This window comes from Adiantum capillus-veneris, chromosome 7 (assembly GCF_014529385.1).
Source record: "Adiantum capillus-veneris isolate H3 chromosome 7, ASM1452938v2, whole genome shotgun sequence".
NCBI classification, from domain to species: Eukaryota; Viridiplantae; Streptophyta; class Polypodiopsida; order Polypodiales; family Pteridaceae; genus Adiantum; species Adiantum capillus-veneris.
The window spans coordinates 75,366,021-75,438,109 of record NC_140937.1 but is presented as its reverse complement, the minus strand read 5'-3'; positions in this window follow the sequence as shown (position 1 = coordinate 75,438,109).

Genomic DNA, 72,089 nt, shown 5'->3' with positions numbered 1-72,089 from the left:
GCCCAACCTGTGGAGGCCAAACCATTTCCATTATGTAGGCCAGCAATCCAAATCATCGAACATCTCAAATAAAATGAAAGAGTAGTACATATTCAACGTTAAAACCAACTGATTTTTGCCTCAACCAATCCAGTCCAATCCGGTCTAGAAGAGAGAGACCAGTTTGTTGGCCCCAGTCAGTTTAGAGGAAATGCATTACTACAGCCTGCTTATACCAAGTAATGTATTTTTTCATTATCAATAGTACAAAACAAATGGCATAGTTCAAAATCTTTAATTTATTGAAAATAAACCAGTTACATCAGAGAGAAGACGTTTACCCTAAAGGTATGGCACCAACCTGAGAAGAAGAGCCTTGCTCAATTATCACCAAGGTGTAAAGTTAAAGTGTAGGAAGCAGTGCACACCCACAACCCACCAAGATTTGAGGTGTAACAGTATAGTTGACAAAAGCACACATTTCTCTCTTTAACTTTTCAAGACATATACACATCTGTAAATCAAGGCTAATTGACGGGCATGAGCCTCCCTCACCTTATTATAGAGATTTCATCAGCTAAATATGGATAGCGACCCCTGGTTGGCTCTACTTGTTGCAGAATCTGCACAGAATCTAGGTGATCACGTGGTGCCATACCATCACTACACCCATTAGGAAAATTTTGAACTCATTTTTGGGCCTTTTAAGAGTGCCACATCATCAAAGTTGTACAAAAGAAATCAACCCGGTAGACCCCTCTAAATATTGCTTAGAACCCCATGATATGACCTATCATTAGAAAGTTCTTGAAAAATGGAGTCTAAAGAGCCAAGGTCCGAAAAGTTTGGATGACTTCTATGAAAGTTATGCCATTTTTTTTCAATCAGCCAGGTTTAGCTACCGTTACGGTAATCTAAAATCACCTTTTTCTAGATCTACATGAAGGCAATGTCCGATACATGCATGCTATATATCAATAGATAGCATTTGAAGATTAGATTCTAAATATCCAACCTCCGACAATTTTGGATCTTATTTGCAAAAAATTTACTGATCCCCACTTTTTGAAAGCTATGCCACATCAACAATTCTTACAAGGCCCATTTTTTAGTCCAAACTCTTCCTAATGAATCTGTAGCTATGGCCAAGGTGTAGGACAGATAGAGAGATTGAGAATAGGAGGTGACGCAAAGCAATAATTGGGATGGTGAATAGCCGTGTCTAGTCATTTCACGCTCAAGAGGAGAATTGACACTTAGAAGTGTGTACCCAGATGTATGAAGGTTAATAACCCATTGAATAAGCTTTTAGGGCTATGATCCCACCACACCTTGTCATATCTTATCAAGTAATTAAAGGGGTGAGTTCTTACCACCCCAAACTGCCCAAACCCAAGCCATACATAATGTAACCATTAACCCAAAAAGCCTAGTACAACCTAGAGGAGAACTCGATATTATAGTCCATCCATAAGTATCCACCAAAGGTGGAGGTGTCAGAAGAGCCAATAGTTAATAAGGGTGAGTTGTTGTTCAAATATTTAGGAAGGTCATTCAATGGACAAGGCTAAGTGAAGTAATATCATTTAAGAGTTTGAGCCAGGAGTATCAAGGTACTAGCCACAGTCCACTATATAGGTTAATTATTCAAGGTAAGCACTTCACAAAACAGTATAACCATCAAATCACACTATTGAGACCATAGCAAGGGTGGTGTGTGTGAATCCAGGAAGAAGTATCCCAAGCAAAGTAAAGAGACCGTGTGTGTGTGTGAAAATCCCTTCATAATTGAACCGTACTTAGACAATTGTATTAAATAATATATTATATAACAATAATTTAAATCAAGATGTCATAAAACCCAATTATCGTTTCACATACACCAATATCATTCTGTATCTAATGGATACTACAGTAATTTAGATCAAAAATTTGATTTTTGATAATTACAATTTGATATCTTAATGTTATATCACTGTGTGTCCATCCTTTGGGATGAGCTTCTACTACATCTACATGGAGAAGGATCCAGCTGTTACCAGCATCCATACAAAAAAAATTCAGTTAGAACTGGCTATGTTTGTGCATTTTGCAGGTGTCGACACTAGATTTAGTTGTTATCCATGTCACACTTGTAGACCTAGTTTAGAGCTTACCCTTAGGATTGATTGTTAAGTTGAGAATTTAAGTAATACAACCTCTGAGTGTAGATTCGTGTGTATCCCAATATTCACCGAGTATACTCAAAATAGTGCTAGTATCTACTACCATACATGATACAGAAAATTGACCAAATTCTCTGTAGGTACCTATCTATGTGTTCGTATGCCAAAACCAAGGGTTTTATCATTTAAGAGTGTGTTTACGGCCTACCACATGTGGGATATCCAATGTGTTCCCTATCCAAGAGAAGACAATCAAGTAGATGTTATGCATCCCATATCAACAGGTGATATTTAGTACTCTTGGTTATGAAAACAATTTGAGCTTTATGAAACTTTATGAATTACATAAACCCCGAATCTATCTCCAATCCCTGTCCATCTCAAAGTTTCACGAATCTTACTTTCAGCATTTGTCTTACAAGCTATTAACAATATAAACACAGACAAGCTATCAACAATATAAACAATTCTATCAAAAATCAGACAACATCTTGTTTGTATTCTTAGCAATTTTTCAAAAAATTCCAGCAATCGCGTTCTCCAAGGAGACCCTCTACGGGAGGTTTAAGGCATTAAAAAACATAGATGTTATTCCTTTGCTCATAACATGCCAAAAAAAACTCATAATTCACTAGCTTCGAGCTGATACCTCGAGCCAAGTGTAACTTCTACTTTAAATTTTCACATTTTATTGTATGATTACAGACCAAAAATCCTCTTTAGAGACTGCATACTCAATGAGATCCAAACGCTCACGTTCAACCAATTTCAGCAGACTATACGTTATGTTAATGCTAAATGAGAAATAATATCATTAGCCACACAATCTAATGAAAGAAATGCTAATATGTGAGATCTTTATAACTTCAATGTTTTTTTTTAAAAAAACTCATCATTCTTCATACAGAACCACCAGACAGTGTAGCATAATGATCACAGTATATAAAACCCTTAAATGAATTACCATTCTGGGTATGTCTATCAACAATTTCCCAAACATGACTATCTTGCATACTTTAATATAACCAATATTCTAAGTAGGTGTATGACTACATACCTATGTAGTCGACTGCCTGCTTGCACCATGTGTTGATATGCTGTACTTAGACATGTGTGGTTGAAGGCAAGCACTTGGGGACTCCTTGCGAGTATCGAGGGATTCCGTGAGTTGTCATGGGCAAGCCAACCAGTTCTGAGTAACTAGAGTAAGAAAAGGGAGATACCTTGCGAGTAAACCAAGCACCCATCATGCTCAAGAACAAGCAGATTGTGTGTGGCCAATGAACAGAATGTGAAAATTATAGAAGACCTGGATTATACCATCCAGACCAGATCCATTATGAACATAATGTGAAAATTATAGAAGACCTGCACTATACCATCTAGGCCAGATCCGTGCTGCATATGTGGTGGTTGAAAACCACAAAGGGAGTAGATATCATACGGCTAGTGTGTCACCAAGCCAAACATCTAATCTACTATCCAAGAGGGGCCTCCCTTGCAGTATAAGTGTGTGTAAGTGTGTGCATGTGTGTGTCAGATGTTTGAGAGCGCAAGGAGAATACTTAGTAGTATTGCGAGCATCGAGCCAAGGAAATCAAAGAAAAAGGGGTTTGCTTAGAGGGGCTGCAATAAGGATGCTACTTCAGAGGATTGCATCCTCAAAGGAAGCTCCGGCCTTCAGAGAAACCAAGAGCAGGAAAAGAGTTGGGTGTGTGTGTGTGTGTGTGCGTGCACATGCGCACGCACGCACGTGCGTGTGCTTGTGTGTTGTGTGTGTGTGTGTTTGTGTTTGTGTGTGTGAAAAGAAATCCGCCACTATGCTGAATCGGTGAAAAGCAACCGGAAACTTTCACTAATATTCCCAGCATGTGATGTACTATGGTAAAAAAGACCAAGTAAATTTGAAACCAGCTATTTACTACCACAATCCGGTATATGATGCCACTTAATTCCTACAAAATATCAGAATAAAGGGCTACACGCCCGAAGCCGGTATTCAGTAATTTCAAAATAACTTTTAGTCGATTCAGTAAAATATACGTTTGTTCTTAAAAAACCAAATCGGTCCAAGATCTGTTACCTTACCTAGAGTACTACAACTCATTTGTATTACAACTTACCAAGGTAACCGAACCATCCAGCTCACTATTTTGAGTCTTTTTTAAGTTTATTTCTCTGTGAAATTCCGGCTTTTATTCAGAGCCCTGAAGTATCCAATTCATAAGTGCTTACCTTCTCTTGAGAAGTAAAAAACCACCATCATAGAACTACCAATTTCCATTAGACATCATGCCATCCAATAATTAGTACAGCCATTCATTAAAATACACTCGAAACCTGGTAGTTTTTTACCAATAGGGACATATATAATCTCAACCAAAAAACCATTTATAGAACCCGGACTTTATTTGCCACACCGCATATTTCACAAAAAACCAGCATCATTAGAGTCTCACTACTTCCCATCTGTCATAAATTAAACCTATAGTAAAATTCCTGGTGATTCTTAGCTTATATGAGCTACTTACCATAAACCACAAAAAAACTGTTTTTCAGAACCTGTTTCTTTTATAAAAGGACAGATTGAATAATGTTTTTTTTAACCATTTCATTTTATAAAGAAATAAGCTACTTTCTACAAAGCCACATATTCTGGCTCATACTATCTTTCAACAGACTCGAGAACAAAACAAATTTTTGTTAACCTGTAGATTAGGAGACAAAGAAGCCTCCACAATCGCCTTCTCAGACTTTTTCGGTATGTTGAGCTCACAGCAGTGAGTAGATATTTACTCACACAGTTTAGAACTCACACACACAGAGGTGATAACAGAGCACGCTGCTAAGTGAGTATGAGTACTCACCTTGTGAGTCTTTTATACTTGTTGAAGCCCATCTGCAGAAGACGCGACACAGAGTTGGACATGTTACCCACAATTGAGGTCGCCAACAAAGGCATATACACAGGGATTACCCCCAGCCAAAGATCCGGAGGTTTACAGGCATGTCATGCCACATCCGCTACTGTATTTGGTTGCAGACCCACACCCCAGTTCACAGGCGGTAGCGTGCAGCAGAGGGACGAAAACTTAATGCAGAGACTACTAAACCCACTACAGAGCATTTTTTGTACAATGAAAAGATAGTATTAAGTTAAATGCAAGGACAGGTCATACTGTCCACCACATCACCAAGGCACTAGATAACAATCTATTCCCATAGTCAATACCCGGTCCGTAAATTTGTTACGAGTTATTGTATCTAGCCTTGGATGATCATACACAGCAAGTTACACATACTTTCCCAACCCTACAATAAGCTTATGTCATTCAGCTATCCACTAGGGTGAAACATGCGCCGATCTTAAAAGTGAGAGTTTAATCAATTTTGGGTAATCTTTTTTATTTCCAATTTGGTCTAGGAGTCATCAAGTGGGTCTATAAAAGATGGGTGATATTTTTACAAAAACCGAGTCCAGAGTAACTTTTCCGGAGTTAGCATCTTCAGCTAATTTGCTTACCCGGTGTATCTAACAAATTATGGCATACAGTCAAGAACAGGTTTTTTCCATAGCAAAACTGCACATCTTTATCTATCAAGTGAATCTACTCGGAGAGCAACGTTACTCCGTTATGAACTTCATCTATTTCCGCAGTTAGGAACCTCTGTTTCCCAAACTAAGTGGTGGACATATCAGGACCGAGTGACGCGTGTGACTCTTTGGGGTCATGAGCATTTCAAAAAAAATATCCGATTGGCGATGGTTACTAAGGCTCTGTGCCTAGGTCCACATTATATATTACATAGAACATTCAATAAAGCAAGGTTTTTCAGATCGGTTATACCTGCTAGCCCAGTTCCTACCTCCTCATAAGATTTTTTTTTATCGTAGTTATGGCCATCTACTAAGAGGATATTTTAACAGTACTCCCCGCACTCGGGAGTATGGGGTAGCCTTGGCGACTCGTATCCTACCTTTAGTTGAGCATCCAAACACCTGCTTTTATTGTGACAGCTATTTGTGTGATCATGTAATGGGCGGCATAATAGAGATGTAGATGAAGGGCTCCTGAAATAATTATCAGCTAAGCGTTTTTGTCCAGTGAAAGAACCCATGTCATTTTGTGTGTGTGTGCCCACCCATTCCCAGGCACCATATCCTATGAGGTAGTAGACCCCATAGAATAGGGGCCTACTACCTCAAGAAGTGTTTATATTAATTTGCAACATGCGATGTTGTAGTTAGATTTATTCTGATTTAAGTAGACTTATCAAATTTTGTAAGTCAAACTTAAGGTAGGTCCAGTTATGTTTTTTTAGGGAGTTGCAGATACATGCAACGAGGTATTGTTTTGTAAACCCATTATTAATGAACTTGGTAATCAGAGTATTGATTTCTTCATATGCTATAAAACAGACAGATGAGGCATACATTATAAGAAAAAGCAATCCTAGACAGGTGTGTAGAGAATTCTTGAAGGGTCTATTGCTTTTCCTCTTTTTAAATTCTGAGGACAAGCTTGAGCTTTTCTCTTTTCCAAAAAAAGTGAGTATATAAATTTCCCAAGAATGGGGGAGTCAAAGTAAACTCAATATTCAGGAGGTGAGTCCTAGAAATTACCCATTTATCCTGCCATAGAACCCTATCAGAGAATGTAGGTTTAATATTAAGGCAAGGTGGATATATATCTTTAAGAGTAATCTCAAACATAGTATTTTTGAGGCTACATAGGTCATCCATAAATATGAACGAATGTTCAAAGTGTGTGAGTAACGAAGTACTTGCTGGGTTATTTAATATTTTTAAGAGCCATTGGTATTCGAAGTAACAAAGATAGAGATTACACATAATTGGAGAGCATGGAAATCCCATTGGGATCCCTAAAATTTGTTTGTAGCAGGTATCATCTACTTGGATACAACTGTTATTAAGTAGCCAAAAGATATACTTATATAACTCATCCTCTTTAAAGATGAAAGGTGTAGACTTATTCGATTTTTTCACCCATCCTTTATTCCCTTTTAGTGAGATGCATGTATACTTGTTAAGGCGGTTACGCCGCTAGCGGAAGCTAAATAGCGAGAACTCAACCAACAACAGAATTTTTCAGACGAGGACGGAGCTTGACCCGCAGGCGCATGGAAACAACTAGGTGGGTGTCAAATCACCTACTCGACCTTCTAATGACAATCACTACTAAGGAAATCAAATCTAAGTTCTAAAATACGCAAGTGACGAACGAATGCTATACGAAACAGGATCTAGAATCATTGAATCGATCTCAAACTCAAGGGGAAGTCTATACACTAGGTAAGAACAACACCCTAAAGACTTGAACTGCAAAATCAACCTATAACCACTCCGTGCGGTAAACGCGTATGAAGACAGGTCGAAAAATACAGGTGACCGAAACTTGACCCCGATGGTACTAATGTGTAGCTCTACTCGTTGTGGTTCTATAGATATGCTGCACGCTCTATTCTGACACACGAGTTGGAAGAAAACTCACACCGAAGCTCGTAGGAACTTACCACACGTAGAAGCCGATAGCGCGCACTCTTGGTATCTGTGCGTAGCTCTCACCGTTGCTAACACAATGGCGGTGTCGCTTCTCCAATGGCGGCCCCATAGCTCGCGTAGCAAGAAGATAAGACTCTCTCTCTCTCTCTCTCTCTCTCAGACACAGTCACGGCGCTCAAAAACTCACTTTGATTAATTGAATCCTCCTTAGGTTACAAAACTTTGGCTTATATACCTCAGCCTTGGAGGTGAGAACATCTCTAATTATTTATATCAACAGGTGAAATTACTTCGGGATTACAAGCTGGAAACTCAATTGAGTCCCGTTACTTAATTAATGGCTCAAATCAAAATTAATGTCGGAAAGACATTTATTACAATCAATGGTTACAAAATGATGGGTGTGAGCAAAAATGTGGGTGTGATCCTCTGCTGGCTCAACACTCCCCCCCTCCGCGTTCATGTCGTCCCTGACATGACTTTTAGGCTTGGTCAATAGAGTCCTGTCGTCTTGAGCATCTGCAGATGTGATTCGTAGCGTAGGTTGCCGATGGTCAAGGTTGGGCCGAATATTTTTCTTTCGTGAGTGAAAAAGCCGGTGTAGAAAGCTTCTTCGAATGTTTGCATGTGGAAGCTAGGCAAAAATATAATTCTTTGGTATAAGAGATGTAACACCTTTGGTGATGGCTGCAATGAAAGATCATACATCATATCCGTCACTGTGTCGGCCGTCGATAGTAGACTCGAGGTCGTGGCTTTATCTGGCGCGAACACTTCAATGCATGCTAAGAGAGTCCTTCATATTTTCTTTAGCATCTGACACGAAAGGTCAGGAGAGCCAGTAAAGAGTTTGATGGTGCCCGTTAGGGTTTTCACCATGTAGGCTTTACCTATTCTCTCTCCTGCCTTTGGTCCTGGCATCCTTGGGTAATTAAGCCAATTTGGCTTCTTTTCTGCAATCCTGCCATGCTCTTTCCAGCTTCTGACTCTTGGCACCGGGCAGAAGGTTGCATCCTCCCGAATCTCCTTTGGAGCCTCTACCAAGTAGACGAGGTAGGCTGGGTATTTGTTCAGCCAACCTTTCCTCCATCTAGGTTGAGAATCTACAATCTTCTTTGATTGTTCATCTTTTGTGATGTCGCCTTCGTAAAGAGCAACATACTGCTCCTCCTCTATTCTCTTTTTCGTCTTTATCACTTCAAATTTCATCAGAGGGAAAGGCAGGCTGGGTTGCATCCACTCTTCATGGAGCACTTTTGTGTCTAAACCTTGAAGTCTAATGGAGATGAGGAGTCTCCTTTCCCATTCCATTTCCGCCTTGGCACTTTCCTCTGTTGACTTTTCTATTTGGTCCTAGAGCCTTTGTTCTTCTTCTTCAGAGATTCCTGATGTTGAGGCCACTTCTTGAACTGGGGCTGGATCTTCAATTGTGGTTGCCTCTCCAGTTTCTGGTAGCTCTATGGCTGCTCCCCCTGCTTCTTCTTGTGGTGTCTCTATTTCTCTTCTTTGTTGCTCTTGGAGGTCTTGGAGCTGTTTGCGGAGGGCCTCATTTTCTGTCCTTAGTGTTTGGTTTTCTGATGTGAGCCTCTCCTCTGCAGCCAATGATCCCTCCGCCATGTGCAATCTTTGCACTTGCTCTAACCTTAGCTCTCTTTGCAAACTTCTGACCTGATCTTCCAGAGATGGTACGAGGGCTCCCTCTTGTTCTGTTCCTGCTCTGCTAGCTCTAGGGGTGGTCCTGAGTCTCGTGATTGTCCTTTCTTGAAGTTCGACTCTTTCCCTTAGCTCAATGAGCTCATCCTTGGCTGCCTCCAGCTCATCTTCTATTCGCTCCTTTGCTTCCTGTGAACTTGTTACCTCTCTTGAAGCTTCGGCTAGTTGGAGTATCAAGCCGTCTCTCTCGTTTTCTGCGTCGTAGAGTGATGCTTTATGACTTTCAGATTCAGTCATAGCATTCTCTAACTTCTTCTGCAACTCTGCTTCCTTTTGTTTTCTGTCTCAATTGCTACTTCCTTTGCTCTGGATCTTTCTTTAATCTTGCTGAGCAGTTCATGCACCATGTGCATGTCTTTTTCATCTTCATCTGTCAACTTGACAGCTCTTTCTGCCACCACCTCCAATGGCTTCGGCTCTTCTAGTATGTTCTGTTCGTCCATTTTCTCTTCACTCTCCATTGTACCCTTTGTCTTTTCCTTCGTCCCTTCCCGATCATCTTGTTTTCGTAGGGATATCCCATAAACTGCCTCCAGGGCCTCTTCTTCATTGTATCCGATCGCTACCAGATCCTCATAATCATCTTTCTTTTGCTGAACTGGATCTATCTCCTTTTCCTTGGTCCCGGCCTCCGGCTTTTCCATAACTTCTGTTTCTATTTCTATTGTGGTCTCCTCCACAATAATTTCCGTCTTCTTCGGGCTTGGTACATCAGTAAAGGAGGGCTGATTGTCCTCAGTCATCTTGGCTTTCCCTTTGTTTGCTTGCCCGTCTTTCTCTCGAAGTTAAGTAGACTCATCTACTTCTTTCTTCTCCTTGTCGTCCTTTTTCAGCTCACCTTTTAAAAGCTGTACTTCCTCTTCAGTATAAGGCTCGACAGGTTGCTGCTCCAGTATGGCCTCCGACTCCTCATAAGCTCTAATATATTGATCATATTGATCAACATGTGGCCTGGCTGAGCTGGTTCCGACTTTAGTGGGGTCTGGCACCCACATTTCTTCAAAGTCCCCCTTTAGAGCTCTTTCTGCTCTAAACTGCTCCACCAGCCTTTCCATTCTTGCGGCTTTTTGACTTTTGGTTTGCTTGGGATCAGCCTTCTTCTTCGCTTTCTTCTTGAGCGGCTCGTCCCCAGCCTCTTCAGGTTCTGAAACTATTTCTAGTTTTCGGCGTGCTCTTGTGGACGCCCTCTTGGATACTTCTTGCTGTTCTTTCTCTTCATCGGCTTCTCTAAGCCACTCATTCTGGGAGGGAACCCGTGGCCCTTGATCCCTCGCTCCAATAGCTTCATAAGCTATTCTTGTTAGGATTTCTCCTCCTCCTATGTACTTTGGCTTCTGGTTGTGCATGGCGATTACTTGCTCGTGGATGTATTGAGCATAATTCACCTCTTTTGGCATGTTGCTCTTTAGTGCCCATGTGATGGTTGTCGCAATGGCATGGGGTGGTGTAGTATACTTCTGCGGTCTTTTACTGCACACATGGAGAAACTGGTTGTATAATCGGCAAAGGGTTGCCGCTCGTTGATCTGCCATATCTCCGTAGGTTGTATTTTGTTTCTTTGATCCATAGACCTCTATGGCCTCCCTTCATTCTCTGACAGAACTCCCTTTGTTGTGCAGCTTCAATGCATCTGCAATGAGCTGTGGAGTGATCTGTACTTCAACTGTTTCTCCATCCATGGCTGTCAACGTGGCTTTCCCATCCTTCTGAATGGATGTTGCCAACTCATACACTCTTCTTGTGTCTACACCTGATGGTCTCGAGGTGAAGAACCTGTGTAAGTCAGTCTTTTCCAGGTATCTGCTGATGTTCTCTGATCTGCTATAATCCACTAATTCTCGTGGGATCATAGGTACATCGACCGATTGCCCTTGAGGATCTCTGAAAGTCCCCTGGTAGATCTTTATTCCCTCTTTTTCTAGTACTGCTTCCTCCACCCAAGTCTTGGTTGGCTTGAGGGTTTCTGTTGGAATATCAAAAGGTTCTGCTTCTGCAAGAGCATCCTTGATGGTTGGTCTTTTTCTCTTAGTTGCCGATGACTTAGCGGAATCCATGGATCCTGTAACTCCAATTTCAGAAGTTAGCGTCTTTTTAGTACTGAAAGCCGAAATGAAGCTTTTAACTATTCAAATGACTTGAAAATTGAAACATGAGCTATTCAGGGCCTAAGGATGCAATGTAGGTGAAAAAATATGCAAACTGGGCTCAAAAACATGCTTGAGACATCATACGCGTATGATGTCTTTTGTGTCAGAATGACTTCATATTGGTTGTGCTTGTAGCTGATAGTGTATACATGAGTGTCATATGCTTGGATTTGAGTTTGGATCCCATTTGGTCAAGTTTTGGCCAGTTCAGTCCAGTTCAGGCTCTTGGCAAAATTTTGAAAGGGAAATGGATTTTATGATCCAAATTGGGTAAAACTTGGTGGATCACCTTCAAATGGCATGTAGAACACTTCTGTTTGGTGGTTGAAGCCCTTAGATGCCAAAATCACATAGTGAGACATCATACGCGTATGATGTCTTTTGGTGCATTTTTGGACCAATTTTCTCTATAAGCTTGGTTTTGGCTTTAGATAGGCTTATTCAGTGGATTCATCAAGTTTGGATAGAATTTGGACTAAAAATGGCTCTGGAGACATCATACGCGTATGATGTCTTTTTCGTCAATTTTTCATGGGATTGGTTCTGTGGACTCTCCATGTGCTAGTGAAGGACTGTTTATACTCAAATCTTGGTTTGGACTTGAATATGTTGGATTTGGGACAAAAATAGGCTTTGTATGAAGGATTTTCTCTTAATTGGGCTAATGGGGTGATCCACCTGACCAAATGGTTCCAAACTTCATATGTAGCATGTATTAGATATATATAATGGATGTATGATGACAAATGAGCATTTTTTGCTCTGTAAGTGCAAATAGACATCATACGCGTATGATGTCTTTTGTGTCAAAATGGTGCTTTTTGGTTCCAGATAGCTTGTAGATGTGTTAATCAACAATCCTACAAAGTTTCAATGAGTTTGGAGTTATTTTGACAAAATTAGGACCAAAAATCAATTTTATGGCCTACTTTGCGTCTTTTTGGTTTTCCTTGGGTTTTCTAACTCCAATTCTCATGATACTTGGTTCATAGGATGTGATTAACATGTGGAATGAGGCTATGCACTCAAATGTTGAAATGGATGTGAAAATCATGCTGTGAGACATCATACGCGTATGATGTCTTTTCTTGAAATGTTGGTTTTTTTGTGCAAAGAATGCTTTGTGCTAGTGCCCTAAGCCCTGCTAACTAGTTTTCAACTTAAAAAGTCATCAGTTTAGCTAAAAAGCCCCCTTATAGGCATTTCAGTCTCCGAAGTCGTCTTTTTGCCTTGGAGTTGAATTTCTTCAACTTTTCTTCTCGAGAGTTGCATTTCCAGCTCATTGGATATGTTGTGAAGCCACCTATTTGGTTGACTTTGGCTCCCCGTTCTCCATCTTTCTCCATTTGGTTGCCCGAAAGCGTCTTTTTCACCATCGGTAAGTGAATCAGCTTTCTTTTGGGTTTTGCTTGCAAACATAAGTCATCCATGTATATTTGAAGCTGCTTGTGAAGTTTCATGTCATTTGGTCGTCAATTTTAGCCGTTATGCCAAAATGACGCTTTGTGTGTCCGCAGCCGAATCGGTTGTTCCGACCTACTTTTGGTGATCCAAACCCGGAGATACTCCATGGTTGCATTGCCCTCGATGTTGTTAAGCTTCCTGAGAAGTTTTGTGTCGTTCCGACAACTTTTTTCTGTTTGCCTCTTGCAGGCTCTGTTGACCTAGGGTTTTTTCAGTCGTTCTTTCTCGAGCTTTGAGTGTTAGAAACTCATCTCCTATACTAGGGTAACCCACCTCTAAGTTCTTGCAAGGTTTGGTTAGGCGGTTGTGCCCCTACCTAGCGTTCTTCCCCATTCCCCGTCTGCTCTTGTTTCTTGGTTTTGGTGAGTTTTCGCGACAAAAGTTAACGATAAGCATCAAAAGCTTATGGCAACGAGTCTACCTCTCATGTCTGGTGTCCTCTGAGCTCTCGTAGCAGTCGTAGAAGGCGGTAGAAGGTCGGATGCTCCTGTGTGCTCTTTGCTCTCTCCAAGAAGGTAATAGTGGAAATGAGCTTGATAGTGAAGTGAAAAATACTTAACTTCGGGCTTCCCGGATCACTTGTTACCAAATTTGACATGTGCTCCTATCTTGTCGTGAAATGCACTTTAGGATTTGAAATTTCTCAATTTGGACTCCTTTTGACCTGTTTCTGAGAAATCTGTCCACTTTGCCAAAATATTGTCATTTCGGGCTTTCCGCAACTTTTTCAGAATTGTACGCAATTTTTACCATGGGTTGCCCTTGTCATTAGGACCATCACCGTCTATTCTTTTCTTTTTTCCGATCTCATTTCACCTGCTTTTTTATTTTTCTTTTACTTTTATTAAGAAAATCATAAAAAAATAAAGGAAAATAGCAAATTGAAGCCAAAAAATTCCAAACATACACGATAAATAGCTGGTAACCCTGTGTATATGAATATACACTTCTTTGTGATTTCTGGACTTGGATTACCAATTTTTTCCACTTTTTAGCTCCAAAAACACTCTTATTTAGTGATATTTAAACATCTAGAGACCCAAATTCATCATTTGATCTCTTCTTGTTGCAAAAAAAGGTATATAAGGGCATAAATATTATCAATATCCGCAATCAAACATAAAAAATTGCAAAATCATGTAAGACACTGTCCTTGTAATATAATTTTTGTTTTTCTTTGTTTTTCCCGCTTGTAGCTGCTTTGTAGCTCCTGTATACCTCCCCCCCTCCTAGTCTGAATCCTCTCGGACGACTATGAAGTGTCTATGGGAGAAGCCTTGTAGTTGTTTTGGTCATAAATTCCCAATGTAATTGTAGAGCGACGATACAACATTCTTTCCAATAAAGCTGCTCTTTGTTTGATTGATGGATTGGTGGTCGGGTTTTGGGTTGGTTTTGGCAATTTGGTAGTCAGTAGATGGATTCTTCGTTACCTTGTTGTCTTTTTTCACAATCCAAATCTGCTTCCTCTTTGCTTGTGCTTGCCACAAACTCTTTGCGACCCAAACCTGCTTTGTTCTGTGTGTTGATTTCCTCGCCTTGAAATACCTAGGAGTTTCCGTGGCTTGTACTGAAGGGAATTCCCGTTTACAAATCTTTGGGATCCAAATTTGCTTGCTATAGCTTTGTGCCGTCATGAACTTCTTTGGAATCCAGATCTGTTTCACTGTCCTTGATTGTCTGGAATCACTCCGTTGTCTGGTATTGAAGACTCTGTTTTCCACCTTTGTGTTCTCTGGCACAGCCTTTTTTGGTCTCCATACCAACTTTGACTCCGTTTTTTTCCAAGGTTGAGCTGTTATATTATTGCTTGTCTTCCTTATCCAATGTTGAGAGTTCCTCGTCGACGAGCAATCCAGTTGTGTAGAAACTTTTGGTTGCCATTGCTTCTTCTTTTTCTTGGTTTGTTGTTTGCCCTTGTCCGTGGATTCTTCCTTTGGAGTTGGCTCTGCTCCTTTGGTGAACTTAACTGATTGACTTTCACCTTCGTATTTGATAAGCACTGATTTAGAACTCCAGTCAATCATTGCATTGTATTGCTTTTGCCATGGTTGTCCTAGCAATAATGGATGTTGTGTAGCTTGGTCTTCAACCACGTAAAACATATGAGGATACACATACTGGTTAATCTGTATATGTAAAACTGTGCATCCGACAGTTTTGATTGATTCTAGAGTAACTTTTAACTCTTGCTTGGCAGTTTGTAATTTAGTGTCATTTGTCAATTGTCTATACAAACTGAGTGAAAGTAGGTTAGCTTGAGCTCCTGAATCCAATAGTGCTCTGGCTTTGATTTGGTTGGTTCCTACTTTGCATTCAATGATGGGTTCTTCTTTGTCATTCCCCATTTCTGTTATACTAACTGCGTTTATTCGTATTGCTCCTTCATTGCGCTGTTTCTGACGCAGTAGTCTTCTTTTCTCCATTCTTTCCTTCGCCTCGGCTTGCGCTTCCTCTACAATCTTTTTCTTTTTTTTGACACGCAGCTTTTCTTGATGTATTTTGAGAAGCATGTCTTGTGTTAGCGGCAACAGATACTTTTTCACTCTGCATCCACTAATCCAATTGGGCATTTCTTCTCCGTCTAATGTAGCAAGCTTGACGGCTCCACTTGGTGATAGATCTTTAATCACCAGAGGTCCCATCCCTCGCTTTTTAAGCTTCTTAGCATGCTGTTTCAGAGTGTAAACTAGGACATAGTCCCCAACTTTAAACTCTTTAGTCCGCACATGCTTATCAAAAAATTCCTTTTGTCGCCTTTTTTGAGCGTAGATGGAAGCTACTGCTTTTAGGCGAAGCTCATCTAGCTTTTCCAGGTCATCTATTCTATCAGAAAGCTCGTGCCCTGTCCACTCTAGATCCTTAGCCACCCTTAAGGTTGAAATCAAGAATTCTATTGGTAAGATAGCATTTAGCCCAAAAACCATGTTATATGGGGTCGTTCCTATGATGTTTTATATGCACCCTATATGCCCATAATGTTGAATGCAACTTTTGGTCCCAGTCAGTTCTCGACTCAGATACAATCTTCGTAAGGACCGTGCATATGGTTTTGTTTGTTGCTTCAGCTTGTCCGTTTGCTTGTGGATGATACGGGGCTGATTTCCTATGGATTACCATGAATTCATCTAGAAGGATCTCTATCACTTCATTTATAAAATGTGTGCCTCGATCACTCACAATTTCTATTGGCAATCCATATCGTACAAAGACGTATTCATATAGAAATTGTGCCGTGGTCCTGGCATCTGCTTTTTGAGTTGCCTTTGCTTCGACCCACTTTGTTAGATAGTCTGTAGCCACAATGATGTATTGTGCATGAGTCTTATATGCAGGAGGTGAAATGGGTCCGACATAATCAATCCCCCATTTTGCAAAAGCTCTTGCCCCCATCATTGGTCTAAGCGGCATATCATCTCTTTTAAGTGGTACTTTGGTCCGCTGACAGTCATCACACCGTTTAACGTATTCCTCAGCGTCCATATGTAATGTTGGCCACCATATTCCTGCGGCTAAGACAAGTTTTGTTGTCTTATCACCTGAGAAATGGCCTCCACCTACTCCTCCATGAGCTTGCTCCAGGATTATCACATACTCAGACTCCGATGCGCAAATCCTAAGCTGGTTGTCTTTACCTCTCTTATAGAGTTGATCTCCTATTAAAGCGTAATCTCTAGCTTCTGTCTCTACAAATTTCTGACGAGCTTTTGACGTTCCTTCTGGGAAAGTTCTATTTGTGAGATATTCAACAATATACTGACTCCATTCTGGAGCGATCATTATCTGATATAATGTCGAATACTCGGCTGGCGGTTTTGATGAACATACAATACATACAGTGACATATTCATGTACGCTTTCTTTCATTCTTGGCCAATAGACTCCCAATTGTAACAAATTCCTATATGTGTTCCTTCTTGAACAATGGAATGCACATTCCTGAACATGTGCTTCGCGCAGATATATATTATATTCCTCAGGATTGATGCATAGTCGTAAAACATGATCATTTCCCAATTGATACAACCTTCCTGCAATCAATTGAAGATTCTTGGATTGCTGAATAGCAATATGTTTCAGGTTGTATTCTCTTCTATCGAACTCTCCTCCATAGGTTAATAGGTTAACGACATTTTGAGACCACTTAGGTGTCATTTCTATGTTGAACAAGTACGCGTCTGGCATGTCGTCATCTACTCCTATAGGGTCTTCTCCATTCGTCAATCGCGAAAGATGATCAGCTCTAAGATGTGTTTTTCCTTTCTTTACTACTACCGTGAAGTCGAATTCCAGTAAGATAATGAACCATCTCACTATTCTCCCAGTATTGCATGGTTTATTCACTAGGTAGAGCAAGGCTTGGTGATCCGTAAAAAACACAAACTTGTTGGCTAGAAGATAATGCCGAAATTTCTTCACAGCATAGATCATTCCTAATCCTTCTCGCTCTGTTGTGGTGTAATTCTTCTCTGCATAGTTGAGCTGTCGACTGGCGTAACAGATAGGAAAATCCATGTTTCCTTCTTCTGGCTCAGCCAGAATACATCCTATTGCATATGCCGAAGCATCTATATGCACATGGAATATCTTCTCCCAATCTGGTGATTTCAAGACTGGAGCAGTAATGAGTGCCTCTTTCAATTTCTTGAACGATTCCTCACACTCCTCTGTCCATTCAAAGTTCACTATTAGCCTGTAAAGTGGTTGGCCTATTATAGCGTACATATAAATGAATCGTCTATAATATCCGCAATGTCCCATAAAGCTCTGTACTTGTTTCGCATTGGTTGGTCTAGGCATATCCACTATAACTTTTATCTTCTCTAAATCCGTGGATATTCCGTTTTGTGAGACAATATGTCCCAGAATTCTGCCCTGTCGGACCATAAACACACATTTCTCAAGATTGAGACAAATGCGATATGTCCTACATTTCTCAAATACTTTTCTTAGGTGTTCTAGATGCTCATCTCTCAGTAGAGAATGTACACATAAGTCATCCATGTAGATTTCTAGAAACAGCCTTAAGTATTCTTTGAAAGCATGCGTCATCAGCCTCTGGAAGGTTGCGGGAGCATTGGTTAGACCAAAAGGCATAACTCGATAAGCATAAATTCCCCACTCCGTTGCAAAAGCTGTTTTATGTTGATCTTCTGGTGCTATGGCTAGCTGGTTATATCCTGAAAAACCATCAAGAAAGGAGTATGCTGTTTTCCCTGATACACGCTCTAGAACATGATCAGTTATCGACAGGGGATAATTGTCCCTGATTGTTGCAGCATTCACTTTCTTTAAGTTGACACACACTCGGAGTTTTCCGTTCTTCTTAGGTACTACCACAATCGGAGATACCCAATCAGTGTGTTCAATCTCGTATATGAATTCAGCTTCCATTAGCTTATCTATCTCTTCCTTGATTCGCTTAGCAAAAGTATCATTATATGTGTATGGTCTCTGTCTGCTAGGCTTTGCGTCTTGTTTCAGTGGGATTGAGTGTTGGCATATCGATGGGTCAACTCCCTTTAAGTCCTTATAAGACCATACAAACACATCCCTGTACTCTCTGAGAAGACTCAAAAGTCTCTCTTCCTCGCTTGGAGACAAATCTGTGGCTATGTACACCGGTCTAGGCGTCTCACCTGGAGCTGCTAAATCAACGTTTTTTGCATCCTCCAGTCCGTCATAAGATTCGTTCTCCTTCTCTCTCGAATAGGTGGGGTTAATATCACCTTCCTATCCTCTATTGTGAATTTCCTATAGTGAGAGGGAACATCCATGTTTTCCTTGATTTTGACGTTTTCGTCCTCTCCACTCTCAATTTCTGTCGTCCAAACTTCCTTCAGAGTTTTCTTGAGCTCTCTGTACTTGTTTCTACGTTCTAACTTGGACTCCGTGTATTCTCTGTTGCGCTTGTTCTTTTCTGATTTTTCTGTTTCAGTTTTCGTTCCATTCTTTTGAACTTGATTTCTTGAGCCTCTTTTGTCTTTTCGTAAGCTCTTTTGATCACTGCCTCTCATTCTTCCAGAAATCTTATCCTTAACACAATCTTCAGCCTTTACTAGCATTAGGAATTGATTTTTTCCTCTTATTCTAGTCATCGGATTGGTTCTAACCCCTTTTGTTTTTTTCTTTGCTCTATAGTGTTTCTGGCGTTGTTTAGTTTGGTTCGGAAAATCATAAAATCGGACATCCGTTATAGTTTCTTTCGTTTCCGCTTGAATTGTCCGTTGACTCGTTGTCTGCTTCATTTCCCCACTCTGGATGATTGGGAATGTCGTGAAACACCTCTTCTTCATCTTCCTTTTCCAGTGTATCGTTCTTTTCAGTTTCTTTTTCGAGTACAGTTCTCAACATGAAATACGGAACCACGTCGTACCCGTCCTTGTCGCAAAATTTTGTTGTGGGACCATCCGGAATTGCACAAACATCTAGGGTTGCTAGAATGTGTGTCCATTCTAATGGTTCAAACGTGTCCTCTGGAAAGGGTTCTCCTACATAAGTTTCGTCTTCGATAGCCCTTTCTAAAACACATTCTCTCAGACTTCCACATTTCGAAGCTCCACACATCCATAACTCCTTGGGTTTACCTAACCAAGCTGGAAATTCGGATCCCGCCAAAGTAGCTGAATCAAACTCCTCTACCGGTGTTCGGTTCACATCTTTGTAGCTATGGTCTTTCAAGTTCACACGTGTAGTGGTTTCCATATTTCTCAGGTATATATGATCGTAGACCCAATCTTGGACCATTTTCAACTGTCTCATGAATGGTCTTCCCAATATGATATCATAGTTATTCTCCTTGCCAAAATCGACAATAGCAAAAGTATGTTCGTATTCAATGCCGCAAGAAGTCACTACAACTTTCTCTAATAACCCCATAGGTTTCTCCATGTGTCCATCTGCTAATTGGAGTTTCAACCTAGTCTTCCAGATTTCTTTTGTAGCAATGGCTACCCCAGCTCCACTGTCTAGTATTGCCATCGTGTTTACTCCTTGGAATTCAACTGGTAAGGTTGTATTCCCCTCTTCACCTTCGCAATACTCTCCGACCTTGTTTAAGGGTACAGGCTTAGCGTTCTTTTGTGGCTTGCTCAGCTCCTCAATGCTCTCTTGCAATCTCGATGTTGGATCTTTTATTCCGAATTTCTCCAAGCATTTTCCTACAGTGGTCCACATATGTGGTCTTAGCCTCAAAAGCTCAGCTAGAGTGATAGTGCATGTCACTGGTGTTGACAAGATCTCTATCAATCCTTGCGAGTCCATGACTTTTTCTGATGAGATTTTTCGTGAGGGAAGTGCTCTAATCTCGGATTTTGCTTCATACTCTCCTAAGTATGAAGGTAAGGTTTTTAGTGAATGAGGTTTGATCTCCATTGTTCTAACAGAGCCCCCATCTCCCCAGTAAGATTGCAGATCCAAGTCCACTTGAGATCCTACCTCAAATTCCACAATGGGAGGATTTCTGATGTCCCTTTCCCCATTTGTCAGATTAGCTTGGCAACTTAGCTCGTTTGCAAAGTTTGCCTCTCTCACTTGTTTCCAAAATTCATTGTAATCATCATCTCTTCTGTAAGACCTCTGTATGACTGGATGAAAACTCTCGACCTCCTGATCGGTTGTGTTCAACACTATGCGGTCATCCTTGTGTGTATTTTCAGGCTTTTGTGCACTGGGAGTCTTTTCAGCTACCCGTGAAACGATAGTCTCTTGCTGAATTGGGTTTTTCGTTCCACAATTCATTGTTTCTCTTGGTGGTTCTAATAAAGCTTGTGCAGTCTCGATCATTCTCTGGCACATTTCAAGTCTCTGCTTTTCCAATTCCGCGTTTGGGTATGTCATCCACCTCTGTTCTTGTGTTTGGTTGTTCCTTAACCTAGCTTCGTAAGCTCTCATCAGTGCGTCCAATGGTTCGTGTACTTTGTCAACTAGCACTGATCCCCCTGAGCTTAAGCTCGTTGTTTCTTTAATACTCTTTTGTTTCGTTCTTTCTGGGCTCATCTCTCGTTTCCCGTTTTGACTCTCAAGTTTTTCTAATCTATCTTTCGTTTGCTTTAGTTCCTCAGCTAGAATAGCGTCTTCACGTTCTTTTCTCAACTTCCTGCGTGCTTTTCTAGCTTTCCATGTGTTTTTCTGACTCCGCGGTCCTGGACTAACCATTTCAGTCGCTAACTTTCCATTCTCAGGTTCTCTAGTGGTTTTCTTAGCTTGAGCTCTAGTAACAACTTGCGTTGGTATCAGAGTTTCATTTTCAGACCCACTGCTGGTAGGAATAGTTTCTAACATATTCAATGTCGTCTTTTGCACTTTGTTTGGATTCTTTGAACAATCCCCAATGAAGTGAGTAACCCCACACTCAGTGCAATAAGCGTTTATTCTAATGATTTCCGTATGTGGGCAAACATTCATCAGATGGTCACCTCCACACTTGTAACAGGGTCCTAGTGCTGGTCTTGGTCCCCATTGATTCGTCCTTTGTGGATAGGATGGTCTTTGTCCTGCTAACCCTCCATGAGCTATGAACATCAAGGTTCTTGCGTCCATATTGTATCTCTCTTCATCAGAAGCACTTGTAACTGTTGGTGTTCCAACATTCCCAATCATGCCCCATGGTTCTGGTTGTTTTGGTTCTTCTGGTGGGTAATACACTGTCGGAGACATGTGTGCACCCGATTCTTCGTAATAGGCTTGAACAGGCACTAAGGCTTGTTCTTCCTGATTCTCTAAGGTTGGTGCATATCTAATGCCCACTGGTCTTGCTCCTGGTAAAGGTGGTTGTTGTCCCAATACCGGTTGCGGTCTTTCTATCCCCATAGGTCCTGGTACATTTCCCGTTGGTATCGAGGTACTGGATGTATCTGAGGTGGTGCTAATTGAGCAGGAGGTGCATACTGGCGCTCCCTTACATACCCTTTGTTGTAATAGCACTCCTCTGTTGGATGGTTTGTCCATTTTTGTTCAATAGCACACCATTTCAGTGTTTTTGGCAATGGTTTTTGGTATGGTGCCATCCTTTTTAGAGCATCTTCTATCATTTGCTCTACATTTGGCATGGTTGTTGTTTGAACATTCTTTTTAGTGGTAGTCTCGCTCGCTACGGAGGAGGAGCTACTGGATGCAAAATCTGTATCCGCTGACACCTCTCCATAAACCGTACAATTATCCACTAAGTACAATGCTTCTCTTGTCACTTGCTCGAAACTTGTACAAGCTTTCAAGTGCAAGTCCTTCTTGAGAGTGTCGTTCCTCAGTCCCTCAATAAAGAGAACAGATAGTCTGTCATCTTGTGGTCGTTCACGTACTGGACATCTCTCAATGTATTGTTTGAAGCGAAGTGAAGCTTCCTTCACTTTTTCGTGTTCTCTCTGTTTAAAAGCATATATTTGTGAGACCGTATTGTGCTTAATCCCTCGTTTTGAGAATTCCTCAGCAAACTCTCTTAGAAAATGGTCAATGTCATGGAATCCCACTCTGTTCAGTGGTTGAAACCATGTCAATGCTGTTCCTTCTAAAGTAAGACCAAATCCCTCGTATTGTGTATGGAAATCTGTTATCTGCTCAGCTCTTAAGACTTGCTTAAAGAGCGACACATGTGCATACGGATCTCCTGAACCACCATACTTCTTTGGCATATACTTGGCTACTTGAGATGGTCTCATACGTCTATGATCTGCTACCAATCTCATTGCTCCTGTGTCTCTGCTAAAGCTTTCTCTAGCATCATGGACTTCATGGGTTACCCTTGTCGGTTCCTCTGCCCTGAATCTACTATTGGGAGGTAAATGTGATGGTTCCGCTTCAAACCTTGGACCTGGAGTGGTATAGGTGGGGATTGGAACTGCACTACCTCGATTCGTCTCCATTGACTCTCTGGAATGTAATGATCCCATTGGTCCGAGCTGCGAGTCCCAAGGTTGACTGAAAGAGTCAGCAACCTGAGTTCTTTGTCCTCCTGTTGTCATTGAGTTTTGCACTCCAGTTGTTGGTGCTGGTCTATGTGAGCTAGAAGTAACATAATACTGATGTATTGGTCCCCCAAAGTATGTATATCCTTCTAATTCTCTCTTGCCCATTGTTGAGTATTGCCTCCCATACTTGTCGTAAGCGGCAATTTTCACTTCCGATCCCTCTGTGTAGGTAAAGACATAGAGTCTTTTTTTGTCTGTCAACTCTCCGGTGTAGGGTTCTTCACATCTATAATAGAGATCTTGCTCCCCATTATTATATTTGTATAGCCCCACATAGATGTTATCAGTGTTGATCCTTGTAGTTTCATTCTCTCTTCTTAACCTCGCATTAGGGAAGTTCATTATTGGTGCTTTCTCCTCGAGTTCTTCATCTATTTTGGCTTTGGTGCCCATCAATCCCCACTTGTCCACAATGTTAGGGTTTAGGACTACCAAGTACATGGTACCCTCGTCATCTAGATATCTATCTCCGCTATAGCTCACAGGCACTAAGTCCTTGAACTCACTAGGTCTATCTTCTATCTTTACACAATAGCGGTCCATTCCATCTTTGTAGATCTTGGCACCTTGCTCATTGTCGTACTGGTATTTTATGAACAATAGCTTCATGGTGGCGGAAGGGTTTGATGATCCTGCTGCCATATTTTCTCTGTTGTTCCTGTTCGAGTGTTCGGTGAAAATCTCGTAAGACCTCTCCGAAGAAGTATCAGAAACACTTCCTTCAAAGATCGGCTCTAATGGTTGCACCCAACTTTGGTTTACACTTCCCTCGGTTGATATGACACTTGCTGGTTCCCTTTGTTTTGGTTGATTATTCCGGAGATTCCTGCCCGATCTCAAATTCATCAATTCCCCTAAAGGACTGTAACTTTTCCGTCTCGGCAATTTGTTTTCCCAAGTTTTTGTGGTCAGAATTGATCCAAACTGATTGATACTTGGTCAATTGTTTAATCTTGTCAGTTGGACAACTTCTGTTTCATCAAGTGAGAATTTTGTTGCAGTTATGCTGAAAAAGACATTATACGCGTATGATGTCTTTTTTCACAGATTTTGACTATTTTGGTTATGCTCACTCTCAGTGGCCCCCTTTATGCTCTGTTCACTCACAAAATTCAGTTTGAACTCTGTTTGAGCAAGTTATGGCTAGTTCAGGCTTTTCTTGGCAATTTTTTGCTTTTGACTTGTTTTTGGGTCAATTGTGATCCAAATGGGATGAAACTTGAAATATAAGCCTCTAGTTTATAATGAGTTTCAATGTTTGTCAGGTTGTGACTGTAAAAACAAGATCTGAATCAAAATTTCTTGTTCTTTGCGTTTTTTTGCTCTCTGACTTGTCTTTTCGGGTTTCTTTGAGTGTTAATGCTCTTGTTTTAAGTTGAAATTAGGGTATAACCCCCCTTTTGAACACTCTGGTAAAGTCAAAATTTCTGTTTTGGTCTCTGTTTGTCATTTAGACACATCATACGCGTATGAGTCTAAAGTTGTAGATTTCCATTTTTTTTGGCACAGAATCCTTCCTAAAGCTTTCTCAAGTGCTCAGCAACTCCCAGATACACAGAAAATTTCTCTGACTTTTGTTTATTGCAAGTTTCACTACAAACTCGATGGTTTAGTGATCTAACATGCAATCAACCATATCAAGCAAATACTCCAATGATTACTAGCTCTAGATCAGGATCAAATGAAGTCCTACCTAAGCTATTCCTAATCATAAAATGGGTTTGGTAATGTGACTTAAAAGATATCCACTATCACTCACGGACTAGCAAATCTTCTTCTATCAACAACTACTCAACACCAACAAAACAACAAACAAATCTAAGCTAAACTAAAAATACTGCTCAACACGGAAGACCCAGGAATACCCCACTTCCTAGTATCTCTCGAGATCTTTCGGAGTTCCACCACTCCTAGATCTTTTCTAACTAAAGTATACAAAGTAGTTTATACGACTCACCTCGTAGGATTAGTCTAAGGTCACCTACTTAGGGCTCTCATCCCCAGCAGCGGCGCCAAATGTTAAGGCGGTTACGCCGCTAGCGGAAGCTAAATAGCAAGAACTCAACAACCAACAACAGAATTTGTCAGACGAGGACGGAGCTTGACCCGCAGGCGCATGGAAACAACTAGGTGGGTGTCAAATCACCTACTCGACCTTCTAATGACAATCACTACTAAGGAAATCAAATCTAAGTTGTCTAAAATACGCAAGTGACTGAAATCCGTACTACGAACGATGCTATACGAAACAGGATCTAGAATCATTGGGATCGATCTCAAACTCAAGGGAAAGTCTATACACTAGGTAAGAACAACACCCTAAAGACTTGAACTGCAAAATCAACCTATAATCACTCCGTGCGGTAAACGCGTATGAAGACAGGCCAAAAAATACAGGTGACCGAAACTTGACCCCGATGGTACTAATGTGTAGCTCTACTCGTTGTGGTTCTATAGATATGCTGCACGCTCTATTCTGACACACGAGTTGGAAGAAAACTCACACCGAAGCTCGTTGGAACTTACCATACGTAGAAGCCGATAGCGCGCACTCTTGGTATCTGTGCGTAGCTGTTAAGGCGGTTACGCTGCTAGCGGAAGCTAAATAGCGAGAACTCAACCAACAACAGAATTTGTCAGACGAGGACGAAGCTTGACCCGCAGGCGCATGGAAACAACTAGGTGGGTGTCAAATCACCTACTCGACCTTCTAATGACAATCACTACTAAGGAAATCAAATCTAAGTTCTAAAATACGCAAGTGACTGAAATCCGTACTACGAACGAATGCTATACGAAACAGGATCTAGGATCATCGAAACGATCTCAAACTCAAGGGGAAGTCTATACACTAGGTAAGAACAACACCCTGAAGACTTGAACTGCAAAATCAACCTATAACCACTCCGTGCGGTAAACGCGTATGAAGACAGGCCAAAAATTACAGGTGACCGAAACTTGACCCCGATGGTACGAATGTGTAGCTCTACTCGTTGTGGTTCTATAGATATGCTGCACGCTCTATTCCGACACACGAGTTGGAAGAAAACTCACACCGAAGCTCGTAGGAACTTACCACACGTAGAAGCCGATAGCGCGCACTCTTGGTATCTGTGCGTAGCTCTCACCGTTGCTAACACAATGGCGGTGTCGCTTCTCCAATGGCAGCCCCGTAGCTCACGTAGCAAGGAGATAAGACTCTCCCTCTCTCTCTCTCTCTCTCAGACACAGTCACGACGCTCAAAAACTCCCTTTGATTAATAATTGAATCTCCTTTTAGGTTACAAAACTTTGGCTTATATACCTCAGCCTTGGAGGTGAGAACATCTCTAATTATTTACATCAGCAGGTGAAATTACGTCGGGATTACAGGCTCGAAACTCAATTGAGTCCCGTTACTTAAGGAATGGCTCAAATCAAAATTAATGTCGGAAAGACATTTATTACAATCAATGGTTACAAAATGATGGGTGTGATCCTCTGCTGGCTCAACACTCCCCCCCTCCGCGTTCATGTCGTCCCTGACATGACTTTTAGGCTTGGTCAATAGAGTCCTGTCGTCTTGAGCATCTGCAAATGTGATTCGTAGCGTAGGTTGCCGATGGTCAATGTTGGGCCGAATATTTTGCTTTCGTGAGTGAAAAAGCCGGTGTAGAAAGCTTCTTCGAATGTTTGCATGTGGAAGCTAGGCAAAAACATAATTCTTTGGTATAAGAGATGTAACACCTTTGGTGATGGCTGCAAAGAAAGATCATACATCATATCCGTCACTGTGTCGGCCGTCGATAGTAGACTCGAGGTCGTGGCTTTGTCTGGCGCGAACACTTCAATGCATGCTAAGAGAGTCCTGCAGATTTTCTTTAGCATCTGACACGAAAGGTCAGGAGAGCCAGTAAAGAGTTTGATGGTGCCCGTTAGGGTTTTCACCATGTAGGTTTTACCTATTCTCTCTCCTGCCTTTGGTCCTGGCATCCTTGGGTAATTAAGCCAATTTGGCTTCTTTTCTGCAATCCTGCCATGCTCTTTCCAGCTTCTGACTCTTGGCACCGGGCAGAAGGTTGCATCCTCCCGAATCTCTTTTGGAGCCTCTACCAAGTAGATGAGGTAGGCTGGGTATTTATTCAGCCAACCTTTCCTCCATCTAGGTTGAGAATCTACAATCTTTTTTGATTGTTCATCCTTTGTGATGTCGCCTTCATAAAGAGCGACATACTGCTCCTCCTCTATTCTCTTTATCGTCTTTATCACTTCAAATTTCATCAGAGGGAAAGGCAGGCTTGGTTGCATCCACTCTTCATGGAGCACTTTTGTGTCTAAACCTTGAAGTCTAATGGAGATGAGGAGTCTCCTTTCCCATTCCATTTCCGCCTTGGCACTTTCCTCTGTTGACTTTTCTATTTGGTCCTGGAGCCTTTGTTCTTCTTCTTCAGAGATTCCTGAAGTCGAGGCCACTTCTTGAACTGGGGCTGGATCTTCAATTGTGGTTGCCTCTCCAGTTTCTGGTAGCTCTATGGCTGCTCCCCCTACTTCTTCTTGTGGTGGCTCTGTTTCTCTTCTTTGTTGCTCTTGGAGGTCTTGGAGCTGTTTGCGGAGGGCCTCATTTTCTGTCCTTAGTGTTTGGTTTTCTGATGTGAGCCTCTCCTCTGCAGCCAATGATCCCTCCGCCATGTGCAATCTTTGTACTTGCTCTAACCTCAACTCTCTTTGCAAACTTCTGACCTGCTCTTCCAGAGCTGGTACGAGGGCTCCCTCTTGTTCTGTTCCTGCTCTGCTAGCTCTAGGGGGTCCTGAGTCTCATGATTGTCCTTTCTTGAAGTTCGACTCTTTCCTTAGCTCAATGAGCTCATCCTTGGCTGCCTCCAGCTCATCTTCTATTCGCTCCTTTGCTTCCTGTGAACTTGTTACCTCTCTTGAAGCTTCGGCTAGTTGGAGTATCAAGCCGTCTCTCTCGTTTTCTGCCTCGTAGAGTGATGCTTTATGACTTTCAAATTCAGTCATAGCATTCTCTAACTTCTTCTGCAACTCTGCTTCCTTTTGTTTTGCTGTCTCAAGTGCTACTTCCTTTGCTCTGGATCTTTCTTTAATCTTGCTGAGCAGTTCATGCACCATGTGCATGTCTTTTTCATCTTCATCTGTCAACTTGACAGCTCTTTCTGCCACCACCTCCAATGGCTTCGGCTCGTCTATTTTTTCTTCACTCTCCATTGTACCCTTTGTCTTTTCTTTCGTCCCTTTCCGATCATCTTGTTTCCGTAGGGATATCCCATAAACTGCCTCCAGGGCCTCTTCTTCACTGTATCCGATCGCTACCAGATCCTCATAATCATCTTTCTTTTGCTGAACTGGATCTATCTCCGTTTCCTTGGTCCCGGCCTCCGTCTTTTTCATAATTTCTGTTTCTATTTCTATTGTGGTTTCCTCCACAATAATTTCCATCTTCTTCGGGCTTGGTACAACAGTAAAAGAGGGCTGATTGTCTTCAGTCACCTTGGCTTTCCCTTTGTTTGCTTGCCTTACTGTCTCTTTAGGTTCAGTAGACTCATCTATTTTTTTCTTCCCCTTGTCGTCCTTTTGCAGCTCAGCTTTTAAAAGCTGTACTTCCTCTTCAGTATAAGGCTCGACAGGTTGCTGCTCCAGTATGGCCTCCGACTCCTCATAAGCTCTAATATATTGATCATATTGATCAACATGTGGCCTGGCTGAGCTGGTTCCGACTTTAGTGGGGTCTGGCACCCACATTTCTTCAAAATCCCCCTTTAGAGCTCTTTCCGCTCTAAACTGCTCTACCAGCCTTTCCATTCTTGCGGCTTTTTGACTTTTGGTTTGCTTGGCATCGGCCTTCTTCTTCACTTTCTTCTTGAGCGGCTCGTCCACAGCCTCTTCAGGTTCTGAAACTATTTCTAGTTTTCGGTGTGCTCTTGTGGACGCCCTCTTGGATACTTCTTGCCGTTCTTCCTCCTCATCGGCTTCTCTAAGCCACTCATTCTGGGAGGGAATCTGTGGCCCTTGATCCCTAGCTCCAATAGCTTCATAAGCTATTCTTGTTAGGATTTCTCCTCCTCCTATGTACCTTGGCTTCTGGTTGTGCATGGCGATTACTTGCTCGTGGATGTATTGAGCATAATTCACCTCCTTTGGCACGTTGCTCTTCAGTGCCCATGTGATGGTCGTCGCAATGGCATGGGGTGGTGTAGTATACTTCTGCGGTCTTTTACTGCACACATGGAAAAACTGGTTGTATAACCGGCAAAGGGTTGCCGCTCGTTGATCTGCCATATCTCCGTAGGTTGTATTTTGTTTCTTTGATCCATAGACCTCTATGGCCTCTCTTCTTTCTCTGACAGAACTCCCTTTGTTGTGCAGCTTCAGTGCATCTGCAATGAGCTGTGGAGTGATCTGTACTTCAACTGTTTCTCCATCCATGGCTGTCAACGTGGCTTTCCCATCCTTCTGAATGGATGTTGCCAACTCATACACTCTTCTTGTGTCTACACCTGATGGTCTCGAGGTGAAGAACCTGTGTAAGTCAGCCTTTCCAGGTATCTGCTGATGTTCTCTGATCTGCTATAATCCACTAATTCTCGTGGGATCATAGGTACATCGACCGATTGCCCTTGAGGATCTCTGAAAGTCCCCTGGTAGATCTTTATTCCCTCTTTTTCTAGTACTGCTTCCTCCACCCAAGTCTTGGTTGGCTTGAGGGTTTCTGTTGGAATATCAAAAGGTTCTGCTCTGCAAGAGCATCCTTGATGGTTGGTCTTTTTCTCTTAGTTGCCGATGACTTAGCGGAATCCATGGATCCTGTAACTCCAATTTCAGAAGTTAGCGTCTTTTTAGTACTGAAAGCCGAAATGAAGCTTTTAACTATTCAAATGACTTGAAAATTGAAACATGAGCTATTCAGGGCCTAAGGATGCAATGTAGGTGAAAAAATATGCAAACTGGGCTCAAAAACATGCTTGAGACATCATACGCGTATGATGTCTTTTGTGTCAGAATGACTTCATATTGGTTGTGCTTGTAGCTGATAGTGTATACATGAGTGTCATATGCTTGGATTTGAGTTTGGATCCCATTTGGTCAAGTTTTGGCCAGTTTAGTCCAGTTCAGGCTCTTGGCAAAATTTTGAAAGGGAAATGGATTTTATGATCCAAATTGGGTAAAACTTGGTGGATCACCTTCAAATGGCATGTAGAACACTTCTGTTTGGTGGTTGAAGCCCTTAGATGCCAAAATCACATAGTGAGACATCATACGCGTATGATGTCTTTTGGTGCATTTTTGGACCAATTTTCTCTATAAGCTTGGTTTTGGCTTTAGATAGGCTTATTCAGTGGATTTATCAAGTTTGGATAGAATTTGGGCTAAAAATGGCTCTGGAGACATCATACGCGTATGATGTCTTTTTCATCAATTTTTCATGGGATTGGTTCTGTGGACTCTCCATGTGCTAGTGAAGGACTGTTTATACTCAAATCTTGGTTTGGACTTGAATATGTTGGATTTGGGACAAAAATAGGCTTTGTATGAAGGATTTTCTCTTAATTGGGCTAATGGGGTGATCCACTTGACCAAATGGTCCCAAACTTCATATGTAGCATGTATTAGATATATATAATGGATGTATGATGACAAATGAGCATTTTTGGCTCTGTAAGTGCAAATAGACATCATACGCGTATGATGTCTTTTGTGTCAAAATGGTGCTTTTTGGTTCCAGATAGCTTGTAGATGTGTTAATCAACAATCCTACAAAGTTTCAATGAGTTTGGAGTTATTTTGACAAAATTAGGACCAAAAATCAATTTTATGGCCTACTTTGCGTCTTTTTCGTTTTCCTTGGGTTTTCTAACTCCAATTCTCATGATACTTGGTTCATAGGATGTGATTAACATGTGGAATGAGGCTATGCACTCAAATGTTCAAATGGATGTGAAAATCATGCTGTGAGACATCATACGCGTATGATGTCTTTTCTTGAAATGCTGGTTTTTTTTGTGCAAAGAATGCTTTGTGCTAGTGCCCTAAGCCCTGCTAACTAGTTTTCAACTTAAAAAGTCATCAGTTTAGCTAAAAAGCCCCCTTATAGGCATTTCAGTCTCCGAAGTCGTCTTTTTGCCTTGGAGTTGAATTTCTTCAACTTTTCTTCTCGAGAGTTGCATTTCCAGCTCATTGGATATGTTGTGAAGCCACCTATTTGGTTGACTTTGGCTCCCCGTTCTCCATCTTTCTCCATTTGGTTGCCCGAAAGCGTCTTTTTCACCATCGGTAAGTGAATCAGCTTTCTTTTGGGTTTTGCTTGCAAACATAAGTCATCCATGTATATTTGAAGCTGCTTGTGAAGTTTCATGTCATTTGGTCGTCAATTTTAGCCGTTATGCCAAAATGACGCTTTGTGTGTCCGCAGCCGAATCGGTTGTTCCGACCTACTTTTGGTGATCCAAACCCGGAGATACTCCATGGTTGCATTGCCCTCGATGTTGTTAAGCTTCCTGAGAAGTTTTGTGTCGTTCCGACAACTTTTTTCTGTTTGCCTCTTGCAGGCTCTGTTGACCTAGGGTTTTTTCAGTCGTTCTTTCTCGAGCTTTGAGTGTTAGAAACTCATCTCCTATACTAGGGTAACCCACCTCTAAGTTCTTGCAAGGTTTGGTTAGGCGGTTGTGCCCCTACCTAGCGTTCTTCCCCATTCCCCGTCTGCTCTTGTTTCTTGGTTTTGGTGAGTTTTCGCGACAAAAGTTAACGATAAGCATCAAAAGCTTATGGCAACGAGTCTACCTCTCATGTCTGGTGTCCTCTGAGCTCTCGTAGCAGTCGTAGAAGGCGGTAGAAGGCGGATGCTCCTTGTGCTCTTTGCTCTCTCCAAGAAGGTAATAGTGGAAATGAGCTTGATAGTGAAGTGAAAAATACTTAACTTCGGGCTTCCCGGATCACTTGTTACCAAATTTGACATGTGCTCCTATCTCGTCGTGAAATGCACTTTAGGATTTGAAATTTCTCAATTTGGACTCCGTTTGACCTGTTTCTGAGAAATCTGTCCACTTTGCCAAAATTCTGTCATTTCGGGCTTTCCGCAACTTTTTCAGAATTGTACCCCATTTTTACCATGGGTTGCCCTTGTCACTAGGATCATCGCCGTCTATTCTTTTCTTTTTTCCGATCTCATTTCACCTGCTTTTTTATTTTTCTTTTACTTTTATTAAGAAAAACATAAAAAATAAAGGAAAATAGCAAATTGAAGCCAAAAAATTCCAAACATACATGATAAATAGCTGGTAACCCTGTGTATATGAATATACACTTCTTTGTGATTTTTGGACTTGGATTACCACTTTTTTCCACTTTTTAGCTCCAAAAACACTCTTATTTAGTGATATTTACACATCTAGAGACCCAAATTCATCATTTGATCTCTTCTTGTTGCAAAACAAGGTATATAAGGGCATAAATATTATCAATATCCGCAATCAAACATAAAAAATTGCAAAATCATGTAAGACACTGCCCTTGTAATATTTACACATCTAGAGACCCAAATTCATCATTTGATCTCTTCTTGTTGCAAAACAAGGTATATAAGGGCATAAATATTATCAATATCCACAATCAAACATAAAAAATTGCAAAATCATGTAAGACACTGCCCTTGTAATATTTACACATCTAGAGATCCAAATTCATCATTTGATCTCTTCTTGTTGCAAAACAAGGTATATAAGGGCATAAATATTATCAATATCTGCAATCAAACATAAAAAATTGCAAAATCATGTAAGACACTGCCCTTGTAATATAATTTTTGTTTTTCTTTGTTTTTCCCGCTTGTAGCTGCTTTGTAGCTCCTGTATACCTCCCCCCCTCCTAGTCTGAGTCCTCCCGGACGACTATGAAGTGTCTGTGGGTGAAGCATTGTAGTTGTTTTGGTCATAAGTTCCCAATGTAATTGTAGAGCGATGATACAACATTCTTTCCAATACAGCTGCTCTTTGTTTGATTGAAGGATTAGTGGTCGGGTTTTGGGTTGGTTTTGGCACTTCGGTAGTAGAACCAGTAGATGGGTTCTTCATTACCTTGTTGTCTTTTTTTACAATCCAAATCTGCCTCCGCTTTGCTTGTGCTTGCCACAAACTCTTTGCGACCCAAACCTGCGTTGATCTGTGTGTTGATTTTCTCGCCTTGAAATACCTAGGAGTTTCCGTTGATTGTATTGAAGGGATTTCCTGTTTACAAATCTTTGGGATCCAAATTTGCTTGCTGTAGCTTTGTGCCGTCATGACCTTCTTTGGAATCCAGATTTGTTTCACTGTCCTTGATTGTCTGGGATCACTTTGTTGTCTGGTATTGAAGACTCTGTTTTCCACCTTTTTGTTCTCTGGCACAGCCTTTTTTGGTCTCCATACCAACTTTGACTCCGTTGTTTTCCAAGGTTGAGCTGTTATATTATTGCTTGTCTTCCTTATCCACTGTTGAGAATTCCTCGTCGAAGAGTAATCCGGTTGTATAGAAACTTTTGGTTGCCATTGCTTCTTCTTTTTCTCTGTTTGTTGTTTGCCCTTGTCCGTGGCTTCTTCCTTTGGAGTTGGCTCTGCTCCTTTGGTGAACTTAACTGATTGACTTTCACCTTCGTATTTGATAAGCACTGATTTAGAACTCCAGTCAATCATTGCATTGTATTGCTTCTGCCATGGTTGTCCTAGCAATAATGGATGTTGTGTAGCTTGGTCTTCAACCACGTAAAACATATGAGGATACACATATTGGTTAATCTGTATATGTAAAACTGTGCATCCGACAGTTTTGATTGAATTCTCAGAGTAACTTTTTAACTCTTGCTTGGCAGTTTGTAGTTTAGTGTCATTTGTCAATTGTCTATACAAACTGAGTGAAAGTAGGTTAGCTTGAGCTCCTGAATCCAATAGTGCTCTGGCTTTGATTTGGTTGGTCCCTACTTTGCATTCAATGATGGGTTCTTCTTTGTCATTCCCCATTTCTGTTATACTGACTGCGTTTATTCGTATTGCTCCTTCATTGCGCTGTTTCTGACGCAGTAGTCTTCTTTTCTCCATTCTTTCCTTCGCCTCGGCTTGCGCTTCCTCCTCAATCTTTTTCTTTTTTTGGACACGCAGCTTTTCTTGATGTATTTTGAGAAGCATGTCTTGGGTTAGCGGCAACAGATACTTTTTCACTCTGCATCCACTAATCCAATTGGGCATTTCTTCTCCGTCAATGTAGCAAGCTTGACGGCTCCACTTGGTGATAGATCTTTAATCACCAGAGGACCCATCCCTCGCTTTTTAAGCTTCTTAGCATGCTGTTTCAGAGTGTAAACTAGGACATAGTCCCCAACTTTAAACTCTTTAGTCCGCACATGCTTATCAAAAAATTCTTTTTGTCGCCTTTTTTGAGCGTAGATGGAAGCTACTGCTTTTAGTCGAAGCTCATCTAGCTTTTCTAGGTCATCTATTCTATCAGAGAGCTCGTGCCCTGTCCACTCTAGATCCTTAGCCACCCTTAAGGTTGAAATCAAGAATTCTATTGGCAAGATAGCATTTAGCCCAAAAACCATGTTATATGGGGTCGTTCCTATGGATGTTTTATACGCCACCCTATATGCCCATAATGTTGAATGTAACTTTTGGTCCCAGTCAGTTCTCGACTTAGATACAATCTTCGTGAGGACCGTGCATATGGTTTTGTTTGTTGCTTCAGCTTGTCCTTTTGCTTGTGGATGATACGGGGCTGATTTCCTATGGATTACCATGAATTCATCTAGAAGGATCTCTATCACTTCATTTATGAAATGTGTGCCTCGATCACTCACAATTTCTATTGGCAATCCATATCGTACAAAGACGTATTCATACAGAAATTGTGCCGTGGTCCTGGCATCTGCTTTTTGAGTTGCCTTTGCTTCGACCCACTTTGTTAGATAGTCTGTAGCCACAATGATGTATTGTGCATGAGTCTTATATGCAGGAGGCGAAATGGGTCCGACATAATCAATCCCCCATTTTGCAAAAGCTCTTGCCCCCATCATTGGTCTAAGTGGCATATCATCTCTTTTAAGTGGTACTTTGGTCCGCTGACAGTCATCACACCGTTTAACGTATTCCTCAGCGTCCATATGTAATGTTGGCCACCATATTCCTGCGGCTAAGACAAGTTTTGTTGTCTTATCACCTGAGAAATGGCCTCCACCTACTCCTCCATGAGCTTGCTCCAGGATTATCACATACTCAGACTCTGATGCGCAAATCCTAAGCTGGTTGTCTTTACCTCTCTTATAGAGTTGATCTCCTATTAAAGCGTAATCTCTAGCTTCTGTCTCTACAGATTTCTGACGAGCTTTTGACGTTCCTTCTGGGAAAGTTCTATTTGTGAGATATTCAACAATATACTGACTCCATTTTGGAGCGATCATTATCTGATATAATGTCGAATACTCGGCTGGCGGTTTTGATGAACATACAATACATACAGTGACATATTCATGTACGCTTTCTTTTATTCCTGGCCAATAGACTCCCAATTGTAACAAATTCCTATATGTGTTCCTTCTTGAACAATGAAATGCACATTCCTGAACATGTGCTTCGCGCAGATATATATTATATTCCTCAGGATTGATGCATAGTCGTAAAACATGATCATTTCCCAATTGATACAACCTTCCTGTAACCAATTGAAGATTCTTGGATTGCTGAATAGCAATATGTTTCAGGTTGTATTCTCTTCTATCGAACTCTCCTCCATAGGTTAATAGGTCAACGACATTTTGAGACCACCTCGGTATCATTTCTATATTGAACAAGTACGCGTCTGGCATGTCGTCATCTACTCCTATAGGGTCTTCTCCATTCGTCAATCGCGAAAGATGATCAGCTCTAAGATGTGTTTTTCCTTTCTTTACTACTACCGTGAAGTCGAATTTCAGTAAGATAATGAACCATCTCACTATTCTGCCGATATTGCATGGTTTATTCACTAGGTAGAGCAAGGCTTGGTGATCTGTAAAAAACACAAACTTGTTGGCTAGAAGATAATGCCGAAATTTCTTCACAGCATATATCATTCCTAATCCCTCTCGCTCTGTTGTGGTGTAATTCTTCTCTGCATGGTTGAGCTGTCGACTGGCGTAACAGATAGGAAAATCCATGTTTCCTTCTTCTGGCTGAGCCAGAATGCATCCTATTGCATATGCAGAAGCATCTATGTGCACATGGAATATCTTCTCCCAATCTGGTGACTTCAAGACTGGAGCGGTAATGAGTGCCTCTTTCAATTTCTTGAATGATTCCTCACATTCCTCTGTCCATTCAAAGTTCACTATTAGCCTGTAAAGTGGTTGGCCTATTATAGCGTACATATAAATGAATCGTCTATAATATCCGCAATGTCCCATAAAGCTCTGTACTTGTTTCGCATTGGTTGGTCTAGGCATATCCACTATAACTTTTATCTTCTCTAAATCCGTGGATATTCCGTTTTGTGAGACAATATGTCCCAGAATTCTACCCTGTCGGACCATAAACACACATTTCTCAGGATTGAGACAAATGCGATATGTCCTACATTTCTCAAATACTTTTCTTAGGTGTTCTAGATGCTCATCTCTCAGTAGAGAATGTACACATAAGTCATCCATGTATATTTCGAGAAACAGCCTTAAGTATTCTTTGAAAGCATGCGTCATCAGCCTCTGGAAGGTTGCGGGAGCATTGGTTAGACCAAAAGGCATAACTCGATAAGCATAAATTCCCCACTCCGTTGCAAAAGCTGTTTTATGTTGATCTTCCAGTGCTATGGCTAGCTGGTTATATCCTGAAAAACCATCAAGAAAGGAGTATGTTGTTTTCCCTGATACACGCTCTAGAACATGATCAGTTATCGGCAGGGGATAATTGTCCCTGATTGTTGCAGCATTCACTTTCTTTAGGTTGACACACACTCGGAGTTTTCCGTTCTTCTTAGGTACTACCACAATCGGAGATACCCAATCAGTGTGTTCAATCTCGTATATGAATTCAGCTTCCATTAGCTTATCTATCTCTTCTTTGATTCGCTTAGCAAACGTATCATTATATGTGTATGGTCTCTGTCTGCTAGGCTTTGCGTCTTGTTTCAGTGGGATTGTGTGTTGGCATATCGATGGGTCAACTCCCTTTAAGTCCTTATAAGACCATGCAAACACATCCCTATACTCTCTGAGAAGACTCAAAAGTCTCTCTTCCTCGCTTGGAGACAAATCTGTGGCTATGTACACCGGTCTAGGCGTCTCACCTGGAGCTGCTAAATCAACTTTTTTTGCATCCTCCGGTCTGTCATAAGATTCGTTCTCCTTCCTCTCTCGAATAGGTGGGGTTAATATCACCTTCCTATCCTCTATTGTGAATTTCCTATAGTGAGAGGGAACATCCATGTTTTCCTTGATTTTGACGTTTTCGTCCTCTCCACTCTCAATTTCTGTCGTCCAAACTTCCTTCAGAGTTTTCTTGAGCTCTCGGTACTTGTTTCTACGTTCTAACTTGGACTCCGTGTATTCTCTGTTGCGCTTGTTCTTTTCTGATTTTTCTGTTTCCGTTTTCGTTCCATTATTTTGAACTTGATTTCTTGAGCCTCTTTTGTCTTTTCGTAAGCTCTTTTGATCACTGCCTCTCATTCTTCCAGAAATCTTATCCTTAACACAATCTTCAGCCTTTACTAGCATTAGGAATTGATTTTTTCCTCTTATTCTAGGCATCGGATTGGTTCTAACCCCCTTTGAATTTCTCTTTGCTCTATAGCGTTTCTGGCGTTGTTTAGTTTGGTTCGGAAAATCATAAAATCGGACATCCATTATAGTTTCTTCGTTTCCGCTTGAATTGTCCGTTGACTCGTTGTCTGCTTCATTCCCCCACTCTGGATGATTGGGAATGTCGTGAAACACCTCTTCTTCATCTTTTTTCCAGTGTATCGTTTTTTCAGTTTCATTTTCGAGTACAGTTCTCAACATGAAATACGGAACCACGTCGTACCCGTCCTTGTCGAAAAATTTCGTTGTGGGACCATCCGGAATTGCACAAACATCTAGGGTTGCTAGAATGTGTGTCAATTCTAATGGTTCAAATGTGTCCTCTGGAAAGGGTTCTCCTATATAAGTTTCGTCTTCGATAGCCCTTTCTAAAACACATTCTTCTTGTTTCAGACTTCCACATTTCGAAGCTCCACACATCCATAACTCCTTGGGTTTACCTAACCAAGCTGGAAATTCGGATCCCGCCAAAGTAGCTGAATCAAACTCCTCTACCGGTGTTCGGTTCACATCTTTGTAGCTATGGTCTTTCAAGTTCACACGTGTAGTGGTTTCCATATTTCTCAGGTATATGTGATCGTAGCCCCAATCCTGGACCATTTTCAACTGTCTCATGAATGGTCTTCCCAGTATGATATCATAGTTATTCTCCTTGCCAAAATCGACAATAGCGAAAGTACGTTCGTATTCAATGCCGCAAGAAGTCACTACAACTTTCTCTAATAACCCCATAGGTTTCTCCATGTGTCCATCTGCTAATTGGAGTTTCAACCTAGTCTTCCTTATTGCTGGTTTCCCCCATTTTTTCCAGATTTCTTTTGTAGCTATGGCTACCCCAGCTCCGCTGTCTAGTATTGCCATTGTGTTCACTCCTTGGAATTCAACTGGTAAGGTTGTATTCCCCTCTTCACCTTCGCAATACTCTCCGACCTTGTTTAAGGGTACAGGCTTAGCGTTCTTTTGTGGCTTGCTCAGCTCCTCAATGCTCTCTTGCAATCTCGATGTTGGATCTTTTATTCCGAATTTCTCCAAGCATTTTCCTACAGTGGTCCACATATGTGGTCTTAGCCTCAAAAGCTCAGCTAGAGTGATAGTGCATGTCACTGGTGTTGACAAAATCTCTATCAATCCTTGCGAGTCCATGACTTTTTCTGATGAGATTTTTCGTGAGGGAAGTGCTCTAATCTCGGATTTTGCTTCATACTCTCCTAAGTATGAAGGTAAGGTATTTAGTGAATGAGGTTTGCTCTCCATTGTTCTAACAGAGCCCCCATCTCCCCAGTAAGATTGCAGATCCAAGTCCACTTGAGATCCTGCCTCAAATTCCACTATGGGAGGATTCCTGATGTCCTTTTCCCAATTTGTCTGATTAGCTTGGCAACTTAGCTCGTTTGCAAAGTTTGCCTCTCTCACTTGTTTCCAAAATTCATTGTAATCCTCATCTCTTCCGTAAGACCTCTGTATGACTGGATGAAAACTCTCGACCTCCTGATCGGTTGAGTTCAACACTATGCGGTCATCCTTTTGTGTATTTTCAGGCTTTTGTGCACTGGGAGTCTTTTCGGCTACCCGTGAAACGATAGTCTCTTGCTGAATTGGGTTTTCCTTTCCACAATTCATTGTTTCTTTTGGTGGTTCTAATAAGGCTTGTGCAGTCTCGATCATTCTCTGGCACATTTCAAGTCTCTGCTTTTCCAATTCTGCGTTTGGGTATGTCATCCACCTCTGTTCTTGTGTTTGGTTGTTCCTTAACCTAGCTTCGTAAGCTCTCATCAGTGCGTCCAATGGTTCGTGTACCTTGTCGACTAGCACTGATCCCCCTGAGTTTAAGCTCGGTGTTTCTTTGATACTCTTTTGTTTCGTTCTTTCCGGGCTCATCTCTCGTTTCCCGTTTTGACTCTCAAGTTCTTCTAATCTAGCTTTAGTTTGCTTTAGTTCCTCAGCTAGAATAGCGTCTTCACGTTCTTTTCTCAACTTCATGCGTGCTTTTCTAGCTTTCTATGTGTTTTTCTGACTTCGCGGTCCTTGACTAACTACGTCAGTCGCTAACTTTCCATTCTCAGGTTCTCTAGTGGTTTTCTTAGTTTGAGCTCTAGTAACAACTTGCGTTGGTATCAGAGTTTCATTTTCAGACCCACTGCTGGTAGGAATAGTTTCTAGCATATTCAATGTCGTCTTTTGCACTTTGTTTGGATTCTTTGAACAATCCTCAATGAAGTGAGTAACCCCACACTCAGTGCAATAAGCGTTAATTCTAATGATTTCCGTATGTGGGCAAACATTCATCAGATGGTCACCTCCACACTTGTAACAGGGTCCTAGTGCTGGTCTTGGTCCCATTTGATTCGTCCTTTGTGGGTAGGATGGTCTTTGTCCTGTTAACCCTCCATGAGCTATGAACATCAATGTTCTTGCGTCCATATTGTATCTCTCTTCATCAGAAGTACTGGTAACTGTTGGTATTCCAACATTCCCCATCATGCCCCATGGTTCTGGTTGTTTTGGTTCTTCTGGTGGGTAATACACTGTCGGAGACATGTGTGCACCCGATTCTTCGTAATAGGCTTGAACAGGCACTAAGGCTTGTTCTTCCTGATTCTCTAAGGTTGGTGCATATCTAATACCCACTGGTCTTGCTCCTGGTAAAGGTGGTTGCTGTCCCAATACCGGTTGCGGTCTTTCTATCCCCATAGGTCCTGGTACATTTCCCGTTGGGTATCGAGGTACTGGATGTACTTGAGGTGGTGCTAATTGAGCAGGAGGTGCATACTGGCGCTCCCTTACATACCCTTTGTTGTAATAGCACTCCTCTGTTGGATGATTTGTCCATTTTTGTTCAATAGCACACCATTTCAGTGTTTTTGGCAATGGTTTTTGGTATGGTGCCATCCTTTTTAGAGCATCTTCTATCATTTGCTCTACATTTGGCATGGTTGTTGTTTGAACATTCTTTTTAGTGGTAGTCTCGCTCGCTACGGAGGAGGAGCTACTGGATGCAAAATCTGTATCCGCTGACACCTCTCCATAAACCGTACAGTTATCCACTAAGTACAATGCCTCTCTCGTTACTTGCTCGAAACTTGTACAAGCTTTCAAGTGCAAGTCCTTCTTGAGAGTGTCGTTCCTCAGTCCCTCAATAAAGAGAACAGATAGTCTGTCATCTTGTGGTCGTTCACGTACTGGACATCTCTCAATGTATTGTTTGAAGCGAAGTGACGCTTCCTTCACTTTTTCGTGTTCTCTCTGTTTAAAAGCATATATTTGTGAGACCGTATTGTGCTTAATCCCTCGTTTTGAGAATTCCTCAGCAAACTCTCTTAGCAAATGGTCAATGTCATGGAATCCCCCAATGTTCATTGGTTGAAACCATGTCAATGCGGTACCTTCTAGAGTAAGACCAAATCCCTCGTATTGTGTATGGAAATCTGTTATCTGCTCAGCTCTTAAAACTTGCTTAAAGAGTGACACATGTGCATACGGATCTCCTGAACCACCATACTTCTTTGGCATACACTTGGCTACTTGAGATGGTCTCATACGTCTATGATCTGCTACCAATCTCATTGCTCCTGTGTCTCGGCTAAAGCTTTCTCTAGCATCATGGACTTCATGGGTTACCCTCGTCGGTTCCTCTGCCCTGAATCTACTACTGGGAGGTAAATGTGATGGTTCCGCCTCAAACCTTGGACCTGGAGTGGTATAGGTGGGGATTGGAACTGCACTACCTCGATTCGTCTCCATTAACTCTCTGGAATGTAATGATCCTATTGGTCCGAGCTTCAAGTCCCAAGGTTGACTGAAAGAGTCAGCAACCTGAGTTCTTTGTCCTCCTGTTGTCATTGAGTTTTGCACTCCAGTTGTTGGTGCTGGTCTATGTGAGTTAGAAGTAACATAATACTGATGTAGTGGTCCCCCAAAGTATGTATATCCTTCTAATTCTTTCTTGCCCATTGTTGAGTATTGCCTGCCATACTTATCGTAAGCAGCAATTTTCACTTCCGATCCCTCTGTGTAGGTAAAAACATAAAGTCTTTTTTGGTCTGTCAACTCTCCGGTGTAGGGTTCTTCACATCTATAATAGAGATCTTGCTCCCCATTATTATATTTGTATAGCCCCACATAGATGTTATCAGTGTTGATCCTTGTAGTTTCATTCTCTCTTCTTAACCTCGCATTAGGGAAGTTCATTATTGGTGCTTTCTCCTCGAGTTCTTCATCTATTTTGGCTTTGGTGCCCATCAACCCCCACTTGTCCACAATGTTAGGGTTTAGGACTACCAAGTACATGGTACCCTCGTCATCTAGATATCTATCTCCGCTATAGCTCACAGGCACTAAGTCCTTGAACTCACTAGGTCTATCTTCTATCTTTACACAATAGCGGTCCATTCCATCTTTGTAGATCTTTGCACCTTGCTCATTGTCGTACTGGTATTTTATGAACAATAGCTTCATTGTGGCGGAAGGGTTTGATGATCCTGCTGCCATATTTCCTCTGTTGTTCAGGTTCAAGTGTTCCAAGTTTTCGGTGAAAATCTCGTAAGATCTCTCCGAAGAAGTATCAGAGACACTTCCTTCAAAGATCGGCTCTAATGGTTGCACCCAACTTTGGTTTACACTCCCCTCGGTTGATATGACACTTGCTGGTTCCCCTTGTTTTGGTTGATTATTCCGGAGATTCCTTCCCGATCTCAAATTCATCAATTCCCTTGAAGGACTTTAACTTTTCCGTCTCGGCAATTTGTTTTCCCAGGTTTTTGTGGTTAGGATTGATCCAAACTAACTGATACTTGGTCAATTGTTTAATCTTGTCAGTTGGACAACTTCTGTTTCATCAAGTGAGAATTTTGTTGCAGTTATGCTGAAAAAGACATTATACGCGTATGATGTCTTTTTTCACAGATTTTGTTTATTTTGGTTATGCTCACTCTCAGTGACCCCTTTATGCTCTGTTCACTCACAAAATTCAGTTTGAACTCTGTTTGAGCAAGTTATGGCTAATTTAGGCTTTTCTTGGCAATTTTCCGCTTCTGACTTGTTTTTGGGTCAATTGTGATCCAAATGGGATGAAACTTGAAATATAGCCTCTAGATAGCTATTACAATGGATCTGTGTTGGCAAAGTATCAAAATATGTCCAAAATTAGGTCAAAGACATCATACGCGTATGATGTCTTTTTCATCAATTTGGGTCCAAACTTGATATTTATGCTTCCAACAGTGATTGTAACAATCTTGTCAGGTCAGATTTCAAATATAAGCAGTGGAAGTGCCAAAAGACATTATACGCGTATGATGTCTTTTGTCCCAGATTTTGACTGTTTTTGGTTTTAAGCCTTCTCCAATGTTTATAATTGAGTTTCAAGTGTTTTTGTCAGGTTTGAATGTAAAAACAAGATTTGAATCCAAAATTTCCTATTCTTTGCGTTTCTTGGACTCCGACTTGTCTTTTTTGGGTTTCTTTGAGTGTTAATGCTCTTGTTTTAAGTTGATCTTAGGGTAAAACCCCCCTTCTAAACACTCTGGAAATGTCAAATTTTCAATTTTAGTCTCTGTTTAGGTCCTAAGACATCATACGCGTATGATGTCTAAAGCTGCAGATTTCAAGCTTTTCAGCACAGAACTCTTCCAATAGCTCTTCTAAGTGCTCAGCAACAATCAGTTACACAGAAAATTTTTCTGAACTTTGTTTATTGCATATTTCACTACCAAAGCGACTTTTTCAGTGATCTAACATGCAATCAAACACATCAAGCAAATAGAACACCAATTGATAGCTCTAGATCAGGATCAAATCAGGACCTACCTAAGCTACTTCTAATCATAAAATGGATTTTTTGCAATTGAAAATATAAAGAGATTTACTACCACACAAGGAGTAGCAAATGCTTTTTATGTCAACAACCACTTAAACACCATCAAAAACAATCTAACCTAAGCTAAACTAAAAATACTGTCAACACGGAAGACCCAGGAATACCCCACTTCCTAGTATCTCTCGAGACCTTCGGAGTCCACCACTCCTAGATCTTTTCTAACTAAAGTATACAAAGTAGTTTATACGACTCACCTCGTAGGATTAGTCTAAGGTCACCTACTTAGGGCTCTCGTTCCCCGGCAGCGGCGCCAAATGTTAAGGCGGTTACGCCGCTAGCGGAAGCTAAATAGCGAGAACTCAACCAACAACAGAATTTGTCAGACGAGGACGAAGCTTGACCCGCAGGCGCATGGAAACAACTAGGTGGGTGTCAAATCACCTACTCGACCTTCTAATGACAATCACTACTAAGGAAATCAAATCTAAGTTCTAAAATATGCAAGTGACTGAAATCCGTACTACGAACGAATGCTATACGAAACAGGATCTAGGATCATCGAATCGATCTCAAACTCAAGGGGAAGTCTATACACTAGGTAAGAACAACACCCTGAAGACTTGAACTGCAAAATCAACCTATAACCACTCCGTGCGGTAAACGCGTATGAAGACAGGCCGAAAATTACAGGTGACCGAAACTTGACCCCGATGGTACGAATGTGTAGCTCTACTCGTTGTGGTTCTATAGATATGCTGCACGCTCTATTCCGACACACGAGTTGGAAGAAAACTCACACCGAAGCTCGTAGGAACTTACCACATGTAGAAGCCGATAGCGCGCACTCTTGGTATCTGTGCGTAGCTCTCACCGTTGCTAACACAATGGCGGTGTCGCTTCTCCAATGGCAGCCCCGTAGCTCGCGTAGCAAGGAGATAAGACTCTCCCTCTCTCTCTCTCTCTCTCTCTCAGACACAGTCACGACGCTCAAAAACTCCCTTTGATTAATAATTGAATCTCCTTTTAGGTTACAAAACTTTGGCTTATATACCTCAGCCTTGGAGGTGAGAACATCTCTAATTATTTACATCAGCAGGTGAAATTACGTCGGGATTACAGGCTGGAAACTCAATTGAGTCCCGTTACTTAATGAATGGCTCAAATCAAAATTAATGTCGGAAAGACATTTATTACAATCAATGGTTACAAAATGATGGGTGTGAGCAAAAATGTGGTTGTGATCCTCTGCTGGCTCAACAGTAGCTCTCACCGTTGCTAACACAATGGCGGTGTCGCTTCTCCAATGGTGGCCCCATAGCTCGCGTAGCAAGAAGATAAGACTCTCTCTCTCTCTCTCTCTCTCTCTCTCTCTCTCTCTCTCTCTCTCTCTCTCTCTCTCTCTCTCTCTCTCTCTCTCTCTCTCTCAGACACAGTCACGGCGCTCAAAAACTCACTTTGATTAATTGAATCCTCCTTAGGTTACAAAACTTTGGCTTATATACCTCAGCCTTGGAGGTGAGAACATCTCTAATTATTTACATCAACAGGTGAAATTACTTCGGGATTACAAGCTGGAAACTCAATTGAGTCCCGTTACTTAATGAATGGCTCAAATCAAAATTAATGTCGGAAAGACATTTATTACAATCAATGGTTACAAAATGATGGGTGTGAGCAAAAATGTGGGTGTGATCCTCTGCTGGCTCAACACTTCCTCTGCTGGCTCTACAATACCCAAGTTTCTTTCTGTGGGAAAAATCTTTATAAGACTAGATAAGGTATTAACACTAGGTTGGTAACCTAACAGGACATAAAAGTGTCCTTACAGGGTTTTGAAAAAAACCTCCAAAACCATAGTAGATCCACTCATTTTGTAAAATCCTTTCATGAGGTTATAGTTCAAGGCCTACTACACATGGAAAAATTAAAAAACTTGTAAAATTTCTCATCTTTTGGTCACACCAAGCCTCCAAAGTTGATGGACCAGTACATTTTCATCAAAACAGTAATTTCTTACGCTTTGTTGCATAAAAATAAGATTAGGGATTTTTGTAGGACTTGAGATAAACTCCCTAGTTAACTTCAATGGGTTGGTGATCAGAACATATGATTGCTTCTCACTCACTATTTTTTGTTTTGCCAAAAGAAATAGGTACAAAAAAGTTGAATTTTTACCATTCTGCAAACCTATCATCAAAGTTTCTATAGCCACGTTCAATACAAATAATATATGCATGTTTTCTTAGTTCCCTATTGTCCTTTAGGTTCATAAGAAGCCATAGAGCATGTCAAAAGAATAATACATCTCGTACCAAGGGGAATCTTGGGAACAAAGATGAAGTGCTAAATACAGCAAACATGAAAAAACTAGGTTCAACATTATGAGTTGTAGAATCTTATAGAAACTATTCAATATCTAGCCAAATTTGATCCTTATGACTAGATATGGTTACTACTTACAAAATTCATGTAGTTGTCACAAGAAACTTACAATATTGAAAAAGCTATACTTGATATACTAGAATGTTTCGTTTTCTTCTATAATTGAAAAAATCAACCATCGTTGTCTACTATGCAAAATAGAGTATTAGGTGCCCCAAAACTCAAGGAATATTAGCTTTATGTTACAATATGCGACATAGAAAATCAAAACTGTATTTGGATATCATGAAAGCCACCAAAAAAATCATAGAAGAGCTAAAATTGGCTAAAAAACAGAATTTGACAATTTTTGTAATTTGGTCATAACTTACAACTTTAACATTTATTTCCCCCTAGAAGCATCACAACATGTTGAGGACTACTAAATATAGTTCTCTAGCATTATAGACCTCACAAACATGAATTCTATAGTGGTATAGTTGCAAAAAGTTGAAAAAAGCCAAAAACAAGACTCGTTTTTTCACACAGTTTAGTTTGTGAAATGTTGTGCAAGGACAAGGTTAAACATGGAATTGATATTCCAAAGAAATGTCGAGTTTTTTTCAGCTCATGAGACAACTTTCTAGACAGATAGCACCTCAAAATCCATTTTGAAACTCTTGACATAATTCAAGGAAAATGGTCACTTAACAGGACATAAAAGTGTCCCAGGACATAAAAGTGTCTCATTACCAACCTAGTGTTAACAAGACCATACGGTCCATTTAAAGGGATATTTTCATAACATTCAGTTATGTCTGCCGTGAAGATAGAGAAAATGTTTTCTTGGAGGTTGATAGACACCTCGGCTGCGTTTATTATGACCCAAAAACGGCAATAATCTATATTTATGAATCTTTTATATCTCTATGTTTGATGGCACATATATCTTCAATTTCTAGTAGAACAAAATTTAAGCAGTGGGTGATGTCATTCGTAACACAAGAGAACAGGCTATTGGAAGCGTCAGAAATCTATCTAAATTTATGCTTATGATTCTTATAATTTGGGAAGAGTACAGGAATTTTCAGAGAATCTGGACAATAACCAAGTCGTGAAATTCATTATTTAATAGTGTAGCTATACAAAGCGGAGAATTCTCAAGTTTAAGAAAGTCCTTACTATTGAGTCTTGAATTGGCAGCCTCGAATGCTAATCTTTTACATATAAAGGATGTAGTATTTGAGGCTTTATCTAGGCCAATAATGAGGCATTTCTTTTTAGAGTCAGAAATAGAGGTCTTAATTTTAGGCGTAAGCCATGTAGTATCAGTACTTAGCCATACTTGTGGCATAAGACTGATCTTTTTCCAAAAAATTCCTTTGAGTGTTGAGGTAAGTTGGAAGTGAACTTCCTCCTCCAGTTGGAGTTTTAAGGCCAAGTCGGCCAGGCATTCAAGTAGCGCCAGTAAGGCAATTTGAGGATTTAGTGGAAAAGGAGGAATATGATTCAAGCCTTCACTCAAGAGGCTCCTATGGATCTAAAATGATTTCTAAGTTAGAAGTACAAACATGTAATCCAAAGTTAGTGAAGCTTTTACAGAATTTCTGAAATAGATGACAAGAGTAGATTGGAATCACATTATTATGGAGAAATTCATTTGAATAAAAAAGATTCTTAATAGGAGAAAATTATTTCCATCCAATCATCACATCCTTTAGTAATAAATTAGATCCAAAAATATATCCAAAACATTCTGAGAAAATAGCTTGGGGAGTAAAGAAATCCAAAATCTTGCTAGTAAACAAGCAATGTAAGATAATCATATTACACACTTCCTCCTTTGGAGGTAGGTAAAGTCTTCCACACGCATTCCTTAGTACCTGCATATTACATATCCAAAAGGTTTCTACCCCATCCTCTAACATAACTTCTACCTTTCCCTCTCCCAAAAACAGAATCACTCGAGGAGGGAGTTAAGAAAGAGTTGTAAGACGCCGCCAGAGAGACAAGAGTATTAGGTCATTTGGAAACTTGCGAATCATCATCTTCAATATTAGGTTTGATTTGCCCAACCATACTTTTCATTCCTTTAAAGCTGCCATAAGTGGTTAGCACAGTACCACACCCATCTGATCCAATCTCTTCAAGTGTGTCACACATAATTGATATGTACTGAATAAAGGCAATTTGAGCTAAGACCAGATCCTTAGCTTGTCCACCAAGCCAAGAGCAAAATAGGGAAAGGTGAAATTCTTATGCTTTGTCAGGAAAGATACTAGGCAAATTGTTGAGGGCGTACCAAATAGCATGGTCTAAGAATCTGCAAGCACACTTAAGGTAAGGCCTGAACACATTCCACACTATCTCAGTGTAGTAATCAGTATTACTTTTACTAAAGGTCATCACTCCTTTGGTTCTTGCATATAAACCTGTATTCAAACTACATTTTTTATCATCAAGAAAACTCATATTGAATGGAGCTTTAATCAGATCTCCTTTGTCCAAGAGTTGGATCCCTTTAAGAACTTTAAGTTTACATTCTTCAATAGTAGCAGGGGACAGGTTGGCAAGGAAGACCTAGGTTTCCATAGAAATGGGTGCAAAAAATACTTTATTTGGGAACATCCACAGCCTGTGCTCTACCCCCAAGGATTCTACCTCAATTTGTCGTGATGGTAAAAAAGGAAAGGCCCTAGAGACTTTCGGCACCATATCCAAAAGTGAAGCTTCACTGAGTGAACAAAGGTCCTTCTGAAATTATTTTACAGCTTCTAATGCAGCTGCATCTCTGCAAAAGAGGCTATTCGGTGGAGGGACTATAGGTGTAGAGGGAGCCGTAACAAAGATGGGACTAAGCCCGCAAAATTTTCTAAGAAGATTGGATAGTTTAGAGACTTTGAAAGAGAATGATGCTAAGTCCTGAATATGGGCTTTGGAAAGACCAGCCAGATTAGAAGTAAATTCCATCAGAAGGTTGATACCATCAGATTTATTATTAACCAGGAGAGCTAGTACCGTTACCCAGAGGTCAAATGAAATAAGCTGGACAAGAGACATACAAGACTCCTTTGAAGCTTCGAAAATTAAGGCAGAGTCTTCTCTATCTTGTATACATTTTAGTACAAGAAGAGAAGCAAGGGAAAGGGGTTCCACAGGAAGAGCGATCCCTTGGGAAAGGGAAACAATCTGCAAAATTAACAGTAGCTAGATATCCGTAATTTTGGAGGAGCTGTGTAGATCTGAAGATCTAATACATAGAGTTACATCTTTTTGAATTTTACAGCCCTATGTAGATAAGGCCTAATCCTAAGCGAGATATTAGGGAAGGTCTTTTCTATTTCTTTAGCAAGTCGTAACTTCTCTGAAATTAGAGCTCTTTTGTCTGGATCGGAGCAGACTTTAATTCTTGCAGTGAGCTTTCCCAAAACCTGGTAAAGAGAAGTAATAGCTTGTGAAATGGTAGTATTTAAAGTAAAGTGAGAACGAGAATCATGAATATAGACTGGAATGGTCGTGCTAGCAACCTTTCACCAGTCAGGTTAAAAAGAACCACTGAGAGTGTGTGATAGCACCCCAGCCTACTAGAGTATAATAAATTATACTATAATAGGCGATTATTTCTAGAGTCATTGTCTGAGAGAGATCAACAACAAGGTAAATCTCTCTTTTGCGTTTATTGTGTGTGTAGCAGTTCTAAATCTATATATATATATATATGCAAACGAAAACTATCTGTTCACAGAACAACAATTCTAGAATAATACAATGGATTTGTACAATAAGTTATTTGCAATTGAAAATAAATTTTGTACAAGGTAATGAAGATAACAGAATATAGCGCGGGAACCGCAAACCCAAAGTCTAGGAAATTTCGCTTCACGTTAAGAGATCCTCCATATGTTAAGAACAGAATGTTTTAATCAAGGAAGGCAGCCCTCACCTACACCCATAGCCACAAGAAAACAATTCGTTAGCACGTGATTGTACGCAGGTGATGCTGGGCATCCCAGTTGTTATCCATGTCACCATAAAAAAAACATAGTTCTTAACTTGTATTTTGTTCTTATAAATAAAAAAATTTCTTGGCTTTCTGCCAATCTGATAAGGAAAGTGACAACCCCCATGGAGCAGCTATATATCTGGTTATTTCTTGATTATGTTGTTTTTTTTTAAAACTTTCTTTACCAATCCTAAGATTTTAGGAGTTTTTTAGGGAGATTATCAAAACTAAAAAGAACTTCTTCTCTAAACAGATTGGAGAGAATTTCACTCTATAGAGTTATGCACAAGCAATCTCGAGCCAGATCTAAGTTTATTAAGGACCACCACTTCCTTGTAGTTTGAAATATATTTTAAAAATTGGAATTGATCCTATTTTAAGAACCAATTTATAAACAAGCTGAGATATCCCAAAAAAAAACCTAAGTATTTACCAATTTACAAACCAGAGACACCCCTTTTTTTTGTTTAGATATATTCACTTCCTTTATCAAGAAATAACTATGTTATTATGTCATGTCTGACATACTGCTGCCCAAAGCCAGCTATAAACTGTATACCAAAATACCCTAGATGACTCAGTCCCTTAGAGCCAGCTCAGACATCTTTTGAGAAAGAAATGACGTAAAAGTCTCCAGCCAGGATCAGCTAAACGGAAAATTATGACATTCCTCATCATATCAGGCACCTTTTAAACCAACCCACTAGAATCTTTTTGTTGTATATACAGCAAGATGGTAGGTAAAGACCTAGTTAATATATACTTGAGTGAGAATAAAAGGTGATCAGACAATGGCAAGCATATTTTATTCAATAACCGAGGGTCAAACAAACTATGCCCAGTAGAAATCCGTCACTATGCTGAATCAATGAAAAGCAACCCGAAACCTTCACTAATATTCCCAACATGTGATGTACTATGGTAAAAAAGACCAAGTAAATTTGAAACCAACTATTTACTACCACAATCCGGTATATGATGCCACTCAATTCCTACAAAATATCAGAAGATAGGGCTACACACCCGAAGCCAGTATTCAGTAATTTCAAAATAACTTTTAGTCGATTCAGTAAAATAGACGTTTGTTCTTAAAAAACCACATCAATCCAAGATCTCTTACCTTACCTAGAGTACTACAACTCATTTGTATTACAACTTACCAAGGTAACCGAACCATCCAGCTCACTATTTTGAGTTTTTTTAAAGTTTATTTTTCTATGAAATTCTGGCTTTTATTCAGAGCCCTGAAGTATCCAATTCATAAGTGCTTACCTTCTATTGAGAAGTAAAAAACCGGGATCATAGAAATACCAATTTCCATTAGACACCATGCCATCCAATAATCAGTACAGCCATTCATTAAAATACACTCGAAACCTGGCAGTTTTTTTACCAATAGGGACAAATATAATCTCAACCAAAAAACCATTTACAGAACCTGGAATTTATTCGCCACACCGCATATTTCATGGAAAACCAGCATCATTAGAGACTGACTACTTCCCATCTGTCATAAAGTAAACCTATAGTGAAATTCCTAGTGATTCTTAGCTTATATGAGCTACTTACCATAAACCAGAAAGAAAGTGTTTTTCAGAACTTGTTTCTTTTCTAAAAGTATAGATTGAATAATGTTTTTTTTCACCATTTCATTTTATAAAGAAATAAGCTACTTTCTACAAAGCCACATATTCCAGCTCATACTATCTTTCAACAGACTCGAGAACAAAACAAATTTTTGTTAACCTGTAGATTAGGAGACAAAGAAGCCTCCACAATCGCCGTCTTAGACTTTTTCGGCATGTTGAGCTCACAACAATCAATAGATATTTACTCACACAGTTTAGAACTCACACACACAGAGGTGATAACAGAGCACGTTGCCAAGTGAGTATGAGTAGTCACCTTGTGAGTCTTTTATACTGGTTGATGCCCATCTGCAGAAGACGCGACACATACTTAGGGATTACCCCCAGCCAAAGATCCGGAGGTTTACAGACATGTTACGCCACATCCGCTATTGTATTCGGCTGCAGACCCACACCCCAGTACACAGGCGATAGCGTGCAGTAGAGGCACAAAAACTTAATGCAGAGACTACTAAACCTGCTACAGAGCATTTTTTGTACAATGAAAAGATAGTATTAAGTTAAATGCAAGGACAGGTCATACATTCCACCACATCACCAAGGCACTAGATAACAATCTATTCCCATAGTCGATACCCGGTCCGTAAATTTGTTACAAGTTATTGTATCTAGTCTTGGATGATCATGCACATCAGGTTACACATACTTCCCCAACCCTACAATAAGCTTATGTCATTGAGCTATCCACTAGGGTAAAATATGCACCGATCTTAAAGGTGAGAGTTTAATCAATTTTGGGTAATCTTTTTTATTTCCAATTTGGTATAGGAGTCATCAAGTGGGTCTATAAAAGATGGGTGATATTTTTACAAAAACCGAGTCTAGAGTAACTTTTCCAGAGTTAGCATCTTCAGCTAATTTGCTTACCCGGTGTATCTAACAAATTATGGCATACAGTCAAGAACAGGTTTTTTCCATAGCAATTGCACATCTTTATCTATCAAGTGAATCTACTCGGAGAGCAACGTTACTCTGTTATGAACTTCATCTATTTCTGCAGTTAGGTACCTTTGTTTCCCAAACTAAGTGGTGGACATATCAAGACCGAGTGACACGTGTGACCCTTTGGGGTTGTGAGCATTTCAAAAACAATATCTGATTGGTGATGGTTACTGAGGCTCTGGGCCTAGGGCCACAATATTCTTTCATAGAACATTCAATAAAGCAAGGTTTTTCAGATCGGTTATACCTGCTAGCCCAGTTCCTACCTCCTCATAAGATTTTTTTTTATCGTAGTTATGGCCATCCACTAAGAGGATATTTTAACAGTACTCCCCGCACTCGGGAGTATGGGGTAGCCTTGGCGACTCGTATCCTACCTTTAGCTGAGCGTCCAAACACCTACTTTTACTGTGATAGTTATTTGTGTGATTATGTTGGCGGGAGCAAAGTGAACCCCGAACCCCTGACGGCCTCCAAAACACCGGGGGACCGAATGGAGCGCCTCGGGCCTGTCATGGTAAAGCAAACAAGGGGCACCACCTAGCTTGAGCGGCTAGGACGCAAACAACACACCACCATAACAAAGTTTTCATCCAAGAGAGATGGATGCTTGGGGGTAATCATGAAGAGGAAGGGGAATGAGATCAAGTGAGAGAGAGAGAGAGAGAGAGAGAGAGAGAGAGAGAGAGAGTATAGCGACTTAGTACTTAGGCACCACAGAAGGATGGCGAATCCGCACACCCTTCACACATACACAAGCTCACTCCAAACACAAGACTAGGTGGCGATTCCGCACACCTCACATGGGCAAAACATTGCAAGAAAACATACTCACAAAACATCAAGATTTATTTAGAGAATAAGGCGATGAAATGGGGGGCATAGGGTAGGGGAAAGAGAAGGGAGAGAGTGGTAGAGCACATGGCTGATAGGTGGGAGCTGATGGAGAAGACTCGCACGAGGGTTATCGCCATCATCGTTCATTTAGTTTCCCTTCATCTTCCATAGCCCAAGGGTGTAGAGGTCATGCTCAAGACAAGCATGGTGATTGCGGTGATGGTGATGGTGTGGGTGTGTGTGTGTGCACTAGGCACACACAGTGCATAGTGTACTCTTTGGTGATGTTGTGTGTGTTTAGTGTGATGGTGACCCCTCTTTATATAGGGGAGGAGGGGGGGAGAAATTCTAGAATTTAGAAATGAAGAAATCGTTATCTACATAGGCCATGTGACTGTGGGCCCCACTTGTCTGGCTGTGTGTATATGTGCCAGAACAGCAGTCTCATGAGAGAGAGACTAAGAGAGAGAGAGATGGGTTGATGAAAAAAAGTGAGAGGTGACATGGAGAATAAAGTAATTACAAGAGGGAAGAGAGGGGAGTGTGTTCAGAGGTGAATCTGTGTGCAGATGTGTGTGAACACAAGAAAAATCAGGTAACCACCGGGTGGGGATGGGTCTTTGGGCACCTTTTTCAGTGAAACTGAGTGTGTGTGAGTGTGGGGGAGGTTATTTAGATACAAGACAAGATACATGGCGCCCTTTAGAGAGAGAGGGGGGTATTTGGGTCATGGGATATGATAGGAGAGAGAAAGGGGGGGTGGGGTATACTATTTTGGAAGATAGGATAAGTTGCATGTGAGTTAGGGTGCATTATTGGTGAGTTAGAATGCATTATTGGTGAGAGGTGGGGTAGCTTGAGGGGAGAGAGAAAGGAGAAATGACAAGGGGAAGAGAGAGGGGGTTGACCTTTTGAGTGGAGGAGAGGAAAAGGGACACACGACGGGGCAACAGTGAAGAAAAAGGAGGCAAGGTGGGGATGGGCTGCCCCGCGGGCATGAGGTGGCCTATTTTACCTTTCTCATATATTTACATAATCATACTTTATTTTTTTCTTACTTTTTCCAATGCCTTTTATCACTCTCTTTCTAAGAGGGGGTTTTCATGGGGTGGGGATGAGAGAAGAGGGGTATGGGAGCTTGGCTTGTGAAAATCCCCCATCATTAGCCCTCCCCTTTTGGCTAGAGGCATTCATGTCTCTAGCTGATCTGTTTCTTCTTCCGCTTAGTTGTAGGATCCAATATCGAGTTGCCTTCTGAACTAGCCATTCCACTTGGCCATTGGTGAGATTTCTTGAATATTCATGAATCTGTAACAGGTCCGGGTGATAGCTTGTTCCTTGGAATAGTGTCGGTTGATTAAAGGGGAAGCCCATGGCTTCTAGAACTTTGTGCCAGTGTCCTCCTGGATCCCAAGTGAAAAATAGGATCATTGTCTGCAGTGTCCGAACAATAAAATTTGCATGCCAAATTGGACCAAATTTGTAACCACCAGTAGCGAGAGGGGAAATAAGCATCTTGGCTCCTGCAAAGACAAAACTAAAAATTATGATTCCCAAGAGTGTACCAAGAATCCACCATATATGGCCGCCTTGTTGGTGTGGTGAGCTCAAGTTGTCTTCAGAATCCTGCTTACTGCCATGACTAAAAAAAACTGCAAGCATATCATACTTCTTTTGGGTGTGCTCAAACATGTCAGCTTCCTTTACTGATGCTAATAGCAAGCCACCTACCTTGCGGCTTAAATTCAAGCGTAATCCACTTACCTTTCTCCAAAGAGAGGATGCACTATTTATAAAAAATTGTACCAAATTACGAATGAGGTCTTCATTCTTGCATTCTATCAGGCTTTTGTCTATCCATGGCTCCTTTGCTCTTATCTCCATGCTGATCTTCTCTCTATATGTTATAGCGGCTAGCCATAGCCATATGTAACATTTAATGGCCTAATAACTTATGTGTAGCGGAGATTAGCATGAACATAGTGGGCATTTCATTAGAGTAGAATCCTAATGAGAATTACAAGAGTGCTTGGGTGGAGAGAGCAACAAAAAGCATAACACCTAGTTAGATAGCATCAACAATACTTTCAAAAGAGAGAGCAATTAAGCTATTGACAACAGTTGAGGACCAGATATTTATGGAGCCGGTCCCCCCTCCAAAAGGCTTTGTATTATGGTTTCTCCCATCAAGAGACACATTGTACAATACAATTCTTTGTGTTCCTTCAAGACTAGCTAGTGCAATGAAGATGGAAACTTCATGCACCAAGCAAAACACTTAACAAACACAACTTGAATTATCCCCGTTCTCAGACCCAAGACCTCACACACCTTCGAAGATGGTGAGAGCTAGCAGGGTATGAGAGTAGATTGAGAGGAAGAAGGAGTATCTTACGAGAAAGATGTATATCTCCTCACATAATCACTCATATTAGCATAGCTTAGCTTAGTAATTAGCTTGGTAGAGAAGATGAGCATGCATTGAAGCTTGGCTCTTGGTTGGATTTGCATCCACATGCCAAGAGAGTGTTGATGTAGGCTTCTATCTCACAAGCTTGGAGTAGGTGATGAGCTCTCCATTAAAGCTTGGGAGGAGATAGAGTATTCTTTCTTCACACATGGTCAAGTGTGAGTGTGTGTGTGTCAATGCCAAGCAAAAATCAGCCCCCTCTCTCTCTTGGGCGAGCCCTTCCTGCTCAATTGGTCTGGCTTTTGCCTCATTGGACCTCCCCAAGCCAATGGGTGTTAAGCAGCATAAGTGATAGCCTTCTGACATGTGTCCCCCTTTCCCCTTTTGTGAGAGCTTTAGGTAATTAAATAATTAAACTAAACTCTCATTGGACCCATTTGCCTCCTGGCCAATAGGAATCAGGCAAGCCATTGGGCTCCTGAATGCTCATTGGACCCCTTGGGAGACTGCCCAATAGTCTTCTAAGAGACTTAATTTTCATTGGTTTCTTTTATTAAATGTTTTTAAATTAATTAAACTAGATTTACTCTAGCTTAATTCTTATTGGTCCACTTCAAGGGTCATCCAATAGAAATTGGGCACACCTTGTGGGCATCTGGCCTAGGGAGCTGACATGTGTCCCTCATTCCCTTTGTGTAAAGGGAGCCTGTGTGTGTGTGTGTGTGTGTGGATTTCTCTCTCATCCCCTACCTTTAGGGCTCGCCCCCTCCCATGTAGGGATGTGCAAAGACTTTTAGGGCACACACAAAGCATCCAATTTTCCCTAGGGTTGACCTTTGGACACAACCTTTGAATTTTGGAACCTTAGCATTTTGGAAGTCTTAATGGGCTGAACCTTAGGGTCTTTTTAGCCCATTGTTGCACATGGCTCTTGTGCAGATGGCCCCCCCTTTGGATCCCTATTTTCCCTCCTTTGTATCCCTAATGTGGCTGGTCTGCTAGCTTAACCAATATTCTAGCTTTTTCTCCCCTGGACTTCCCCACATTAAATGATCAGTTTAATATGAGAAAATCATTTAGGAGAATTAGATATTGATTATTATGACATTACCTCTCTCTTGAAATCATAGTCGTCCTCGACTATGGTGTAGAGAATATAAAGCATGTTCATGAGTCCTTTTCTTAGCGGGTAGAGGATCCCTATGTTACCCTTCAACATCATTCCACAATGGATGACTAGTCCATTTGGCGCTTGAGAGCCTGAGGCTGCCGCAAGCATGTCTGCACATTAGTCCTATCAGTCTTCCATAGTAGAGTGACAAGCTCTACTTGGTGTTTGGGAGACGTCGTCTCCACAAACTTGATCTAAGCATGCATACTACTTTATCTTTGTGCACAAATAAAAAAAAGAGAGTCTTATAAGACAAAAATTTTGTTCATTTTTAACATTTTGTACATTTGCTTACTCTTGGGAAGCATTGTAAGCATTGACAAGGTTTAGGTCATCCTTTAATTGTATGTCTTGCATCCATCTAGCATCTTCAAAAGGATAATTCTTAAACTTAATAAGATATCGTCGGATAGTCTTACCGCCTCTTAGTACCTTGTCTTCATGTCGGAGAATGGACTCGGGATGCAACACCTCTTCTTGGTCCTCGATCTCCGGTGGGTCTTCAATAGTTGGTTCTTGAGGTGGCTCTCCTTTGTAAGGATTTAATAGGCTCACATGAAAAGCATTGTGTATGAGCCAATGATTGGGAAACTTGAGTTGATAGTCCATCTCATTGATTGGCCTAAGAATCTGAAAGGGACCATAGTACCTTTTTGCTAGTTTAGCATAGTACTTTTGGTGACCCGTAGGATTCTTGCCAGTTGTGTGCCTTAATCGAGCCTTGGGAAACTTTAACAAGACCCAATCGTTTTCTTTAAAGGCTTGGGCTCTTCTGTGCTTGTCAGCAGCAACCTTTTGCCTTTGCTGTGAGATAGAGATAGCATCCTTTATCTTTTGGAAAGATTCTTGTAGGTCTCGGCTATACTCATCTGCAGCGAAGATCTTCCCATGTACCTTAAGTAGCAAGGGACTTTTTTATCTTCCCTCAATCACCTTGAAAGGTGATTTTCCTGTGGAAGTATGTACAGTGTTATTGTATGCATACTCCACTAAGGGTAAGTACTTCTCCCATTGGGATCTTTGATCTACTTCCGTTACATAGGCTTTTAGTAGATCAAGAATGGTTAGGTTAGATATTTCACTTTGGCCATCAGTTTGTGGATGATAGGCCGAAGAGAAGCTTAGCCTTGTTCCTAAATTCTCAAAGAGACCCTTCCAGAAATTACTGGTCATTCTACGATCTCTATCCGACACTATGGACATGGGCAAGCCATGGTACTTGAAAATTTGTGAAATAAAGAGGGTTGCCATTTGATGGGCTTTGATAGTCTTTTTGACAGGTATAAAATGAGCTTGTTTACTAAACCTGTCTACTATCGTCCATATTCCCGTATTCCCATGGATAGACTTAGGCAATCCAAAGATAAAATCCATGGATATGCTCTCGCATGGTGAATTAGGGATTGGCAAGGGTTGAAGCAATCCAAGTTGCTTCCCTCTATCAAATTCCCTTTAAGGTAGACTGAATCCCTCTATGCCCCGCATAAGGTGGAGCATGAGATTCATACATTACTTTCTCACGTAGTGAGTTAGTAACGCATAGTCTATTGCCATAGAGAAGATAACCATCTTGTAAAGTAAATGGTTCTTCTTTCTTCCCTAATGCAAGGGCTGAAATCACATCTCTAAAATCGGGATCAATAGCATACTCATCTATCATTGAAGATAGATCATTGTGAGTTGCTATGGAAACCGCATTCACTCTCGGCCGTCTTGAGAGTGCATCAGCTACTTGATTATGCTTGCCAGCAATGTGAGCAATATGAAAATGAAATTGCGAAAGGAAATTTGCCCACCTCATTTGTTTCTCGGAGAGCTTGGTCTGTGTCATGAAGTACTTAAGACTTTGGTGATCCGTTCGCAGAATGAAAGGACTCCCCAATAAATAGTGCTTCCATGAGTCTAAGTCATGTAGAACTGCAAGGAGTTTTTTTTTGTATATGCCTAGAGCTTGCTCAATAGGGTCGAGCCTTCGACTCTCATAGCCTATGGCGTGCCCTTCTTGGAGCAAAACAGCTCCAAGGCAATCACCACAAGCATCGCATTGGACCTCAAATGGTTTTGAGAGATCCGGTAGTGTAAGCACAGGTTGAGAGATAAGCTTTTCTTTAAGCTTTTCGAAAGCATTGTTTTCCTTAGCAGACCATGTTTACCTAACGCTTTTCTTCGTTAGGTCATGTAATGGTCCCGCAATTTGTGAGAACTTTTCTATGAAACGTCTATAGTATGCACACATACCTATGAAGCTTCTTAGTTCATGCAGATTCCTTGGTTTAGTCCATCCTTTTATTACCTCTAACTTGGATGGATCCATTTGGATGCCATCTTGAGAGATAATGTGACCTAAATACTGAATCTCTTGCAAGAAAAATTCACTTTTCTTTCGATTAACATAAAGTTTATTCTCTCTTAAAACTTGAAATATTACCTGGAGGTGTTGCTTGTGTTCCTCCAATGAATTAGAGTAGATGATAATATCATCAAAGAACACTCCAGTGAAGGTTCGATGAGGCCTGAACGGCTTCTCCATCAAGCGGTTGAATGTGGCTGGTGCATTGGTCAAGCCAAAAGGCATGACAATGTATTCGTAAAGACCAAATGTAGTACGAAATGCGGTCTTTACAATGTCTTGATCAACTATCCTTATTTGATGATAGCCACTTTTTAGGTCAACCCTACTGAAGTAGGTCGATCCTTGTAGCTTATCAAATAGGTCTTCTACCGGTGGAACGGGAAACCTATTCTTGATAGTGATCCTATTTAGTTCTCTATAGTCGACACACATACGATATGTGCCGTCTTTCTTTTGCACTAATAGCATAGGTGAGCAAAATGAAGATGAGCTTGGCCTAACCATACCCTTCTCAACTAACTCATGCACTTGCCGCATAATCTCCTCTTGTTGAGCTTGAGAAACTCTATAAGGAGGTTTATTAGGCGGTGAACTTCCTGGAAGAAGTTCAATTGCATGCTCATCATTACCTCGTTTAGGAGGTAGCTCACAAGGGATGTCGTCAATAAAAACATCTTGAAACCCCTTGAGAAAATTGGATAACTCTAATTCCTTTTGGTTGCTTTTACTTTCTTTTGCTAAAGCATTAGGTTCATTTTGAGAGTCTTTAACAAAAATCAAATAGAGCTCTTTATTGACTTGTTGAAAGCTGGTGTATGTACAATGGGGATGGTGTTACCCATTTCCTTAGCATCTATATACATGTCTTTTTCCCTGAACTTAAAGGAGATTCTCCTTTCAGGAAATTTAACATCGGCAGCCAGGCGGTCAAACCATGGTGCCCCTAGGATTACATCCTCATGCTTGAGAGGAGAGATAAAGAAGTCCTCTTTGTCCACATAGCCTTGGATATGAAGCCTCAATTTCCCGATTAAGGGAGTGACTGAAGCTTCTTGCCCCTTGAAGGCATTGTCTGCGGGTAGGACATCTCCCATCTCGTAGGATTGTATGCCTAGCTTGGTGGCTAACTCCATAGATATAAAATTGTGAGTAGAACCAGGGTCAAAGAGAATAAAAGCATCATGTTCTCTTAACTTTCCCCAAGCATGGCATAGAGGAGATCCTTTGTGATGGGTTTGGTGAATTTCCTCCTCTCGGATTTCAACCAAGGAAGCTCTAGGAGGATCTTGGCGGTTGTTCTTTTGGGGACAAGCGCGGTACGCATGCCCTTGTTCGCCGCACTTGAAACATCGGTTATCCTTACGATAATGCTCAAGCTCTTCAGGAGAGATTTTATTCTTACCTTTGTAAACTCCCTTCTCTTTAGCTTTGTTGGAGTTGCCCTTAGGAGACTTTTGGACATTGTCCTTCCCCTTAGGCTCATTGGAACCCTTGTTTTCCGGGGGCTTATTATTTCTTTTTGCCCCTATTTGGAAATTGATTCGAGAGGCCACCATAGTGTGGTGTATTACCGCCGATATGGTACGTGGTCTTTGCGAGTTGACATACTCCGCCATTTCTTCGGTTAAGCCCGCACAAAATTGTTGCTTTTGCTCTCCAAAATCCAACTTTTTGAAGACAGTGGCTTTGAGTTGTAGGTCCCAAAACTTGTCTACATATTTGTAGATGGATTCATTGGGAGAGAGCTTTAAGCTTCGCCATTCGGTGAGTACTTTGTCTTTGGCATCGGTGGCCAAAAACTGCTTCATAATGGAAGCTCTTAAAGCTTTCCATGTTCGTGGAGCTTCACCGTTGGCTCATAGGCTAGACCGCCATTGTCTGGCGGACTTTTGAAAGTGCATAGCTACATGGCGTATCTTAGAGGATTCCGTGAAGCCCTCATCTCCAAACGCCGCATCGAATTGCTGGATAAAGGCCAAGATTCTGTCCGTGGCACCAAAGGTACCATCATAGGTAAGGAAAGAGATGCTCTTCCCTCCCTCTTTGAATTTCTTCAGCTTGGACGACCTCTTCCATGCGGCATAGGATTTCCTATGGCCTCTTCTTTTTGATGGTTCAAAAGTTGCAGCATCACTTTCTTCAGAAGGTGAAGAATTTTAAGAAGGTGGAGAAGAGGGTGACCTCTTTCTCACCTTTTTCTTGTCTTGATCTTTGTTGTCTTCACCATAGCTTTCATAAGAGGAAGAGGATGAAGAAGATGGAGAAGAGGGTGTCCTCTTTCTCGCCTTTTTCTTCTCTTGCTTTTTATCATCCCTCTTTGAAATATGGTGTGGAGAAGAGTGTGATGGTCTTCTCCGCTTTGGTGGTGATGGAGAGAATTTAGCCCGCCGTCTTCGTGGAGCCATCTCCGCCAAGGTGGCGGGAGACTCGCTTCTTTCTCGTTCCTTCGGTGGAGGCTCTTGAGTTCTCCTTTGGGAAGGAGATGCATCATCAAGAAGTAAATTCTTGAGCCCTTCATATGGATTCTCTTCTTCTTCCCAAATCGGAGAGAGACCTCTTTTGGTAGTCTCACAAGGAGGCTTCCTAGGTGTTCTCTCGTCATGGTGATGAGCTTGGAGAATCCCATGAGCACGAAGCTGCCGTTGCACTTCACTTTGGAGAGATGGATTGCCCATGGCTTGTTGAAGCCTAGTAACAAGATAGTTAACAAGCATTGAAGCATCATTAGTAGCTTGCTCATGAGCAAAATCAAAGTTATCAACATTAATTTCACTCTCTTTATTATTGTCAGCCATTCTAATAACTTTTAGGTGTAAACTTTTTAGGTGTACTTTGGCACTACTCACGGGCAATTAATAATACCAACCATTTGTAGCTAGCTTGAGGACCTCCCTTCTTGAGCAAGAAAAGAGAAACCTTGAGCTCTGATACCAATGTAACATTTAATGGCCTAATAACTTATGTGTAGCGGAAATTAGCATGAACATAGTGGGCATTTCATTAGAGTAGATTCCTAATGAGAATTACAAGAGTGCTTGGGTGGAAAGAGCAACAAAAAGCATAACACCTAGTTAGATAGCATCGACAATACTTTCAAAAGAGAGAGAAATTAAGCTACTGACAACAGTTGAGGACCGGATTTTCATGGAGCCGGTCCCCCCTCCAAAAGGCTTTGTATTATGGTTTCTCCCATCAAGAGACACATTGTACAATACAATTCTTTGTGTTCCTTCAAGACTAGCTAGTGCAATGAAGATGGAAACTTCATGCACCAAGCAAAACACTTAACAAACACAACTTGAATTATCCCCGTTCTCAGACCCAAGACCTCACACACCTTCGAAGATGGTGAGAGCTAGCAGGGTATGAGAGTAGATTGAGAGGAAGAAGGAGTATCTTACGCGAAAGATGTATATCTCCTCACATAATCACTCATATTAGCATAGCTTAGCTTAGTAATTAGCTTGGTAGAGAAGATGAGCATGCATTGAAGCTTGGCTCTTGGTTGGATTTGCATCCACATGCCAAGAGAGTGTTGATGTAGGCTTCTCTCTCCCAAGCTTGGAGTAGGTGATGAGCTCTCCATTAAATATTGGGAGGAGATAGAGTATTCTTTCTTCACACATGGTCAAGTGTGAGTGTGTGTGTGTCAATGCCAAGCAAAAATCAGCCCCCACTCTCTCTTGGGCGAGCCCTTCCTGCTCAATTGGTCTGGCTTTTGCCTCATTGGACCTCCCCAAGTCAAGCCAATGGGTGTTAAGCAGCATAAGTGATAGCCTTCTGACATGTGTCCCCCTTTCCCCTTTTGTGAGAGCTTTAGGTAATTAAATAATTAAACTAAACTCTCATTGGACCCCTTTGCCTCCTGGCCAATGGGAATCAGGAAAGCCATTGGGCTCCCAAATGCTCATTGGACCCCTTGGGAGACTGCCCAATAGTCTTCTAGGAGACTTAATTCTCATTGGTTTCTTCTATTAAATGTTTTTAAATTAATTAAACTAGATTTACTCTAGCTTAATTCTTATTGGTCCACTTCAAGGGTCATCCAATAGAAATTGGGCACACCTTGTGGGCATCTGGCCTAGGGAGCTGACATGTGTCCCTCATTCCCTTTGTGTAAAGGGAGCCTTTGTGTGTGTGTGTGTGTGGATTTCTCTCTCATCCCCTACCTTTAGGGCTCGCCCCCTCCCATGTAGGGATGTGCAAAGACTTTTAGGGCACACACAAAGCATCCAATTTTCCCTAGGGTTGACCTTTGCACACAACCTTTGAATTTTGGAACCTTAGCATTTTGGAAGTCTTAATGGGCTGAACCTTAGGGTCTTTTTAGCCCATTGTTGCACATGGCTCTTGTGCAGATGGCCCCCCCTTTGGATCCCTATTTTCCCTCCTTTGGATCCCTACTGTGGCCGGTCTGCTAGCTTAACCAATATTCTAGCTTTTTCTCCCCTGGCCTTACCCACATTAAATGATCAGTTTAATATGAGAAAATCATTTAGGAGAATTAGATATTGATTATTATGACACATAGGTCTGATGCATCCCATGAAAACACAATGTTGTGTTGTGGAGGAGTTTGGAACATCCTTAAAAGGTTGGCAACATATTGATCATCAAACTTACTATGAACATCCTCACATAAACTGGAGGCATTACCCATCTCCAAGTTTATAACACCCTTCAGTAGACTAGAGGAATTACCCATCTCTAAGTCTATAACACTACACAATATAGTCTTGCTTAGCTGCCAAGCCTCTGGAGAAATATCCAACTCCAAACCTTTAGTCATACTTACCTCTTCGTTATGGTCCTCTAGTGAAACTGCCTTGATGCAAGATTCCTTTAGCTTGCTACACTGTCCTGGGTCCATGGTGGTGCACAGGCTTCCGTTTTCAAATCCCTCCCCTTTGCTTGATATGTTGTCCATCTTCTGCAAAGCCTTGCTAGCAGGCTGGTTTTCCTCTTCTCTTGTATCTTTCATGACCTTTGCATTCCTCTTACTCTGACGAGGCCTAATCAACACTTTACACCTTCTTACCCTTAACGCCCAATGTTGTCGATTCATCGCTTTGGTGCCTATTTCATTCAAGGTTAAAGATGTACTCACATTTGTAACACAATTTTCTTGACTTACCTCCCCCACCTGGGTAGCATCTTTTGATTCTTTAACCTCTTGTTCCACTGCATGAGTTCTTTGAATATTCTTCTTACTTGATCCTTCTTCTGTTACACTCATCTTGACCTCTTCTTCAAGACCAATGATACTTGGTGTGCGGGTACCAATTAGTGGTGGGCGTAGGATGATTGTAAGTGGTGATTGTGGTGGACGTAGAATTTGTGTTGGTGGGGCTGGTGCTCGGGGTGGGGATGTTCTTTCTCTAGGGGGTGACAATTGGTTCCTCCTACCTCCTCTATTATAGTTTTGTTGTGGTTTGGGACAGTGGTACATATCGTGACCATCTTCTCCGTAGTTGTAGCAGTGATACTCCCTATTTTGTCGTCGTGCTCTTCCAGGGTCTTGATCTCTTTCTTGACTCCTCCCTTGCTGTATTAAGTGGACAGACAAACTCTGCAATTGGTCAGTAATATGGGCCAACATATCTTGTTGGTCACCTCTTACCCCAAGAGCTGGTGGTGGTGGTGGAATGATGGTTGTCATAGTTACTGGTCGACGCGATGTTCCTGCTTCTATTGAATCTGTTTCTTTGGCTTTCATTCGCAGCTTCTTTTCCTTAAGGCGAGCAATCTCAACGGCTAACTCGTACGTAGCCGGGAATCTACCTTTCACCTTCTCCTTGAGAAGCGGCCATAAGCCATGCGTGAACCGATCTTTTTTTAGGAAATCGGGTGCAGCTTCCCTCCTTGCCAGTGACTCAACCCACCGTTCCCACAAATCCACAAATTTGGACTCATAGGTGGCATATTCTAAAAGACCCTCCTGCTTCAAGTCTCTCAACTTGTCCCACAACTTTTCTGAAGTGGTACTTCCCCCAAAGCGCCTCTTAAAAGCGGTTTTTAAGGGTTCCCAGTCATCCTTGGTTTCTTGTGGAAGTGCATTGTACCATGATCTAGCTTCTAGCTTCATGAGATGCTTAAAGATTCTAACCCGAGATTCATCCGTATCTTTGTTGCTCACTACACATGCTACTTCAAAGTCATCTAGGAAGTCTGTTACCAAATCCTCCCCCTTCTTTCCTTTAAATGTTGGAAATGCTACACTTGCCATGATTACTGAGAGAGATCTAGAAAGACACACTGCTTAACTTGAAAAAGTTTTTTTCTTCTTTACAAGGAGGCGTGTATACCCTCTTATACTAGGACATAGATTAAAACTTCAAACGGTACATTGCCTTGTACCAAAGGTAAGACAAATGGTTGATCTGATGCCAGAACCTCAAAAAATTGCTCCCCACCCAGCATGGTGTCAATGACGTGCTGGTAGTGAGCCTTCAAGTCCAGTATTACCTTGATTGAGCGTACACGTGTTCCTATGTGTGATCTGTCTTGAGGTAGGTTGTACTGATTCATGTGAATCTTAGAGGTGCTTAGTCACTGTCCAAGCTTGTGGGAGAGGGTGATGTTCTTTCCTGAAACAAACTCATTAGATCCCTAGTTTCTCTAGTGAGAGTGTGAGCCAATGCTTCCGTTATCTATGCTGCAGCATCAGGTGCGACTTGAAAACTGATTGTGATAATTACCTCGGTGACTTGAGTTACCCGATTCTCAAAGTAGAATAGTGTTGATTCTCTATTGTGCAGAGCTCCTTCCATTTTGTTGTTGTGGGTTGGTTGTAGGTTGCGGACATGGTTTTGACCTTCTCCTTCTTCTTCTTGGCAATCGGCCTATGTATATTCACTGGGTTTGGCATGTTGGTTGACTCTACCACTGCAAATCGATTACCATTACGCCTGGCACTGGAGCTTCGATGGAGATGCGGAGTTTGTCTAGTTGTGCTTGGAGCTCTTCTTCTTCTGTCGTCCAATTATCAAATCCTGCTAGCCATTCATCCATTCACAATAGTCTAGGGGTTTCAGTCTTGTAAACTGAAGGGTTTCATGAAAAGATCCTCAGTGGGGGCACCAAATGGCGGGATCAAAGCGAACCCCGAACCCACGACGGCCTCTAAAACACCGGGGGACCAAATGGAGCACCTCGGGCCTGTCATGGTAAAGCAAACAGGGGGAACCACCTAGCTTGAGCGGCTATCACGCAAACAACACACCACCATAACAAAGTTTTCATCCAAGAGAGATGGATGCTTGGGGGTAATGCTGAAGAGGAAGGGGAATGAGATCAATTGAGTGAGAGAGAGAGAGAGAGAGAGAGAGAGAGAGAGAGAGAGAGAGAGAGAGAGAGAGAGAGAGAGAGTATAGCGGCTTAGTACTTAGGCACCACAGAAGGATGGCGAATCCGCACACCCTTCACACATACACAAGCTCACTCCAAACACAAGACTAGGTGGCGATTCCGCACACCTCACATGGGCAAAACATTGCAAGAAAACATACTCACAAAACATCAAGATTTATTTAGAGAATAAGGCGATGAAATGGGGGGCATAGGGTAGGGGAAAGAGAAGGGAGAGAGTGGTAGAGCACATGGCTGATAGGTGGGAGCTGATGGAGAAGACTCGCACGAGGGTTATGGCCATCATCGTTCATTTAGTTTCCCTTCATCTTCCATAGCCCAAGGGTGTAGAGGTCATGCTCAAGACGAGCATGGTGATTGCGGTGATGGTGATGGTGTGGGTGTGTGTGTGTGTGCACTAGGCACACACAGTGCAGAGTGTACTCTTTGGTGATGTTGTGTGTGTTTAGTGTGATGGTGACCCCTCTTTATATAGGGGAGGAGGGGGGGAGAAATTCTAGAATTTAGAAATGAAGAAATCGTTATCTACATAGGCCATGTGACTGTGGGCCCCACTTGTCTGGCTGTGTGTATATGTGCCAGAACAGCAGTCTCATGAGAGAGAGACTAAGAGAGAGAGACAGATGGGTTGATGAAAAAAAGTGAGATATGACATGGAGAATAAAGTAATTACAAGAGGGGAGAGGGGGGAGTGTGTTCAGAGGTGAATCTGTGTGCAGATGTGTGTGAACACAAGAAAAATTAGGTAACCACCGGGTGGGGATGGGTTTGTGGGCACCTTTTTCAGTTAAACTGAGTGTGTGTGAGTGTGGGGGAGGTTATTTAGATACAAGACAAGATACATGGCGCCCTTTAGAGAGAGAGGGGGGTATTTGGGTCGTGGGATATGATAGGAGAGAGAAAGGGGGGGTGGGGTATACTATTTTGGAAGATAGGATAAGTTGCATGTGAGTTAGGGTGCATTATTGGTGAGTTAGAATGCATTATTGGTGAGAGGTGAGGTAGCTTGAGGGGAGAGAGAAAGGAGAAAGGAAAAGGGGAAGAGAGAGGGGGTTGACCTTTTAAGTGGAGGAGAGGAAAAGGGACACACGGCGGGGCAACAGTGAAGAAAAAGGAGGCAAGGTGGGGATGGGCTGCCCCGCAGGCATGAGGTGGCCTATTTTACCTTTCTCATATATTTACATAATCATACTTTATTTTTTTCTTACGTTTTCCAATGCCTTTTATCACTCCCTTCCTAAGAGGGGGTTTTCATGGGGTGGGGACGAGAGAAGAGGGGTATGGGAGCTTGGCTTGTGAAAAGCCCCCATCAAGGTAATGGGCGGCATAATAGAGATGTAGATGAAGGGCTCCTGATATAATTATCAGCTAAGATTTTTTGTCCAATGAAAGAACCCATGTCATTTTGTGTGTGTGTGTGTGTTTGTGAGAGAGAGCATACCATGCCACAAGAGGCCAGGTCCAACTCGGTGCCAGCGCTCATGGTCAATTTGCTCGCCAAAACCCATCAGGGTAAAGAAGGATCATGGCCACCAACACGGTGCATGAGCATGAGTGGAGTAAGGATGTCAAGAAGGTCTCTTTGACATGCGAGCATGAGTTTCTTTGAATATGAGAAGATGCAATACTAACATGTATGGCGAAAGGATAGGGGCGATGTACCACCCTGGCAAGCATGCAAAATGAGAGGCACATTTGGACGCGAGATGCGGGAGAGACAGAGATAATTAAAGAAAAAACCTCATATTTGGTATGTATATGGTATCAATGACATTATGGGGTATACCCACTACCACCTCAAGTAGGTGTGCCTAAATTGACCCCAACCATTCATTAGGTTTTTTCAACAAGGGTCCTCAAGTAACTACTTTGTGCATGTATTTTAAATACATATCATGTGTAGCCAATTAGGGATAAGTCGTAAGTCGAGCACCCGAAAGGAAAATCTATTGAATCATAAGAAGGGAGGCGTATCAAAAAAATGGTTTTTGTCATTTGAAAGGAGAATGCAATCGTGTTTTACCTGGTTGGATATATATTCAAGGTATTACTAGACCAAGTCCCTAATATTCGGGTCCGGTGACCAATTAGATCCGGCTTATATGCACGATACTCATCTGGAAAGTAGTCAAGAAAGTGCATACCAAAGAGAAAAGAAGTCGGCCAAGGGTTATTCAAGGACTTGTCCTCTAAATAAATGTGTGTGTGTGTTTGTGTGGCCCTCCCCCATCCTAGAGGAGAGATCCACTTGGTGGACGATAGGCCACCAAGTGGACCTATCCCCCACCAATTGCATTAAATGCTTCTTAGACATATTCAATGTTTACACATCACTCATATGTATTGTGTTGAAAAGGGTTTGATATGTGAATATCAAATTGTTGTCCGAAAAAGGGATCCTCCAAGGAGGAAAATATGGTAATATGAAATATACATACCTAGACTTCCATGTTTCTTGCCGATATATCAACCTGATGTGTTCACCATATGTCATCATCTTGTAATATATTCTGATCCTGCAAGACAAAGATCAATTGCATGGCCACCCCTATCCATATGGTTGGAATACCTGATGATTATCACACTAGTCAAATAGCCTGCAAGACAAAGATCAACTGCACGACTACCCTCAGCTGTATGGTTAGAATAACTTATAATTATCCTTCCTTTTTCTTAAAAAAAGGGGGGAAAACTCTCTATTTTAGGTCTCTTATTAGTCAAGGTATAAGTAACCCTAATTGTATTCCCATTTCAGGGTTCTACAACCATATCCTTACAAAAATCTTTTGATTAAAGTTCAAATAAATCAGAGTATCAAATAAGGAATAATTATACCAGAGAGCAAGTAATCCAATTCTTAGGGTATAAGTACCCATATCCCAACAAAAACCATTTAATTGAAGTCAGGATAAAATTGGAGTAGCTACATTATTATTAAATATATTAGCTAATTCCCCAATTGCTAAGTATGGTACTAGTCCGACCAAAGACTACTAGGAAAAAAGGAGTGTGTGTTTAAGCATGAAAATCCCTTCATAATTGAACCATACTTATACAATTGTATTAAATAATATATTATATAACAATACTTTAAATCAAGATGTCATAAAACCCAATTGTCATTTCATATACACCAATATCATTCTGTATCTAATGGATACTACAATCATTTAGATCAAAAATTTGATCTTTGATAAATACAATTTGATATCTTAATGTTATATCATTGTGTATCCATCCTTTGGAATGATCTTTCACTACATCTACATGGATAAGGATCCATTTGTTACCTACATCCATACAAAAAACATTCAGTTAGAACTGGCTATGTTTGTGCGTTTTGCAGGTGTCGACACTGGATCCGGTTGTCATCCATGTCGCACCTGTAGACTTAGTTTATAGCTTACCCTTAGGATTGACCGTTAAGTTGAGAATTTAAGTAATACAACCTCTCAGTGTAGAGTCGTGTGTATCCCAATATTCACCGAGTATACTCAAAATAGTGCTAGTATCTACCATACATGATACAAAAAATTGACCAACTTCTTTGTAGGTACCTTTCTATGTGTTCGTATGACAAAACCAAGGGGTTTATCATTTAAGAGTGTGTTTACGGCCTACCACATGTGGGATATCCAATGTGTTCACTATCCAAGAGAAGATAATTAAGTAGATGTTATGCATCCCATAGCAACAGGTGATATTTTATACTCCTTATGAAAACAATTTGAGCTTTATGAAACTTTATGAATTACGTACACCCCGAATCTATCTCCAGTCCGTGTCCATCTCAGAGTTTCACAAAGCTTACTTTCAGCATTTGTCTTACAAGTTATTAACAATATAAACAATTCTATCAAAAATCGGACAGCATCTTGTTTGTATTCTTAGCAATTTTTCAAAAAAATCCAGCAATTGCCATCTCCAAGGAGACCCCCTACGGGATGTTTAAGGCATTAAAAACATAGATGTTATTCCATTGTCTCATAACAGGCCAAAAAAAAATCATAATTCACCAGCTTCGAGCTAATACCTCGAGCCAAGTATAACTTCTACTTTAAATTTTCACATTTTATTGTATGATTACAGACCAGAAATCCTCTTTAGAGACTGCATACTCAATGAGATCCAAATGCTCATGTTTAACCAATTTCAGTAGACTATACGTTATGCTAATGCTAAATGATAAATAAAACCATTAGCCACACAATCCAATGAAAGCAAGGCCAATATGTGAGATCTTTATAACTTCAATGTTTTTTTTTTTTACTCATCATTCTTCATACAAAACCACCAGACAGTGTAGCATAATGATCACAATATATAAAAAACCTTAAACGATTTACCATACTGGGTATGTCTATCAGTAATTTTCCAAACATGACTATCTTGCATACTTTAATATAACCAATATTCTAAGTAGGTGTATGACCACCTACGTGTGTATTCAACTCCCTGCTTGCACCATGTGTTGATACGCTGTACTGAGACATGTGTGGTTAAAGGAGAGCACTTGGGGACTCCTTGCGAGTATCGAGGGATTCCGTGAGTAGTCATGGGCGAGCCAACCATTGATGAACAATGGACAATGAACATAATGTGAAAATTATAGAAGACCTGCACTATACCATCTAGGCCAGATCCGTGCTGCATATGTGGTGGATGAAAACCACAAAGGGAGCAGATCTCATACGGCTAGTGTGTCACGAAGCCAAACAACTAATCTACTATCCAAGAGGGGCCTCCCTTGCAGTATAAGTGTGTGTGAGTGTGTGCGTGTGTGTGTGTGTCAGATGTTTGAGAGCGCAAGGAGAGTACTCAGCAGTATTGCGAGCATCAAGCCAGGGCAATCGAAGAAAAAGGGGTTTGCTTAGAGGGGCTGTGATCAAGACGGTACTTCAAAGGATTGCATCTTCAAAGGAAGTTCCATCCTTCAGAGAAAGCAAGAGTAGGAAAAGAGTTGAGTGTGTGTGTGTGTGTGTGTGTGAGAGAGAGAGAGAGAGAGAGAGAGAGAGAGAGAGAGAGAGAGAGAGAGAGAGAGAGAGAGAGAGAGAGAGAGAGAGCATACCATGCCACAAGAGGCCAGGGCCAACCCGGTGCTAGAGCTCATGGTCGATTTGCTCATCGAAACCCATCAGGGTCAAGAAGGATCATGGCCACCAACACGGTGCACGAGCATGAGTGGAGTAAGAACGTCAGGAAGGTCTCTTTGACATGCGAGTAGGGGTTTCTTTGAATATGAGAATATGCAATACTAACATGTATGGCCAAAGGATAAGGGCGATACACCACCCTGGAAAGCCATGGCAAGCCGGGCGCGAGATGCAGAGACAGAGGGAATTAAAGAAAAAAACCCCATATTTGGTATGTATATGGTATCAATCACGTTATGGGGTATACTCAGTACCACCTCAAGTAGGTGTGCCTCAATTGGC